We start from the raw sequence: 72,089 nt of genomic DNA on the forward strand, positions 1-72,089 counted from the left end.
CACCGAACTATACACCCAAACAAGTGAGTGCTGTGGCAGATTTTCCTACCTGTAAACAAAGACAGTGGAGGGGGGAAAGGAAAGAAAAGAAATGCAGAAGTCAGACCTAGGTAAATAGGATAAAAAGGCCTCTCAGTTGAAAAGGAGCGATCATTATAGCACATGATGGTTAAACACATTTTGCTGATGTTTTCACATTTACATTTTAATCATCAGTTCAGCACCTTTCAGCTCCTGGGGCTCTTAGACAGGTAATTTAATTTTTGACTGTAACAACTGATCAACAAGTTGGAGGGAGCCCATTCTAGGAAACTGGTTACGGTTTTATGCAGTGTACTTGGATTTACTTCCTAGGCAAAAGTTTGCTGTTATGTAATGATGTTTTTTTTTACATGAGTGGATAAGCCAAAATAACATGCTGGAGTAGCAGTGCCTGTCTGGGGTAGGCTCTACAGTCATTCCTGCATGTTCCTCATTCTCCTATAGGGCAACAGTGAGTATGGCCCTTCTGCATCTCACTTCATGTCTTGAACTTCTAGTAAAGGGCCTTAGCAAGAGGGTTAACAGGAACCCTGAAGATCCCTGCATGACACTTTCCTCCTGACTTAATGGTTTAGGCACTCAAACACATGGGTTTGAACCCTTCTCAGACCAAGGAGGTAATTTGTACTTGGGTCTTTCACACCCTGAGAGTGTGTCTGAACCATTAGACTATTATGTAAATGGGGATCACTAACATTGCCTTCATCCCCAGAAAAGGAGGAAGTGCAACTGCATTTTGTGAGAAATCTGTATGTATCAGTGTGTGCTGGGCCTGCTAGGAGAATATCTACTAGACTGAGGCCCTGGGAAGCTTGAGCCTATGAGCACCTAGTTTCTGGTCCCAGTTGTGCATATGGGTGTGGTGTATGCTTCCTCAGTGGGCTCACTGGAGCATGGTGCTCACTAGCTCAATTGTTAGGGACTGCTGGAATTTGCACTCGAAGTGTGCTGTGAGGCAGCTCCTTTAATCTTGGAGTTGCCCCCATGGTGCCCCCCCATGCCCCATCGTTGATTGGTAGAGGGGCCCTATCAGCCCTGCTGCTTCCTACTACTTTCTGATGGCTGGGAGGTGCAAACCACAGCCTGAACTATTCTGCTGTTCTTTGCCTCCTGGCTGGAATGTGCCCTGACTCAGATGAATGTCTGTGACGATGTGTTACAGCTGGGCTCCATCCCACTGGGACAGCACAAAGGGAACTGAGTTGGGGTGGGGAGGGATGGAGGTGACATTGGGCTCCTATGTGGCAGAGAGCTGTCTGTGCCATAGGGTGGACCACTGTGAACCCAAAGGCTGGCTATATTTGAGCACTGGCACAAGCAAATTGGCATAACAGCCATGCATCTGGTCCAGCTACAAGTGAAAAGGAGGAGAAATTCCACCAGTAGATTTACTCTCCCAAGACTTGCAGACCAGTTTTCAGCTTGAACAAAGGCTTTTCGCTACTGCCAGAGGGGCCTAATGCAGACCAGAGAATATCCCACTGCAATTCCTGCCTTGCCAGGAAATACTGTTCTCCATGATACCAGGGAAAGTTGAGGATCAGCAACTAGGCTTCATGCACTGACCTGATTTGAAGCAATCCCTTAAGAGGCATCCGGGAGTGGGACAGGCAGGCAGGGCCGGGGCTGGGCTCACACGACAGTAACAGTGCAGGGCCAGGGCCCAGGCCAGAGCCATAATCTGCTGCCCATATGCTCCTGCAATGGGTGTCGGTTCTGCAGGTAGGGGTGTGTAGGGAACAGATTGCAGCTCTGCCCTGGCCCCTGGCCTCAGGCTGTCACTGCTCAGTGATCCTGGGGTCTCCATAAAGACTGGCTGGGACATGGGTGGGCAGGGTGCATGGCCAGGCAGACAGGATGGGGCTGCAGGCAGGCACGGAGCTGTGCCTGGGGCCAGGTCTAGGATGTTGGGGCAGTGACAACACAGGGCCAGGGTCCAGAGCAGAGGCACAATCCATTCCCTGCAATGCCTTGCCTGCAGAACCAGCACCCATATCTGGGCCATGCGGGCAGGGGATTGCAGCTCTGGCCTAGGCCCCGGCCCATGCTGTCACCGCCCCATGATCCCATCTTTGATCCCAAACTTGCTGCCCAGTCCTTCTCCAAACACCAAACCCTGCCTGCCTGCAGTCTCATCCCAGCTGCCTGGCCATGTGCCCTGCGCATATGGGTCTTACACCTGGTAGTGGATGCAGGGCAAACACACTGGGGTGCCCGTGGAGTGGGGCCCAGGGCCACTGGGCCTGCCAGGAAATGAGTCCAGCCACTGCACTGTCCCAGCCCTGCTGCACACCCAGGGGTGGCAGGACTGGCCTCATCTGGCATGGCCCAGGCTGCCCCCTGCACCTGGGACTGAGGGACCTGCTGTGGGCCAGACAAAATCCCTTGGTGGGCCAGATCCAGCCCGCATGTCATATCTTGCCCACCCCGATCTACCCAGCTTACTCAGAAATGTCTGTGTTTGTATGCAACACTATTACATGTCTTTTTATTTTACTGACAAATAAAGGCATTTTACATCAGAGTGCTTTACATTGTTACAGCTTTTGGGAGGACCTGCATCTTTTGAATGTTACTGCTCTAAGCTGATTTTTGGGACTTGTTATTAAACATAATAAGAGACTTCGATTTGATAACTCACATAATAACACATTCTAAATCATACACTGTATCAGATGTTAGCCTAAAACCTAGAGTGATGTCTGAAACATCTTCCTGGCTGTTGATTGGTCCCTGCAAATTTGGACTAGTGTTTAAATGTAGCCTTGCCAATAGGTTTTGAACAGAGAGGAAATGATCTGGATTTTAAGATCTGGGGTATTCATTCCCCCACCTCCCAGCTAAGGTCACACGAGATCTGTCTACGATTCAAAGGTAATTCATTTCTTTTTTTAACAATTCCTTCAAACTTTTAAAATTTGGAAGCCTGTATATTCAAGAACAACAACCAAAAAAAAAATTACAAAATGACTAAAATGAATGCATTAACATTTGGATTTTTTTCTTGCTGGGATCCTTTGACCCTTGCTGACTTCCTGCCTCTCGGGCAAGGGGCTGGACCCAATGATCTTATGAGGTCCCTTCCAGCCGTAATGTCTATGAAATTATATAGTCTACCTTGAATTACTAAGGTTTACAACAGAATGTCATTTAAGAGATGATACTCATTTTAATTCACTCTCAGTAGGGCTGAGAGTTTTAATACCAAATAACAATTCTGGAATCAGCTGACATTTGTCAATTTTGGCTGTAGAGAAGCAGATATGTTTTGAAAAGCAAATATCTTTGTTATAGTTAGATATTTCATTGTTCATTAAACAATGAAACATTATTCCTTGTTAGATATTTCTATGGTTATTAAAAACATGTAGTGAAAGTGGACTTAAGATGTGAATAATATATCCCAAGCTCACAGCTGTAATATTGGATCCACAAATGAACCGTGTCCTGTGCTCCCTCTTTTGAAATTTCAGATTACTCGTGCTAAAAATGCTGGGTTAAATTATTCTTTAAAGACTTCTTAAAGACTTCAAAATATTTTATGCACTTGCTTGCCTTATACTTTTTTTGCTTTTTAGAGAAACTGTCAGTCCATTCAGTTGTTTCTACATCCTTCCAAAACAGAAGCACTTTGCTGATACCACACCACAAAGTCCATTTCTTTCACTTCCGAATTCTGGTGGAATGTAAATTTTCCCCATGTAAAACTGACACCCCCCATTGACCGGTTACCTAAATTGCCTAAGCATAACCAGGTGAGTTGATATGTGTGAATGGTCATTTAACCTGCCTCAATTTTAGTCCCTCTGTTAGCCCTAGTTTTCCACTTTTCTTCTACATTCCTTTGAGGAATGCACAAAGGTCTTATGCAGGCTAGCCGCTAGCAGGGGGCAGAGAGCATTGCAGCTTGCCTAAGGGCCATGAATTGTTTACTACTGTCATTTCCTTTTAGGTATATAGGTGAAGATGTTCCTCCAGTTCCTGTGCCTCTTTGGCATGTCTATAGCAGTGCCGGTGAGCATTACAATCATCATTTATTTTTGATTTTTAGAGCTGCTTGGAATTTTTTTTTTTTTGATGGACAAAAAATGTCTTTCAGAAAGCAGGAGAATGGTCAGGGTGAAAAGAAAGATTCTTGTCAAAGGAAATGCTGCCGTCTCCATTACTGGAGGTTTTTAAGAGCAAGTTGAACAAAAATCTTTTCAGGAGAGTTTGTGTATACCAGTGGGGAACAGGGTTAGGTTACATAATCTCTTGAGGTTCTTTCCAGCCACACTTTCCATGATTGCTATGGATTTCTTCCTGCAAATTTTGACAGTGAAAAATGCCATAAATCTTTAGAAAATACTGTTGGTTTCAAATGGAGGGGATAGGGAAGGAGAACTATTTTGTTCATATTGTTTAAATGTCTATTCTGTTCTCTCTCTTTTTCTTTCAAAGGAAAAAAGCAAAAGTAAAATAAATAAATAAATGCCTAGCAGGAGGAAGGGGTCTATACCCCACAAAACAAAACAGTACAAGTACACTGATTTTTTATTTTTTTAAATTATTTTGGCTAAAGATGAAAAAATGAGGAAAGGCTATCATATGGAATAAACAATTTGCATTTCTTTTGAATTTTTTTTACAAAATATATTGGCCTTTTTCCAAGCAGCTCCCCTGATTTCTTTAAGTTATCATAAGTGAACACTGATTAATTTTTTTATATCTTCATCTTCTTCATCACAGATGCGCTTGCCCCGTAAGGCCGGATTTGGAAGCAAGAGTGAAGAGGTAAATATGTTTCTCATTACAACTGCTGCAGGTACATTCTGGGGACATAGTTTGTATCTACTTACAGGGCACGTCTACACAAGATGCTTAATGCACAGAAGACTAATTCTACTGTGCATTAGCGTGGCTGGCAAAAACCATGCTAATGTGCAGTAGGTTTAATCTAATGCACACTAACATCACTTAAAGAGCATTCATCTGTGCTAATGCACAGTAACACTGACTATGGCACATTAAATTTGTACCTGTCATTACCGGTACTAAACCTAATACACCATAATTACTGCATATTAATGAACATGTAGATGCGCCCACAGAGAGTTAGGCAAATACTGTTAAAATCAGCTTACACTCAGCTTTAGATTGTAGAAAAGCAAGTACTGCGATCAGGAAGCACTGATTTTCTCTGATGTTTTGGTCAAGGTAAACTGCAGAGATGTCAGCTGTGGTAGTTGCTCTGGGCTCTACTAGGCTGCTTAGACATGGATCCCACTTAGTGAGTTCAGCTCATGAGGCTGTCTGGTGATTTTTCATGAAGGGTTCTGGAAAATGAAACAACATGGTAAGACCACATCCCTGGTGTAAGATAGGAAAGATGACTGCAGCCTTTCTTTTCCTAAGCAGGGGTGATTAAAAAATATTACTGGTTATTTTTTTTAGTGTGGAATTTGCACGATGGAAAGTCATTTGGTGCTTTTGAAAATCCCTTAATCAAAATATTTTAAATTATTTGTTTGTATATTTAAATTTCATTTGCTATCCAAATGTTCTAAAAGAAAGTCAAGGTGACTAGAAAAGCCTCTCCCTCCCAGAGTAATTCTCAATAAGCTATTTTAGATAATGCGGGGGTGGGGTGGGGGGGAGGGGGAATCAGATCTACTGCCTGAAATGTACCGGTACAAAGCTGGAATTGGTCCTAAGTGGAAAGGAGAGTTAGTAGAATTGTTTGATGGAAAGGGTGGTGCAGAGTTCATTTGAAATAGAAACACTGTTCTGAGCATCCTTCAAGTATAACCATGCCTGTTCAATGAGCTCAGACATGGTGAGGACTCCAGGAATGGAGACACAATATTGATGGATCCTTATGGATGAGGATCTTGGCAGGTATGGGACACAGAGTGTCCACCTCTCAGGCAGAGCAGTGGTGGAGGTGGGGTTAATAGGAAGATCATACAGATACTGGACATGCAAGAGGAACAAGAAGTTCGGTGGAAGCCCCCTTGGACAGGGCCCTCCCTCTCCTTCTAGACCACCTCTTTTTGGCTTCTGGCAGGCTGAGGGCATCCCAAAGTGGGAAGGATTTGGCCCTAACTTACCAAGCGAAATGTTACATTTTGGTGTTGGGTTCTCATTTTGTTGGTGGAAATCTCAGTTCTACACAGAATAATGTAGGATTTGTTTGCTTACAGATGATGCAGTATGGCCAATATGCCTACATGAACTCGCCCGCCGTAAGTTTCTTCTTTGCTGGGTTTTGAGGGTTCTATGCAGCATCTATCAGCCCCGATGCTTCTCCTGCTCACCCTTTCCTGTATTTGGGGTAGCTCACAAGGTCTAAATGTGCAGCTCTTATATCAGACTTCAAGACTTGGACCTTCCTTTGCTTCTGTCATTTGTAAACTCAGGTTCCTTTCCAAGTGCACATTAAGGTATAGTTCTCTACCTGGAGCCCCAGCTCCTGGTTTCTCATGTGATATAAGAAGAGAAACTTTCTTATGTGTGTGTAGATGTAGATATAGATATAGATATGTGTAAATATGTGCATGTGTGTGTGTATTTATATAAACATACATACACACACACACAAGTACATATATAAATAACTTTCTCTCCTTACGTCACATGTAACTCCAGGAACCTGGCAAGGAGACCACATTTTCCGAAGCAAACGGAAAATTGGAGTCAAGAAGTTTGACTAATAGCTGCAAGTTAGATGGAAATGTGCATGATTCAACCAGACTTTCATTGGGAAACATTTATTGTGTCCATAATAGAATGTGTGGCCAAAGCCAAGGGAGAAAGAAAATCATCACCCTCGCTCCCCCACCAAAAACAAAAGCAACGCAGTACTTAGGATACCTCTGTGGGATGGGCATAGGTTCAGATCTACTTTATGTAGAGCAGACTTGAAACTTCATCTATCCTACCCCAAGAGAACAAACTGACCACTGGGCAACTGGCTATTCTGGGGTGGGTCTTATTTTTGGGGAGGAGGGGGTCTGTTTGTTTTTTTAGTTTAAAAATCTTCCTCACCTTAGGACAGGGACATTTTTGAAATCTCAGATGTGTGTTGAATGGGGAAACAGGTTCCCAGCAAGTTATCTCACAAGCTGGGGAGTGGTCTAAACTGTTAGACAGAGGGACAGAAAGATGCCTGTAGTGTCCACATGGCTTGTGTGCGCCTCACAGCAGGACTGTCTCAGAGCACTGCCCACTGAATGCAGCCTTCAAAACTCTTTTATAGATGAATCCCTTTTATGGCTATGGCTCCAGCTACCCACAGGTCTTCCAGCAGCAGCCAGTATGGCCTCAGCAGCAGCTCTACTTGTGGCAGCAACAGAAACCAGTACAACCCCCTGCAATTCAGCCCCAGCAAAAACCTCGACAAGCTCAACGTTCCCCACAGCCCAGCAGGCCTCAGCCCCAGCCACAGCCTCGGCCACAACCCCAGCCACAGCCGTCCCAGCAGCCAGCAAAGCCAAAGCCGCAAAAGCCACAAAAGCCGCCCCCCCCAACTCAGCCAGCACATCCTTCTCGTCCTCAGCCCCCAGCACAGCCCCGCAATGAGGAAAAACAGCTATCGCCCCAGGTAAGTACTCAGAGCTGAAGAGCGGCCAGGAGCAGGCACATGCTTGTCAGTGCTATCAAGGCTATTAATGGACTTGCTTTGTAGTGAATGCACAGCCTCATGAGGAAAGGGGAGGATGGGAAGTGGGGCACCCACTCTTAGTCTCATTCTTTGGTGAAGGATTTCAGTAGCGCCTAGCGTGTTTTGTGTAGCTCGCTGCTCTTCTGGGAGTCAGAAAAGAGGAGCAGGAGAACACGTGACACCGATCAATCGGCTTTTCTCCAAAGTGTTTAGAATGATGCAGGGCACTGGAGCTGGGCTCATGTGCCGCTGGGGGAACATGACCTGGGGGTGAGCTCACAGGGCTTTCTGCAAGGCTGCTGCTTGCATTGCTGAAGCAAGAGTCAGGGGATGGACCAAGCTGGGAGCATTGAAGCCTTGTCCCAACCTATCCAACACACCAGCAAGCACAGCTAATATGGCAGAGGCAGGGTGTTAAGTTGTTGCCCCAGGCAAGGAAGGAGTTGTGACTCAAGGCATGCCTCTGAGATATAGCCTCCTCCTACTGCCCTGGGGTGGTGCAGCTCAGAGCTGTGCTTAAAACACAAAGCTGACCTGATGTAGTTGTCAGGTGAGACCGCCTCCTTCTCTTCTACCTCTATGTACTTAGCAGAAAGTGCTTTTCACCAAGATCTGACTCCATGATAGGCCTTAGCAGGCACAAATGAATTCCTCTCACCTTGCCATGGTGGGGAAAAAGATAAGACTATAAATAGTATTCAGACCCACAATCTTTGGCTTCAGTGATCAAAAAGGTGTTGTTTCCCTAAGGGGAGAAGCTGGTGTCTGTATCTCTGCAGGAGCTAAATGCCACATTTTTACTCCCACTGCTGCAAAAAATAATGGGTTGGATGAATTCAGTTATGTTGTGCATGCAGCAGAATTCCCACAAGTTATTCTGAATTTTGGGTTCTGGTTTACATGCCCCTAACACAAACAAAATGACTAACCCTGAAATTTTTGTGCTGACATTTTAATGGAAAACAAAGCTAAGTTTTCCAGCTGCTGTAGCACCAAGAAGCCTGTGTCATGGATAAGGGTCCCACTGTTTCATGCAGACACAAAGCTAAAAGATGGTCTCTGCCCATGACCACTCACAAACAATGTAACATAGATGCTTTTAGCCTGAATAGCACTTCCATGCAGCGCTGGCCTCTCCGGGACCAGGAACACAAGCCCCGCTAGCACAGGCACCAAGTATGTGGGGGCCCAAAAGCGCCGGTTCCCCTCAGGAAGAGGGTAGGGTGACCACCCGTCTCTAATTGGGTGGGGCAGTCCTGAAATGAGAACATCAAGTCCTGGTCCCAGGCTACATGACAGCATTTGTTCCGGATTCATCATGCAGGGATCTGGGTTTTCCATTCATGGCAGAAAAATGTTGGAAATGGTGGGTTTCCCCTTGCAGGCTGGCAGAGTTCCAGCCTGCAAGGGGCTGTGGGGAGCGGGAGGCAGGGGGCATCATGTGCATGTGTATGTACCTGGCCAGGAATACAGCCCCAGGCAGTGGTGGAGAGCTGCTCCCCCAGGTAAGTCTATGTAGGGGAACAGATTGAAGGAGGGAGGGAATGCGGCAGGGACTAGGGTTAGGGATGCTGCCCAGCCAGGGCAGTGCATGGGGCCTGGGGCTAGGGTGGGGAGTGGAGCAGAGCCACAGGTGGCTGGTCCAGAGGGCAGGGTGGAGGGGAAGCTCTCTGCTGCTGTGTGCACTTCTGGGGAGGGGACAATGGAGGGGCATGAGGCCCCCAGGTTTGTGTGTGGGGTGGAGATAGATGTGGCACACTGTGCCTGTCCAGTAGCAGCAGGAGTGGTGGCACGGAGTTGTGCCCCCACTGCTGCCAGGTGGTCAGAGGGTGCCTTACCATGGTGGCACAGCCGGCACAGGACTCCTGTGGGGAGGGCAGCAGGGTGGGAGCCTGCATCTTTCCCCACCCCCCATTGGGCTCCTTTCAGGTCTGCTTTAGCCGTGCTGCCAGGGGGCAGGGGCTTCATTTTAGCTCCCCTGCCAAAAATAAAAGTTGGCACCTATGCCCACTAGAAGTCTGCTTTTTTGTTTCATTTGAAATATACTTTAAGATGCTTCTTCACTTCCTTTCTCTCCCTGCCAGGTGTATTTTCCCTATAGTAATGCACATTTTCCCTATCAGCAGCAGCCTTGGCACATCCCACAGGTGAGTTCTAATTCTCTGTTCTTCATAGACTGGGGACATACCCACACAGTGCACTGTTCCCATCAATCCACTGTGACATCTAGTTAACAAAAGCTGCACAATGTAAATAGCTTGCTTATTCTTATAAAAATTGGTGGCCAGGGTGTTAATACCAAGATTTGGAAATGTTCTCTGGTATCTTTGTTTCTACCAACACAGCCCCCCCAAGCAATGGTCTTTCATTAGGCTGATGTGTCTATTTTCCTTCTGTCGGCAGATTTACAACCAGGGAGGCTTCTTACCACAGCTAAACCCACAACACAGAGTAAGATGTTTTATTTAAGGGCATTTCTAGTACTGCTAAACTGTCTTTTATTTTATTTTTTAAAGGAAGTCATCTAAGGGCCAGGGTATGCTTTGCTCTTTAGGCCCATTTAGTCTGACCTATCTACTTTGCTGAGAGGGAGGATCACTTGTGGTGGCATGACTAATTTTTCACTGGGAGATGGGCACACAGCTGCCTAGCAGCTGTCACAGAGTAATGAATTCTGATCACAGCAACCCGTTCTCAAGGCAGAAGGCTCTCTATCCAATTATGCCAAGTAGCTCCCCCACCCATCAAGCCATTAGTGCTGAAGTAAGTTATAGAGCTTCTTGCTTGATGCTGCTGAAATGTAAGTGATTAACCCTGCAGTGTCCCCCTGTTGTGCACTATGCCATGTGAATAGTTTTCTCCGGTCCTATTTTCCTTCTGAAAATGTTACGGCTGGGGAGGACTGCAAAAGCTCCATAGCGATCTGAGACCTCCAGTCCAGCACGCTGTCAATGTCAGGGTTGTGAGACAGTAGACAAACATTAGGAGCTGTTGTATTTTGTGTGGGAGATCTCCATTTATTAGATTTTTATGATCTTCTGATCTGGGAGTCATTCGCCCCCAGATATATTTGTTGGCTTTGCTAATTGGTCTATGCTGATAAAATGTAAGGGAAACTATTTTGCTTTTGTATTTTCCCAGCAAATGCCTCCAGGGTTTGGACAGCCACCTATCAGCAATGAAGAAGGAGGGGTAAATATAACAAACCACTAGCATGTCCCCATTTAGAAAGGCTGCGGGAAGCTGCAGAGTTAAAGCCTTCTTAACTTTAGGGGGGGATTACCCAAGGGACAGTTTCTGAGGGGGTTTATTTGCTTTGCATGATTTGTACACCAATATAAATCACACCAGCAAATGTAATAAACAGATGGGCAGCTTATCCTAGGACAACTCAAAATCCAGACCGCTATTACTGCACTTTACCACCAGACAGCAGGGAGCAGGTCATTGACTGTTTGAGCAATCAACCACTTAAGCCTGCAGATGAAGCGTATATGCATGAGAGCAAAAAAGACCTATTTTTAACCAGTGGACACTCATTGTTTTTAAAATCAATCAATTTTCCTTTTCTCCCCTCAGAATCCTTACTATGGATACTTCTTTCAAGGGCTTGGACAGAGACCCCCCTATTACTCAGAGGAAATGTTTGAACACGAGTACGACAAACCCAAACCTGAGAAAGAAGCCCCCAAAGAAGAGAGCCCTGCAGCAGCCCCTGTCCCAAATGCCACTGTCCCAGTTGTTAGCACGACCACACCCAGTCCCCCCAGCCAAGGAGGGGACCGAGGAGGGAATGCAACCCACCCTGGGGTCAGCGCTGGGGGGAGCGGGACCCCTTCCCAAAACCCCGAGAACAAGCCAGCTGTTGAGAATGGGACCACACCTTCTCCTACAGTTAATATCTCCAGCCCACAGGAGCCAGGCAATGAGGGAGTGCCGCAGAATGGGCCTGAGCAGCCAAATGCTGGGAGGAATACTCCAACTCTTGACATTATTCAACGTTTTCCTGCAAACCGGCAACAAATGTTTGGGCATGGTTCTTTTGGCCATAGAGAGTATTCCCAGGGATACAGGAGCTCTCCGGATCAAGGTGCTGCCAGGCACAGAGCATCTGCCTTCATGGTTAATCCCTCCACTCCTTCAGAAAACTCATTGTATCGTAAAGGCCCTCCAGACAAGTCCTTGATTCAAGCCAATCGAAGAGGAAACCTCCAGAGCAAACCCAGCAATTACCCAGCACTAAACCCAAGACATGGTCCATCAGGACCTGAATTCCAACAGCCTGGGAAGAGGCCAGCAGGCCAAAGACAGAGACCACATTTCCCTGACACACGTCCCTTGAACCAGTGGCAAAATGCACCCTCTTATAGCAATAACAGAGCTGGCTACAAGCAAGGTACCATCCTTCCTGACAGCAAGCCTCTGGCTCCTACCTTTAACACCATAGGAACAAATGAGCACACACATCATCCACAGGAAGATGCTAATAGAATCCCTGCTTCTGGGCTGCAGCTGACCAGCCAACCCACTCCGAAGGGAGTATTCCTGGATGCAAGGAGACATCCATCTACACCAGAAGCCAGCCAGCAGGACTGGGAGAAACAGGCAGTTAACCCTTCATATCCTGAAAGAGAACACTTTCCTTTATCAGGAAGCAAGACGTGGAGGCACCAGCAGAATTCCCCACCTTTTGAAGCAGGGCAGCGTGAATCCTCAACATATCCACCAGGTGCCTTGTTTGGCCAAAGGGGAAGTGTTTCCTACCCTGAGTACAATTCCTTTAATCAGAAGGGAATTCCCCATTTCTCTCAGGACAGTGCATGGGAAAACTCTCCTGTGAGCCCAGAAGGACAACGTGGAAATTCCCTGTATGCTCCTGATGCAAGTCAAAGGGAGGGAAATCCCCATTATGAAAATGATCCCTTTGATCAGCTAAGACCTGACTCTTACCCTAGACAAAGGACATGGGACCAGGAGCAGCCATTGCCTGAGGCAGAGGGCAGTCCAGCCGGGCAATATGGAAACCCACAATACCCTCCAAGCAATCCAGCAGAGCAGGAGGTTTATTTCCAGTACTCTAAAGACCAGGGGAGATATTTCCCTTACGATGAAATCAGCCCCTGGGCCCCAGAAGATAATTACCCTCTCTATAAAGTAGAGCCCCCAAGGCAAACAGAAAACATCCCGTATCATTTAAAAAGAGAGTTTGGTCCTAGAGGGAGCATCCCATGGGACCAGGAAACAAATCCCTTGCTACAGAACTTCAACCCTCCACCTCACCCAGGCAGATCACAGTTTTTAACAAGAAGTCCTCAGGATCCAGAAGTGGGGTCACCAGCACAGACAGAACGTACCCCCTACTCCAAGGGATACCCACCAAACTTTAGAGGGATTACAGCATTCCCTTCCTCCAGCCGCTTGTGCTGTGCTGGGAGTTCTCCAGCGCCAAAGGAAGACCCCTTGGCATCACTGGATTACTCTTTGCAGTTGAGACCTTCCACATGGGAACACAAGCCTCCTGAAGGCAGTCACTCAAAGCATGCCAGGCATGTTACATACCCAGCTGCTATTCAGTCTGGTCAAAAAAACTGTTCACTGCGGCTTGAGAAAAGCCCAGAAGAAAATGCAGAAAACTTTGAAGATGGAACACAAGATCAGGAAAGGGATATGCCATGCTCAAAAAATGTATTGGGCCAGAATAAGAAACAAGGAAGCCCGCAAAAGGGGCCAGACCCAACTAGAAATCCACTTTACTTTGAAAGTAATACAAGGGGAGATGGAAACAGTGTGTTTGCCCAAATCTTTGGAATAAATCAATACAACGGGAGAGATGCTGGACCAGATCCTGAGAATCACATGGCAGGTCCACACGATATTCCAGAAGAAGGGACTTTGCCAGAAGGAATCAGAAGTGCTACTTTAGGCAGCAAAGCTGATATGAAAGAAGTAGCACATGAGTTCAAAAGAATACCCTGCTTTGGAACCTGGTTAAGGCAACATTTGTCCAGCACTGGAGTGCCACCTGGTGTCAGAAAGCAAGAATCAATTTATGGAGACCAACTGCTTGTAATCTCCACTAGAAAACCAAACCTCCAGTTGGAAACAGAGGCAAAGATCCCAAGTGCTGAGCCGCCAAACGGAGTCAGCTCTCTAACAGGAGGCATGGCAAATGATTCAGAGGAAAGGAGACCAGACTGTCTACTACTGCAAAACTAATGAAAGCAAAACGTCATCTAACTTCAGGAAAATAAATGCTATCCCAGAGAAATAAAACTGATGTACACCTTTGCACTAATATTACAGTGAAAGAGATGCTACAACCCTTAACATTATGTTAGAAATGAAGAGGCTGTGTGTGTATGTGTGTGAGAGAGATAATGAGAGAGTGAGACACAGAGAGAGAGAGACACAGAGAGGTTTCCATGGGTGCTTTGTTAGTTTTCAACAGGAGTCAAATTCCATTAGTGTAAATCCCTATGCTAAGCAACTTTGCTTTCCTTAAAACTCATTTGTGCTTCATATCAATTGCTTTTTGAACAGTATCAATGTTAGCTTTGTATAAAAGGCATTGCTGTAAGTTGTTTTTCCTTTTTAGGAATCTGTATTGTTTTTGAAAAATGCATTCTCTGTCTCAGGAAAGCTGGCTGGTCTCAGATTGCAACAGAAAAGGCAATATCTCTTCTCAGCTCTCTGGGGTTTCCTGGCACCAAATGACAGAGGAGCCCAGATGCAATGTGTGGATCTGAGAGGGAAACAATACTGCCAAGGTGGCAAAGAAGTAGAAGCTGTAACAGATTCTCATGGAGAAAAATATCTCCAGTCTTCAGTTTCCATCTTGCTGGATAATCACTCCACTAAAGTAAGGCCCTGATTCAGCAAAGCACTCATGAGTATATAAAGGTTTCACGTGGAAGTCAGTGAGACTCAAGCACATACTTACCAGTAAGCACTTGGTTGAGTAGGGAGTGCTTGGGGAACCAGAACCACAGAACAAGGGTCTGTGTTTGTGTAGAGGTTCAGATTGGGTGATCACATCAGTCCATTCTGGCCTAGATTTAAGCAGGCAGAGGTGGACAAGGAGTTCATCCAAATTACTTTCTAAATGTCATGTTTGGACCACCTAGGCAAGGCCACTTCCATCAACTGTCCACCAACAAGGCCTGAGCTGGGTTAATTCAGCCCAATACTGTGAACATTTAATGACCCCTACCTGGAGACGAAAAACACTCCAATGACAATCTGAAACACTACACACTATAGCAGTGGTTCTGCAGGGCATGAAGACAGCACTGGGCAATCTCACATGGAAAAGTAACAAGTTTCAGGGCATGTGGGCTTTGTTTCTATAAGCTAGGCATTGTGGGGCATCTGATGTTATATTGACCTGCTGGTAATGTCCCAGGCAGCACAGTTTTCTGGACAGAAGCTGAAAAACATTTACTGCCAGACATCAAGAATCTTCTTTACTTGCACTGCTTAGCTCTGTGTGAAAGCTCTCTAGTTTTGCATGCCAGCTATAGTTGCTGCAGGCTCCATGGGTGCAGTCAGTGCTTTTCATAGCAATGGATTTACTAGAGCTCTGGTTCATTGGTTTTGTGACCACAAGCATTACCAATTGGAAATAAAATTAGTTTAAATTTCACTGGTATTTTTCCCCATTGGTATTTCCAACCTAAACCCTTTCTCCATCAAGAAAGCAGTCCTTAGTCACTGATGTACTTGTAAAGGATTTCTGCTAAAGAATGAATTCATCTCACAAACACACACACACGTACACACACACACACACACACACACACACACACACGGAGAGTAATTTGGACAGATGAAGATTGAAAGCCCTATTTCTACCTGGAGAGGGCTATTGCATTATAATAGAGTCACAGCATTAGCTGTATACATCCTGAACAAATCTCACCCTAATGCATGGCATCAGCACAGGTCTGTTTTACAGTGAAGTCCTACATAATGATTTACCACCACCACTGCACAGAAGCGAATTTCACCCCCTGGCCCTCCAGTTAAACTTATCCAGAGCAGCAGAAACATCATCAGCTAGTTGAGCAAGGCTGGGTAAATGCAGCAGAAAGAAGAGTATTCTGCTCTGGGAGTGGGAGGTAATGCTTTATGCACTCAGCCGGAGAGCTACAGTCTTGTTCCTCTCAGCAGAGAGGAAGGAGTTGGCTCATGAATGTCAGTGCTGTGCCACAGTTACTTGTACCCAAAGCAATATGTCTTGCAAGGATGAAGTTGTGCAAACCATTAAAACTGATGACTTCAATGGAAGGCCCTTCGAGGGAAGGTCCTTACTTTTTTCCAAACCAGGTTCAAAAGGAAGGCTACTGCAAAGCAAATTACAGTAATTTCAGCTTTGGAACTTGTGTAGGGTTTCAGTGCAGTGTGGGATAGCAAGTCCTAGGATGAGCCCAAGGAAACATGCCTGAGGGATCCATGATTCTCTCCTAGATCCCACCTTGTTCCAGAACTCAGTCATCTACCACTGATATATTCCCTTCCCAGGAGGAGATCAATACTTAGGCTGAGCATGTGGCGAACATTTTAGTACATAGCAATTCTATGAATATTGTATATTACCTAGTCACTGAGATAGTCGGTATGGCTATTTTGGGTTAGGAGTGTGCTTACGATATGGCGATATAGCTTTAATTCAGTGGTGGCTGTTGCCAGGAAGAAAACAGTTCCCCAGGTAAGAACTTCTCAACATGTATTCGCAAGACCACCAGCCACCCCATCTCCAACAAAGTTGCAAGTCCTGTTTTGCTGGCAGTGAATAGATCATAGGTTATTTGGACTGCAGAAAAAAGCAATGAAAAATCTGAGCAGGATTGAAAGTCATGCCCTCCAAAGCTGAGAGACTGAAGTGTGTGAGCAAGTTATACCAATCAGAGCCTTGCAGTCTCAAGGGTTTTTTTGGAAACTTCAGTATGTCTGGATCTTCATGTAGAAAGCGGATGGACATCTGGAAAGCTGGGCATGCATATAGTCTGCTTATTGTTTTTAAGGTCTTTTTTTCTGTGAAGTCCTAAATAAAATACTTTGCTTTTACATGGCTGTTTGGTCACTGGCTCCCAGAGGAAAATGAACTGCCACCACTGACCCCAGGTCAGTATTTCTGGGAATATTATGATTAGTACCAGGGAACTGTAATGTGGTAAAAGGCCACCTCTGTTTCTTCCCAAAACTCTGCTCTGTGACAATTTGGTTAGGATGGGCCCTGCATAGGATACACACCTTACCCTATCTCTTTAGGTAACCTGAGCTGGATACATTCCTGAGGGAGTGGGGAAACCTGCTCCCCTCTATCTACGTGACTGGCATCACATACTGGGGTGAGGGGCTTGGGCTCCCTGGTGGGCTAGAGACTGCCAGTCTGCCCAGCAACCAGTGATGCTTTTCAAATTGGTTAGCTGACAGCCAAGAGGTGCTGGCCTCCATTGGACCAGGTAAATGTGATCACAAGGGCTATATAAATTAAGGACTGCCCAGGAGGAGGGGGCAGCAGCCATGAGGAAAAAACTCAGAGAGAGAGAGAGAGAGAGAGGGAGTAAGTTTCAGATGGTTCGGCTCCAATCTCAAAACTCATGATTAAGGAACTGCCTGCCTCCAGAGGGAATCTCCACCTGCCTCTGGATGATACTTGTGAGTAAGATACCTGAGATCTAACTAGATACATAGCTTGCAGTAACTCAGATGCATGACCAAAGGCTACTCCAGCCACCCTGTTTGCTGTATGGGATTTCTCTGATACTACTCAACTTTATATTCTATCCCAACCCTACTACTTGTAACCAATGAAGTTCTCCTTTGTACCTAGCATGGGAGACTTTTTGGGAGTGGGTCTAGATTATGCCTTGAGGTCCCCTTGGTTCAGCTGACTAACAGAGTTCACTACATGTTCTTCTGACTGAGTGAAGCATCCCAAGTTCATGAAGTGAGTCAAGTACCCTTGAAAGCTACTAGGCCTGTGTTTCCCAGGGGGCACAGAGCCAGAATCAACCCCCCTCCCTGGGTGGTGGCAATGCTCTACACCCAGGCTAGCAGGTATGCTCCAGGAAGGGGGTTGGCCAGATGCAAGGTACCCCCAGGGAGGCACTTAGAGCCTGGAAGGTGGTCAGGCGCAGTAAGGTGGGTGGCTCAATGCAGGAGCATCCCCTACTGGCCCGCCACATGTGGTGTTAGTGGTGGGATCTGACAGCCTGCTGTATTGAAGGCATAATTCTGGAAAAGGAATAGAGTCACTAGAAATTGTTTGCTGAAGGGTTTTCAATTTGGCATCGGGTCAACTGGATGGTGTAGCTAGCTAGGATGGCCGACGAGTATGACCACATGACGGTGGCTGACTTAAGAGACCTGATGAAAGAGAGAGGCCTTCCAATGAGGGAGGAGCAAAAGAGAGAAGACCTGATTAGGATCCTGTGTGATAATGAGCAGGCCACAAGATCACCTCCACCCGTTCATACAGAACCCACTTGGGGCTGTGAGGGGCTGTCCTCTGAGTGGGACTTCCAGAAATTCCAGCTGCAGCTAGAAGCTGAGGAGCAAGAACACAGGCTCAAGCATGAGCTAGAGTTGAAAAGGATGGGCTTGGAGGCCCAGCACCAGTGTGAGGAGGTACAGCATAAGCATGAGGTTAGAGAAGCCCAGCACCAGCGTGAGGCAGAGGCCAAAGAGGCAAGGCTCAAGTCCAAACACGATCTTGCAGTACTCCAGATGCAGTCAGATGCCGGAACCCCTGGTGCCCACCTGGCACCAGCTGCATCCCCCAGACTGAAGACCCCAGTCTTCTCATGCTACAAAGATCGGAATGATCCAGAAGTGTTCCTAAGCAACTTCAAAAACCAAGTGCACCGATGGAAGTTGCCAAAGGAAGAGTTCATGAAACAAATGGCTGCTCTGGTTGAGGGTGACTTGTCTGTGGTCTCGAACAGTCTGTCCTTGGAATCAGCAGATAACTGTGATGCCTTTGAACACACAGCATTTTTAAGGTTCAGGTTAGGACCAGATTATTTCCGGAAAAAATTCCAGAATACCATCCTACAACCGGGGAAGACAACGGGCGAGTTCGCGGCCCAGGTGTGGGATTCACTCCTTAAATGGGCAGACGGAGCCAAGGCTGACAATAGAGAGAAGGAGCTAAACTTCATAGTACTGGACGAATTTTATCACCACTGTCCACAGGAGATTAAAGCCCTAATCAAAGACAGGGCCCCCCCAAACCATCCAAGAGGCCGCTGATAATGTGGACCAGCTGTTGCTAAATCATGAGGGGCTGGACAAGAAGCCTCCCTACTTTGGGAAGGAACAGAAAAGGTTCCAAAAATGGGGGAAGGGAGAGCTAGGCCCAAAAGGGGAAAGGGGGCCACCTCCTGCTGAGCACAATGAGGCCTGAGATTCAGACAAACCACCCAATTCAGAAAAGAGAGGGTGCTATAACTGCGCCAAGCTGGGCCACATCTGGCCCAACTGCACAAAGCTAAGCAACAAACCCAAGCCAGTCAGACAGATATGCAACAGCTGTATGTAGTGAGGAGGGAGACCCGAGCCACTCTGAGAAGTGTACCTGTTGCTCCAGGATTACAAACCCAGAGGAGGTGATAGCTATCCACTGGATTAATATAATGGTAAATAGGAGAACTGGACACAGGGGCCAGTGTGTCATTGCCAGACTTGTTTCACCTGCAGATATAGTCCTGGGGAGGACCCTTACCATACAAGGGGTAGACCCCAGCCATTTGAGGTACCTGTAACCTGTCTCCCCATTGAGTGGAGGGGCATAACTAGGAGTGCTGGAAGGGGCTCCTGTTCCCATCCTGGTAGGATGTGATGTTTTGGAACTAGAATACCTGCAAAGGGAGGAGGGCCACCTCCTAGAGCCCTACCATGTTAATGTGGTGACTTGTCAACAAAGCAGAAAGGCTAAGGCAGGAGGAGTAGAAATTTTCCAGGGACTGGTCACCCAATTGGCTACTGAGGCAGAGGGGGAGAAGGAGAGACGCAGACTCCCTCTGACTGCAACCAGCCCCCGGCCATTGAGAAAACGAATGACCTTGAGGTTGGGTTAAGCGACAGTCCCAGGGAGGAGTCTGGTCAGTCAGTGGCAGAGGAAACAGACTCTTGGGGAGAAGTTAAAGGACATCCCCGAGGGTGAAGGTGTACTCCTTACAGGAGCACCAGAACTCCATGGTGATTGCTTAGCTGGGCAAGAGGGGTTCAGGTAGGAGTTTCTAGAGGACCACAGCTTGGAGGAACTCTGGCAGATGGCTCAGGAGTAAGAGACAGAGTTCACCCCAGGTGATCTAGGATAAGGGACTCCTCTATCAGTTGTGGGTACCAAAGAACCATGTTGAGACCTGAGAACCCCATCACCAGCTCATAGTACATCATAAGTTCAGACAACAAATGCTTTCCATGCCTCATGATTTACCTTATGTTGGTCACATGGGCAGCGAACAGATGTACCCTGACTCTAGTGGCTGCAGGTGAACTTTTATTGGCCCAAAGTTGCCCTGAATGTGGCCTATGTGGACTTTAACCCCAATGACTGGGATGAGAAACTTCCGCATTTGCTTTTTGCCTACCAGGAGGTGCCCCAGGAGTCTACTGGGGTCCCGCCATTCAAATTAATGTTCAGATGGCAAGTTAGGGGTCCTCTCAATTTGGTAAGAGAAGAATTGGAAGGGAAAGTCTCTTTTACTAAGACCTCCATGGTAGAATACATGCTCAGCTTTCATCAGAAGCTAACTGACATGATGTAGGTGGCATGAGACTCCCTGGCCCAGGCCCAGAAGAAACAAAGTGTTTGGTATGATGAGAAGGCTCACTTACGTACCTTTGAAAAAGGTGATAAGGTCATGGTTTTCCTGCCACTAAAGACAGACAAGCTGCAAGCAGCTTGGGAAGGTCCCCATGTCATCCTGGACAGGCTGGATGATGTGGCTTATGTAATGACCAGGAGTGAGAAAAAGCCTAAGATAGTTCATGTTTACCGGAAGCTGAATGCTATTACCACCCTTGATGCTTACCCTATGCCCTGGACAGACTCTTTACTTGATCACCTGGGCCCGGCCAAGGTTATCTCTACTCTCAATGTGTCCAAAGGATTCTGGCAAATGGCACTGGATCCGGATGACATAGCCCAGTCTGTCTTTACCACCCCTGTGGGACTATATGAGTTTACAGTTTTACTGTTCAGTATGCGTAATTCTCCCGCATCTTTTCAAAGACTGATTAATAACCTGTTACAAGGATGTGAGCAGTTTGCCAGGGCTTACACTGATGAAATCACCATCTTCAGTCAGGACTTTGAATCGCACCTGATTCATCTGACCACTGCTAGGCAAGATCAAGCAAGCTGGTATTACTGGGAAAGCCAAAAAGTACCAGTGGGCACTATCTGAAGTGGTATATTTGGGACATCATGTGGGTGGAGGTCATATTGCTCCCTTATAGGACAAGATCGAGGTCATTAGAGACTGGCTGCCTTCACAAACCAAGAAGCAAGTTAGAGCCTTCCTTGGCCTGGCTGGATATTACAGGCAGTTTGTCCCTAGATTTGGAGTGACAGCAGCTATCCTACATGAGCTAACCAAGAAGGGCAGCGCTGATTCAGTGGTCTGGAAGCAGGGGTGCCAAGAAGCATTTGACACCCTAAAGGCTTCCCTGATTGAACAACTGATTCTGAAGGCACCAGTCCACGATAAACCCTTCTATGTAGCCAATGATGCCTCCGACTCAGGACTAGCAGCTGTACTCTTACAAGAGCACCAAGAGACACAGCAACCCGTGGTGTACCTAAGCCGGAAGTTAATCCTTCAGGAGCAGAACTTGTCTTCTATTGAGAAGGAGTGTTTGGCAATCATTTGGGCACTGAACAAGCTGAGGCTCTATTTGTGGGGATAGCAGTTCACCGTCCTATTGGACCATGCCCCACTGTAATGGTTGCAGACAATGCAAAACACCAATGCCAAGCTTCAACAATGGGCCTGGCAGCTTCAGGAGTTCAGCTTCACTGTTGTTCCCAACAAAGGAAGCCAGAATGTGATAGCAGAGGCTCTGTCACGAAAAGACTCTGGGTAGTGGGACAGATGGACTTAGGCCCACCTGAGAGAGCATGGGAGCTCCCCAGTGTGCTTTCATGTTCTAGGTGTATTATTGTTATGACCAGTCTTATGTGTTGTGTAATCTCTCTTTAGGTGTGAAAGGTGACAGTTCCAAACAAAACACACTTGTACTCATAGCTCTGTAAAGCCATGTGTCCAAGCTTTTAAAGGGGAGAATGGGGGAAGTGTGGCAGAAGGCCACCTCTGTTTCTTTCAAAAACTCTGCTCTGTGACAATTTGGTTAAGATGGGTCCTGCAGAGGGTACACGCCTTACCTATCTCTTTAGGTAACCTGAGCTGGATACATTCCTGAGGGAGGGGGGAAACCTGCTCCCTCTGCCTATGTGACTGGCATCACATACCTGGGTGAGGGGCTTGGGCTCCCTGGGGAGCTAGGAACTGCCAGTCTGCCCAGCAGCTAGTAATGCATTTCAAATTGGTTGGCTGACAGCCAACAGGTGCTGGCTTCCATTGGTCCAGGTAAATGAGATCATAAGGGCTATATTAGTTAAAGACTGCCCAGGAGAAGGGGGCAGCAGCCATGAGGAAGACTCAGAGAGAGAAAAGCTGGACCATCTGAAATTTGCTTTCTCTCTCAAAACTCATAATCAAGGAACTGCCTGTCTCCAGAGGGAATCTCCACCTGCCTCTGGATGATACTCATGAGTAAGCTACCTGAGATCTAGCTTTATATATAGCTTGCAGTAACTCAGATGCATGATCAAAGGCTACCCAGCCATGCCAGTTTGCTCTATGAGATTTCTCTGATATTGCTCTACCCTGTACCCTATTCCAACTCTACCCCTTGTAACCAATAAAGTTCTCCTTTGTACCTAGTGTGGGAGACTTATTTGGAGAGGGTCTAGATTATGCCTTGGGGTCCCCTTGGTTTGACCGACTAAGGGAGACCACTACTTGTGCTTCCACCTGAGGGAAGCATCCCAAGTTCTTGAAGTGAATCAAATACCCTCAAGGGCTACTAGGCCTGTGTTTCCCAGGGTGCATAAGAAGCAAGCCCATCCCTGTGTAGTGGCAGTGTTACCCCCAGGCTAGCGGGTGTGCTCCAGGAAGGGAGTCGACCAGATGCGAGACACCCCCAGGGAGGCACTCGGAGTCTGGAAGGTGGTCGGGTACAGTGAGATGGGTGGTTCAGTGCAATAGCACCCCCTACTGGCCCGCCACAGCTTTTGTCAGTTCAAGATCATGTCTTCAGATGCTGTGAAAGGACAAGCACAGAGCAATTTATAAAATGGAAAGAGTGATTTGAATACAAAAGGTAGGAGCGGAGAAGCAAGAAGGGGAGGAGAAGTAGTGCTGGGAGAGGCAAACAAGCAAGTAATAAGCCTACAGGAACAGAAGGGTCAGAAAAAGTAATCTAGGTAATGGGATAAGAATCCATAGTCCCTGTTTAACCCATTCTTAATACAATCTAGTCTGCTGCTGATTTCTTGTTCTGCAGTTCCCCATTCAAGTTGGTTCAAATTCCCATCCTCCCTCCCTTTCGCCCTTTTGTACTCAAATCACTCTCTCCATTTTATACAGTGCTCTGTGCATGTCCCTTCACAGCATCCTTTGTTTTAAGGTCAGTGTGGCAGGGCACTGTGTGCGCCTGCCACTTTAAGGCCCTGGAGTGGGCAGCCTCCAGGTGCCTAATGAGGGCAGCCATTTTAGGTTCAGGGCTGCCTATATAAACAAGGCAGCTCAGCTGCCTGGGGGTTAGGCAAAAACATTGTCTTGCAGAGATTTACTGAGTTTCATCCAGAGGTAAGGGTAGAGCTGTAGGGGATGGTAGGAGGCTCCTGGTCCTGGGTATGACCTAAAACACCCTTCTGGGAGTGGGTGGCCTGATGGGGCTTCCAGTGGTGCAGGAGTCCCCAGGAAATGCCAGGCCAGTTACTACCCCGGTGAAAGGTGGGTTAGGGTGCCTTAACTCCTACCCCTCACCTTTGGGTGGTTTGTGTTCCACTGGATGTAGTTGTGGGGGTTGCATTCCACTGGAGGTAATTGTAGGGGTGCGAGCCCTGAGGAGGAGAGTGGAGAATTGGAGGCCAGGTGTGGCTGAGGCTGCCTGAGCCCCTTGGGGGTTTGAGACCCTGAGCTGGAGAGTTGGGGCCAGGCATGGCTATGGCCACCTGAGCCCCCCTGAGGAGGGAAGCCCTGAGACCCCCAACTAAAGGGGGCATAATAAGCAGTGAGAAGCCCCCAGTGTAAGAGAGCTGAGTCCTGACCCCAGTAAGTCCTCTGATTGTTATATTTGACCTAAACTGTGCCTCCCAACATCTGAGCCCCAGTTGTGAGGGGAGGCAGTGTGGAGGAGCCCCAGAGAGAGGGTGATGTGGAGCCCAGTGAAAGCAGGATAGGGGCTCAGCCAGAGAGCGAGAGCTGAGTCCTGACCCCAGTAAGTCCTCCACTGTTGGGAGGCAGAGTGTGGGTCAAAGAGTACACTGGTAGTAGCACCATGACCTGCTGCCTGGGGTGGGGTGAGTCCTTTGTGAGACCCTGAGGCACAGTTGTGGTGTGAGGTACCTCAGCTCCCCACATCAGTGTAGGAGGACCCAGAGAGGGGGACTGTGGGAAAGGAGTACGGGTCATACATCAAGGCCTGCCAGAGCTTCCCCTGACTGGCCCAGGCAGGGGCCAGGACTAGGAGGGTCCAAGAGCCTGGGGTCTGGGTGGGCCAGGGCTAGTGTGAGCTGAAGGTCCCAGTGAGGGGACCACACCCAAAGGGGAGCCAATGGCAGGGAGATATGTGGGCCTGTAGGACAGCAGCAGAGTCTGCCTGAAGGGAGGAACCCAGGTGGGGTCCTACAGTAGGATTCTGGGCCCCATTGTGGGGGACTGGCTCATATGAGAACATCATGATGTCATCTGCAAGGCTTGGGCTGAGGTGTAGGGGAGGAATGGAGCTGCAGATAGCACCCCCTAGCAGTGGGGCAGAAAATGGGCAGCCTCCTGCTTTATTAATATCCTTATTAATCAATTAAGATCAAGCTGTGGCAGGTGAGAAAGCAGGTGGTTAGCCCAAGAACAGGTGGGCAAGCTGCAAGGAGATTGGCCCCAGTAGGCTCCCTGTTACAGTCAGCATCGGATGAAGTGAACAACGCAGGAGAGTTGACTATATACAACTTTGTGGTAATGGGGGACTACTTTCCTGCTTCAGGCTTGCTCCCTGGTGTTTTGGTGGCGAGAAAGTGAGACTAGTGGGTATCTGAACCCCAGGGTTCCTGGACTTGCATGTAGGATGTTGATGATCACAGATTTCTGGGAGTATCTGAAGCCCCAGACTGATAAGTCTGGGAAGGAGGATACTTGCCCAGCGGTAGAATTGCATAAACTTGAACGACTGAGTTCTGCTGTCAAAAGTTGAAACTTGACTACTGGGTTTTGCCTGATAGAATTTGGAGCTGATTTGGCTTTTGAAATAAAAAAGAGGAAAATTGGGCTCATAAGCTTATGCTATATATCTCTCTCCAATTTAGTTAGTCTATAAGCTGCAAACTTACCTGATGACTCCCTCTTGGGCTAGGGACAGACATTCTAAAAGCCTGAGCCTGAATTGATTCAATCTTTGCAGTTAGTCTAACCTGAACCAGTCCATAACTGCACAGACATCCCCTCTGGACTAAAGAAATGCAGATACACGTCTGCAGTGGCTCAGGCTAGAAGCTGAGAGGTGCTAGAGCAGCCTTCCCTTCTACAGCGCTGAGCTGAGGGGGTAGGGCATGGCCAGGGCCTCTGATTAGAGAAGGGTCTCTCTCTTCCCCCACCTGCCCTCCCTCCCTGAAACTTGCTGCTCCTGACCAGGGAGGGAGCCAGCAGGGAGTTGCACAGAGAGTAATGCAGCATTTAGCACCCCATCAAACCAAAACAAAAGCCTCTCTCATTAGTTCAAGCTCTTCTTAAACAACTTTTTCCAAGGAAGGAATGGAGGGACATTACCAGCTACCTGTTGATTTAGCTCCAAAAAGCCCAAAGTGGCTACTGTCCTCTCTGCTTTTGTCCTGTCTGCCTTTATGCAGACCCCTCTCAGCATTAGCTAGCATACCACATATTGGCTACATCCATGCTGTGGGAGGGAGTGGGGAGAATCCTTGGTTGAGTGGGGTGGGGGAGCAGGAGGAAGCGAGGCAGATGTCACTGCCTGCAGTCTCTGCTGGAGTTCCAGCCAGGGAGCAGAGGGGTGGGGCCAGCCCTACTCTGAAGCAGAACCCCACCCAGGGCTGCAAAGCATCTGGGATGTTGGGGGGGCTCTGGTTAATTTAAACCAGGAAGGGGTCTGGGGAAGACATTGCATAAACCAGTTTGACCCAAATCAGTTAAGTTTGATGCTACATTTAACCAGGTTTATCTTGAACCAGTTTCAGCCATTTTCAAACTGGTTCATGTGCACCAAACATCTGTTCTGTTACAGGTTTAAACTAGTTTCTGATCACTTAAACTGGCTTATGTATAATGTCTGTTCCTAGTCTCAGACTCCATGACAAGGGAGATTTACTTAGCCTGGTAAATTTTAACTCAGCCTGTGTCTCCACCCACTGACTGCACATACCTGTCTACCCAGCATTTGTCTTATCTCAAACCACATGAGTCAAGATCCATTGAGGCTATGCAGGAGAATAAAGAAGAATGGGATAGAAGGGATGTTATTTCTCTTCTCAAACTTCTAGATGAGTTTGCAGTTTAGCAAAAAATATGACTCTTCAATAAACCTTGAAGTAATAGTAATAGTGTCTGAAAGAAAATGAAGCAGAGTTTTTAGTGAGGGACAATGTACACTGTTGCCTACAGGGTCCCAAATCTGAAGTAGGTTTACTGTTGCTTCAGGTGCATTTTTCCTGCTTAGGGTTCACATTTCAAACTATAAAGAACCAAACTGCACTGTGAAAATCAAATGGGGCATATATTGCCATTGGTAAAACTGACTCTTTCAGTATATGAATAGAAAAGAATGCATGACACTACTCTGATTTTATTTAAATGGAAAACTGACATTTAATGGCTAGGTACAGACAGTCAAAAAGCCTGAGATTGAATTGATTCAGTCTTTGCAAGTTAGTCTAAACAGCACAGATTAAATTGACGCAAAAGTGAACATTTACAGGAAATGCTGCTGTGTGCCTGCCGTGACTTAGAGCCAAGAGCTGGGGGGCACTAGAGCATGGCCTTCTGGCCCTGCTTTCAATTCCCCTTCCTGTTGTCCATGAAGTCTCTGGGATTTATAATTCAGAATTACAGTATCAGGACTCTGCTCATCACTTGCTTTTCCTGCTTCCAGGTGCCTCTGGGATTTGTAGTCCACAGTTGCAGCCAGCAGTAAGTTTGAGCAGGGAATAGGGTGTTTAACCACTCTCCCTGGCCCCAGACCCCAGCCAGAGTTTGCCTGGGGGGTAGTCCCTAGGGCTGTGCGAAGCTTCAGTCCCTGATTTGATTTGGTGGCTGAATCTCCAAATCCAAATCAAATTGGAGGCAGTCTTGGAAGTAATTACTGGCCCGACAAAGTTCTCAGATGAGGGAAGCCATATACCAAAATTGAATGGCTTTACACTATTTACTCGCAGAGGATGGCGGAGTCTGTGGAAAGTTCAACCTTTCTAATTGTTGCCTCCAAATAGATGATAGCGGGAAGGTGGTCTTAGAGATTGCCAAAGAGATTAGGAAAATAGCCCATGTACCAATACAAACGTGGGAAACCACATGGAATAAAGACTGGTGGTTTCAATTATTTGGAGGACCCTGGTGGAAAAAAGTAGGATTTGTGCTTTTGTGTGCTCTAACTGGTTTGATTTTTTTTTTTTTTTTTTATCCCTTGCCTTATTCCTTGTCTCACTAGATTGATAACCACCACAGTAGAAGGGATGCAGGTCGCAGCAGTACCTTTAAAAGCACAGACTGCCGCAAAGGTCATGGTCCTCAGAAAAATTCCTCATAATTATCTTGATATGCCCAAATGAAGTAAAGATCAGAAAGCATCTTGAGGGGGGATATTGTTAGAAATATTATTAAAAATGCATTATCAGTAGCTGTTGGCTCCCATCAATAGTGTTGTCCTCTGAATAAGCACGGCTGCCAGCTCTTCTTGTCTCCCTGGTGTAAGAAGGAGGGGGTTGGAGGGAAGGGTACTAAGGGCTCTTTGTACTAAGGTATCACTCTCTTTGTTTTGCAAATTTACTATCTCTTTGTTACAGTAAAGCTTATACTCCTTAGTGTTCTCATGCAGATAAGAGTAAATTGCCATTTTTTTGGTTCTGCCCTTGAAGGCAGGAGAGGTTTGAACTTTTGTAAACCAAGGTTCTTTCTAAGCACGTGCAATAAGCTAATACATATTAAGCCTATCTGCCCCGCATACTTAAGTAGTTAATTATAATACACATGTGATGTATGATGTGACGTATTCACATGCATGTTTGTATGAACCGGAAATGAGTTGTAAGAGTTCCTGCTTCTCTACACATGTTCAGGAGAGAGGGGATAAAAGCCTGCTGATGAGTGTCCCCCGGGGGCAGCAGAGTGATTGATCTTTTGTCTTCTCTCTCTGACCCTATTTGCAAATATATACCTTTTGTTTCACTGACAATGTGTGCCTAAAGGATCATTATTCATTGAGCCTCCAAAGAAACGAACCGTGATTTTTACATCACACTTCTGGGTTCACTGCTGAGCACATGGATACTCCCACTCCTGTGGGATACTCCATATGTCCCAGCATCACAGTGTTAGCAAGCCATGCTGGTACCTTGAGGTATGCAGGAAAAACACTTAACTGTGTCTGTGTCCAAATCACCGATTCTCCAAATCGGCATCGAATTGGGGACAGTGACCCAATCAACAAATCAAATTGCTGTCCCTGATTCAAGCCAAATACAAATTTGAATAGGGCCTGCTTCACACACCTGTAGTAGTGCCTGGCCCCCCCCCCCTCCCCCCCCAACTGGGCTGCATCCCCAGCCAGCCTGGCTCCACCCCGCCTTGTCAGCCAGCCCTCACTGCTCCAGCTAGGGAGTAGGGGGGTGGGGCCAGCCCTGCTTCCTGGAGCAGATGGCCTGGCCTGGCCTGGCCTGGCCCAGGGCTGCAGAGCATGCTGGGATGCTAGGGGACTGTGATTTAACTTGAACCAGGAAGGGTTCTGGGACAGAAGCTTCATAAACCGGTTGACCCAAATCAGTTAAACCTGGTTGAATGTAGTATCAGACTTATCTTAAACTGGTTTCAGCCATTTTGAAGCTGGTTTATGTCCACTGAGCTTCTGTTTTATGTGTAACTTCTGTCCTAGCCATATAAAGACTGTGCTCAATTTCAAACCCCTCTAAGAGATTTGGATGGCAGGTTCCCACTACAACTCATGGACACTCAAATCCCATATGCAATTTTGAAAAGCTCAGCCAGCAAATTCAAATATAGCTCCCTTTAAAAAATGTTTGCTTGTCCAAGGAAAAAGGACCATGAGTTTGCACAGCTGTTTGAAATTAGCTGATCTGGTTCCTTTCCAGTTTGCACACTATTCACAGGATGCCTTCAGAAATTCAAGCCAAATATTTCAGTGCAAATGTCTGCATTATCACTCTGTCTCAGTGCCATCTGCAGGACAGGTAAAGGAGCCTCCTGACACATCTTTCACCAGGTCTGCAACAATGCCAGGACCTGCATGTTAAATAAGATGCAAGGTTTATGTTTCTACCCTTGGTCAGATGGCCATGGTAATGTAAGAGTAGATCCCAGATAGATCTAACAAAGATGTTGCCTCCCACTAACTGTATTCCAATGACTTCAAATCTACCCCACTGGTTACCTCTGACTCTAGATTCAGATTCATGTAATCTAAGGCCAAGATGATTCATCTAGTTCAATGTCCTGTATACCCCAGGCCATAGGAGTTCCCCAGATTAATTCCTGTCTGGACTAGAGCATGGGTTTTGGGAAAATATTCTGTCCTGTTTCAAAAATGTCTAGTGACAGGGAACCCACCACAAATCCTTGTAATTTCTTTCAAGGGTTAATTACCTTCCATGTTTAAAAATCTGTGTTTTATTTCCAGTCTGAGTTTGTCTGACCTTGCCTATCAGCTGCTGGTTCTTATCATGTCTCTGTCTGATCCCAGTCTCTGTTACTGACGCTCTATACAGCTAGGCTCAGTTGCTGCCCCAAGGAACTTACAATTTCAAATGTCTGGCCCCTGCCTTCTCTTACACTAGCAGATTTCCAAATCAGGAAAGAGGCTGATACAGCTTTGTTTCAGGTTCTTACCTGGCTCTTTACCTCTGAATGTTCATGCTCCAGGCAGGAACAGTCCTCCTCCAAAAACCCAAGGCTGTTTGCCAAGAGCCTCTAATCTCTTCTCTTTGAAGACATCTCTGTTGCAACCTGCAAAAGCTGCCTGTTACACAGGTGTGATCTGTCTTCGAAATGCACAGCTGTCTAGGGAAACAAAATGAAAGAGGCTTTTCTTTAGTTGGCATCCTCGGATGTCATAAGGATGGCCAGTACTTAAAGGCATTTGGAGACCCCTTCAAAGCTTGTGGCCTTTGGCCATTAATATCAACGAAGTTTGAGCAAGGTCCCTACTCCCTTACTCGCTGCTATAGGCTCAGCAATATGGGCTACTACGCTTTCTTCCTCACTCTCGCCCACCAGCAATGATGGGGTGAAATGAAGTTGCACCACTCATTCAGTTTTTATAGTCTTGTAATCACCAAGTATTTAGCAACAACCCCTTGGTTTATGTGCACAGCATCTGGGATTCCAAAGTGGTCTGTGTACTGTCCAGGTCAAGGACTGCTTAGTTTAGGAGAGCAGGTGAGATTAGGCATACTTAATCTAATACGGCTACGTATTATCAGCCTATGGCCTGCAAGCCAGATCCAGCCCATGGAGCAGCAATTAATACTGCTATTGCTTTCCTGCTGCTGAATTTCAGGCCTGTGGCTGAGTTCTGCATCACTTATCTGGCCTGCGTTGGGCATTGCTGTGCTATAAAATCCCACAGATGAACTTTTTGACTCTCTCTCTTTTTTTTTTTTTTTAATCATGGGTACAAAGCACCTTGAGTTCAATAGAGATTCTGAAATATAATACCCAGCGTTGATTTCTGCCCCTTCCCCTGCCCCCCGAAAGGTGTGTATTCCTTTCAGGGACAGCACACGGGTCACTCAACAAGGCTGCCAAAGAGCATTTGCACATGGAGGGAAAGAGCATTAGCACTAGGTCCATATCTCAAGGAGCAACAGCATTTGGAAGCTACCTGGTGCTTGACATCATATCACACTGAACAGGGAAAGATGATCCTTACCCCAAAGTTTGCAATCCAAATAGACCAAGGGAAACAGGGAAGATAAGCAACATGCCCAAAGTCACGCAGTGGGTCAGTAATAGAGCTGGGAGTACAGTGAAGGTCTCCTGGGTCTTAGACTAGTACACAAACCCCTAGTCCACACTGGGCAAGTCTACATGTGCTATGGAGGCAAAGCAATAAAATCCAGCACACTGTGCCAGAGTTTGTTTCAGGGCACTGCGTTTATGCATGTACCCAAACCCCAGCACTTTGAGATGGGTTGGAGCAGCCCTGGAAGACAGAGGGTCTGGGGTGCCAGCCTGCCAGCCTGGGGCTATTCTGACCTGGCTCAACGTGCTGTGGAGGGGCTGGCTGGGGCATGAGGCGGATCCAGGGCAGGGCTAGCTGGCAGGCACTATTGTGCCCCAGATAGTCATGTCAGCATCTACACTTGTGCTGCTGCAGAGTAAAACACTCCACAATAGGATAGTACTTTTATTTACAAGTATTGCAGAGTTGATTAGTTTCCTAATTAGGGCCACACATGTAGATGCAAGACATTTACTGCAGAGCTAATTGGCCTACTCTGCAGTAAACATCTCAAATAGCTCCATCCACTAACTCCTAAAAAGATACAAATGATGCCATCAGAAAGGAAGACACATTCTGCTAGAGGAGAAGAGACAGGCCCTTGAAGGAGGTGCATAGGCTCTATATCTAGACAATAATGGGGGATTAATTATTTGGCTATAGAGCAACTGCCACTTTTTATGATCAGGGTAAAATATAAGCTGAAAGCATCAGTGATTGGCCGTATACCACAGTTAAGATGAAAAAGATAGGGCTTGGCTCTCTATAGAGAAACGCTAGGGCTTGTGAAGGGGAGTGTGGACTCTGGCTTAAGACCAACAAAATATCTCATGTTCGGAAGGGGCTAAGTTGCTGAGAGAGCCAGAGGCATAGGTATGTACACATCTAGAAGCTCTGATAGTTGGCTTCTTGATAGATTCCCAATCTAGATGATTGGGAAAGCAGGGCTGAGGGTAATAAGCAAGGCCACCTGGTGCAGACAGGTGTTAGGAGACGTGGGGTTTGTCCTGCTCACTATGAAGGCCTGTAGCAGAGGCTGGGTCCTTAACCTCTCTGATGCTGTTGGAGAACTTCAGGTGAAATTTTGAAAGGGCGAATGGAGAAGCTCCTGGAGCAGAAGTTGAAATAAAGAAGCAGTGTGGACCAAGAAGCTGGTGCCTCTTTGTTCTTCATATGGATGTTTGTAGCTAAAGTGCAACTCCCCTGTTGAAAAGTGACATCACACAGGACTTGTATCAGGGTCTTCAAGTCAGCGTATCCCTCTGTGGGCATGCAACCTGAGACTCAAAGAGCCTGGCCCAATGAAAGTGTGGAATTTCCTGCCATCTGAAAATGTCATCACTGCAAGGTACCTCAAACCATAGGCGATGCGTAAGTGCTGACAGTGACAGCAACTCTGTGCTGCCACTGCCCCTGCCCCAATGGCTGCCAGGCATTAGATCTGGCCAGGCTGCAGTCCCATGCCCTGCATCCAGGTGTCAAACTGGGCACTGCAATCATTAGTCACTTGTAAGAATCTGGTCCTGATGCAGTTGTTTTCCACAAAGCACTAAATTTTATGTAAAATAAAATTTTGCATTAAAAAAGAGTGTATTTACCACCGTTTCTGCTTTCATGTGGGTGTGTTTTCAATCAGGGGTGAAATTTAAAAGCATACTTACAGAAGGAAAAGAAGGTTCTTGCTCCTTAAGATGAGTGATGTTAGAAGGTATGATTGGAAAGTGAAGCACTGACGTCAACATATGCTGGGGAAGGGTCTTCACCCAAGCAAAAAGTGATCTTCATCAATATAACCTAATCCGGCATGAACACAATCTATTCAGAACACAGACAATAAATGTTTTGTACTTACAAGCTGTATTCCTCCCACTTGTGGTATTTATGTCTTGAGGATAAAAACAGTGTAATCTTCAAGTCATTACTCACTAGTAGTGGCAGCTGAAATGACTTACTAAGTCAAATATACTATGTTATTGCACAGTGTCCGCATTTCATTTTTCCCTTTAGCTTGGGTAAGAATAGTCTTAAATGGCATAAGACTATTCTTAGATCCATTACTGAGTGCACCAATGGCCTGCTCAGAAGTCTAGTGGCACACTAAAACTAGGGCAGTTTTTCCTAGTTGCAAAGTTATAAAATCACACTCTTTGAAAACATGTCAGCAAGTTTTGATGCAGCTTTGCTCATTTTAGATTTAACTTATAGCAGAATTAAGGTTCTACCTACTTCCCATTAAATGCAGTTTTGGTCTTGGTATGGCATTTTCACTTTCAAGGACTGGCTTTCAATAATGTGCCATCCCCTACCAGTGCTGTTATCACAAAATCAGCTACAGCTGCTAAGTGAACAGACTTCTAGAAATAAAACTGATGGCTAAAGGATTCAAACTATATAAACCCTCTTCCCTACTCACAGGCATGTCCTCTGCCTCTACAATAATGGCCACATGTTAGACCATGCCCTGTTATTTGAATTCTTCCTCTTCAACCTGCTGTCCTGTGTTTGCCTTTACCTATCTTCTGTCTCAAACTGTGAGTTGTGAATGTTTGTAATGCTGGAGTGCAGGAGGAAGGCAGTGCAATAAATGGGGATGACAGAAACCTGTACTCTGCAAGGTGAAGAGGGCAGAATTAAGATCTTAATTTGGTATATGGTGGTTCTGGAAAGGTTTAGACCTGTGGGCACAAGAGTCAGTGAGATGCGATATTGGGTGAGTTACATCTGTTCCAGGCCTCTCTGATGCACAGGGACATGGGATCACTCTGAATCTGGTCTAAAAAACCAGTACCAGAGTCTATTTTTTATATCCTTAGCTCTCCATCTACTAGTCTGTGACTCTGGCTGGTTTATACCATGCGTAGTCTTCTACGTAGCCCAGAGGGAGGGTCGAGGAGAAAAAATATCTTGTTTCTCACTTCTGTACAGTAGCACATTGAGCATAAGAAGGATCAGGGCAATGCTGGGGGTGAGAAGGAGTGGAAAAGAAGCTGCCTTTCAGTATTGCAAGTTCCAAAAGCAAGGCCACCCTTTCAGGTAAAACCTTTGTGTAGAAATAGGCAGCAGAGGAAGCCAAATAGTGTGGTGACTGACACTACCTGAAGAAACTGAGATGGGAGCCACAGGTTCATTTCTGAATCACGGAGATGGCAGATATGGAGTCTGAGGCATTAGCAGAATGACCTGAGCTAACAAAACACCTCTGTAATGTAGCTGGAGCTGGAATTAGTGTCTGGCTTGGGGGAGCCCTAGACTCTGCTTCTGCTTCTCTCTCTCTCACCTGCTTCCATGTTTGATACCTGAAGAACTGTATTGTGGACTGTGGGCTACATAGAGCCCTATGTATATTTCTGCACTGAATCCCTCTGTCATCCTGCCCTGTAGAAACCCTTCCCCTAACCTGTTTACTTTCCCTTTATCTTATTTATCCCCTACCCATAGTGACTTAAATCCCACTTAATCCCACACTGACTACTGGAGGGCTTTTTTAGCCCATCAGTTCAATGTAGGTACTGCCCCTCAGGCTGCTAGAAAGGAATAATAAATGACGTCTGATACCACAAATTCTGCCTGCAAAAAAAGCTGATTTTCCCTGTTCCCATTACTTCGTCAGCCGGCCCAGGTGGTATCCTGCTCTTGCTGTAGGGCTCAGAATGGCAGTACAGTACATCCTTGGAGGGACACAGTTTCTCCTCTCTGAGCATGGCAGCACTTGTAGATCTTCATCAAGTCACTCAGGATATGCCCTATCCAAAGCACAGCACACTCACTGGAACAGCTGCCAAATTACCTCGATTGCTTTTATCCACTTCATTAAGAAAAAGAGTAGCAAGCTCATCAGTGGTCTGTGGGCCTTCCCTAGGGTACAGGTTATGTGTCAGACTCTGCAGCTGTTTCTTGCTGATGGTGCCAGAGGTTAAGATCTGATATAGTCCTAGGAAGAAGGGTAATAAAGCCATCTGTTACATTCTGATTGTCTCCAAAACTAGTCAGTTCTTGGTCCAGTGCCTTGTAATGTGAACTTTTCTCTCACTGTTCCTGGTCGTAGGACTGACATGGCATAGATTCAGGTTGATCTCTTTCCAAATGGCAGTGGTGATTGATTGGAAAGCTGAGAAGTGGTCAATGTTGCTCTTATTTCAGCAGAGTATGTTCTTTGATGTTTAAATGGAGCCACATTCTTTTGCCAAGGCAGCTAAACTGTCCTATGGCTTGGATCGGGGTGGGCAAAATGTGGCCCGGGGGCTGGATGCGGCCCACCAGGTCATTCTATCCAGCCTGCAGGGCCCCTAAAAAATTTACAAAATTAATATTAATCTGCCCTGGGCTGCCTGTCATGCAGCCCTCGATGGCTTGCCGAAACTCAGTAAGTGGCCCTCTGCCCAAAATAATTGCCCACCCCTGGCTTGGATGCTATCAATTATGCCAGGATCTCTTGTCTCATCTAAAGAGATGTCATACCCATGGTCTAGTGGTTTTGTGAAAAACCTCAGCTGCCTTTCAAAAAAGAAAATATTCACAGTGGAGTTCTTAACTGCATTTTGCTTATCTAGCCTCCCAACTATTTCTAGGTGCTGGTATGTTCCCCTGACTCATAGTGTTGATGGTAGTGTTATAAGGGGTGATTAAGACCCACCCTCCTCCAAGCTGGCTGCATTTCAGTGATGGCTGAAGTTAAGGCTGATTATAGAATTCTTGATAGAGAATGCTGTGAGTAAGCCTGGCTGAAAACCTACAGTCACGTTACTCAAATAGGAAAATAACTAAATGAGCTGTAGTGAATAATTACTTGGTATATTATTCATTATCAGATATTGATTGTTACAAATTTCTCTCTATATTACAGTAGCATTTAGTAGCTCCAACTGAGATCAGGACCCCTTTGTGTTAGATACTACATATGCAGGCACATACACATACACATTTAAGTTACAGGGCTCTTACCTGTCAGAGTACACCAGGTGTAGAACATACATTGGAATAATTCTAGCAAAACAGTCTCCACTTCATGTACATAAATACCGGATTTAAATGTGCAGTGTTTCAACAGATGGCAATGTTATCTAGGATAAGCATATCCCAAGTACAGAGTCAGTGGGGAGAAATGATGTCTTAACAAAATTTAAGATAGTTGTGATTTGACTTGGTCTCCAGGGATGAGTGAGATGCTTTGAGATCAGTTTACTAATGAAGCCAAATGCAGTACCCCTGGCAGACTACTTGCCAGCAGGTGCCATAAGCAAAAAGAAAACAAATGAGATAACACAAGATCCAGCAAACAGAGCCCTGGGTAGGTTGGAATTTGAGGGTACTGCTTCTATTTCTCATTCTGCAACTACCCTGCTAAGTGACCTTGGGCAAGTTATTTTACCTCCTTTCTAGTTCAGAAATCAGAACTTCCTTTCAGTTGGTACAACCTGATCATTTCCAAACAGAGTGCCCACTGGATGGCACTATTGTTACTGTCTAAATCACAATCCCATTCTGAAAATAGGGGCATCATGCCTACTAATTGTAACATCTGCACATATATGGGGCTTGCCTAAGATACTGATTTTAGTTCTGTTATTAAACTGATCTCACACACCGTTTGTTTAATTTCCCAGAGATCTTGAGTAATTTGAATGACACCTGTCTTAAATTTTATTATGCCATTTGCTTCCTTCACTGACTCAGCTTTTTTGTGCTTGAGATATACCTGTCTTAGTTAACCCTAATCTGTGCATGTAAGGCCTGTGCAAAAGAATATGGGGAACAGGTAGGATATTTTAATAGGCTCAAGTAGGTTCTGGGTTTCTCAAGGAGTCAGGAGGCTGGAATTTCAGCAACTTAATAGATGCATAATGTCGACCAGCTTAGCAGTGGATATGGAATTTCCTAAAAGGCAAAATTCAGAAGGCCCAGAGACTTGTTGTCTGTCCAAGATCCACATTGACTGAATTGAAACTAGGTCCAACCACTTCACTTCCTGGCCCTAAAGATAAGGCTACTACAGATGAAAACTGGATTTGCAGCTGGATTCACAGCTAGTGTAAATCAACACAGGCCATGTCTGAATAGCATGATACAGTTCTGTGTACTAAGAGTCCCACGTAGCTCATGCATCACAGTCTGCACAGTGCTGTGATACTCAATGCTAGCTCTGCATGTGCTAGCTCTAGGGTCAGGAGCAGTATTAGCTGTGTTTGTGGGGTGTTCTGCTGGGGCTAACCAGCCCTCCTGAGAAGCAGGGTATATTAGTGTGATACTCCACCCAAGCCATAGGTGCTGACTTTTATTTTTACTGGGGCGAAGAGGGGGCTAGGGTGGCCACATGGTTTGCTTATGCAGACGTAGGCTAGGTTTGCTTATGCACACATGCATGTGGTGGCCCCTGCCTCCCACTTTGTGCAGCCCCTTGCTGCCTAGAACTCTATTAGCTTGGAAAAGAACCCCTGCCATTTCCTACGTTTTCCACAGTGAACAGAAAACCCAGATTTCTGTATGATACCAGGAATATGGGACAAATGCTGTCTCAGAGTCATGTGGTCTGGGATCGGGACTTGATGGTTCCATGACTGTCCCATCCATTTAGGGATGGGTGGTCACCCTACCCTCTTCCTGAGGAGGGCAGGGCCCTTGAGGCCCCATGTACTTGGTCCCTATGACCCAAGCTAACATGGCCACACTGCTGTTGGTAGGTGAGCTGACTCATTCAGAACTAGCCTGGGTATCACTGGGTGGTCTACAAATGCACTTTAATGTGCATAGCCTCTTCTAATGCGCATTAAATTGGTGCATAAAAAACTGAGCTAATATGCTAAAGTGCAGTAGAATAGGCTACTGCATATTACGTGTCACCTAAAATGTGTGTACTTGCGCTACAGGACATTAGCGCAGCCTAATGTGCATTTATTTAGTACCTGATATTGGAGGTACTAAATTTAATGAACATTAGGAAAAGCTCACTAATATACATGTAGACTTGCCCACTATGTGGCACTGCATTTGAGTCGTTTAGATCTAAGTAAAGCTGTCTTGTGCAGTTTTTCTCTGGAAAATCCCCATTGGCTCTATACAGGGCTTTCAGGGCTCCCTGCTCTAACCATTTTGCTTGGGATGCAAAAGGGCTGCAGGGATAAGGATCTTAGCTGTACATCTTAATTCTTTCTAGTTTGCATCCTATAGCCACAGCAGTTTCACACTGTACTATCTTATGGACTGTATAACTACATGAGTTCCTCCCTTTTGTTTTATATCATACAAAATCATATCAATATACTTAATATGTCTTTTGAGAACGCTTTTACTAGTAATACAAACACATGGAATTTAGAGCTTTGACATACAATAATTTTGGGTGGGTCCTGGAGCTCTTAACACCTGGACTGTCTGCACATGTTACCACTTGAAACTAGTTTTAAGCACTCGTTAAGTGACTCTGTCCTGCTCCCAGGGACACATTCAATGCCCTGGCTGGGCAGTGCCTGCCCTTGCCCCACTCCCTCCCTTACCATGGGAGCCTCAATCTGCTCCCCCCATGACCCTTCCCTCCCCGCCGCAGATTTACCGGCCAGATATTGCTCTCCAAGCTGCAGGGCTGCATTCCTGGCCCCACGCTTGGAGGCACGCAGCATTTATCGGTGACATTATTGGCTACATGGGCCAAAAAAAGCCGATTCCTGATAATGTTAATTTTCCTTTTATTGGTGCTGATCCAATATGGACCAATATATTGGCACACCTCTAGCAGTCAACATTTGTGTGGCTCAGTGAATAACATGTAACAAGGCCCTTACAGATTTATGTTTCAAAACCTACTTAAAGAAGAATGTCATCCTGATTATGTATTCTCTTCTCTCTTAGAATCATGGCATGAACAGACAGACAAATACCCTGGTGTGGTTTAGATTTCATTTTGTATACTAACGTAAATTACATTTGAATCAGGAATACATAGATTTACAGCTATCAAAGGGAACTGCCTTCATCTGGTAAGCCTATTCGTTTTTAATCTATAGTTGCCCCCAAAAGAATACAGGCAAGCAAAACATAATGTGGTGTAAAGCACACCAGGAGAGATTTAGCAGAGCAATTCTCACCTGAATTGTGCAAAATTATGGTGGTTAAGGGGATTGTGACAGTGGTATGCTTACTGCACCAGTGTGAATGTTTTATCTGTCTATATCCTCGCCATAGCGTGAAAACAGAAATTACAAGGTGAAGTCACTCATAAGCAAGTTCTGATGGAGCTTATCCTTGAAACAATTCATCCTTCAGCATAAACAAGTGTGTTGGCAAGCTTTCAATGACAACATATTGCTCATTCTTGTATGTTGATTTCAGAGACCTTATTTTATTGATTGGCTCAATACCCACCCTCTGAAAAATGGGTTCCCTTAGAGTGTCAAATTTGGCACAGAAACACCAAGCACCCAAAACTTCTTGTCACTCTTCTGAAAAACTTGGAGATGGCTGTTAATGTGTTTTGCTGTCTCCTGTTAGGAGGGATGTTCAAGCACACTGTCTTTAGTTAGGTTATTTGGCCTTGGGCTGGAAAAATCCCTGTTGATTTTGCATGGAAATATACCTCTGCAGGGATTTCCTCTGAAGTTTTCTGTAAAATTGAGACTTCTGCCACTAGAACTCTTAGCAACTTGGCTCTCCAGGCCTCTTTCACATTCTTAACTGCCTTGAACAATTCACAATGAAAGAAACACTTTGCATTACTCTTTAAATAGTGTAGCACAGCTCTAAAAGGTTTGATTTCAGTCTTTTAAAGAATTTTTCTGTGAGATCTCAGATGACTCCTTTCAAACTGTTGGTGCTACAGACACAGTTTGAGCTGATTTTTTTGAAGGGGGAGATGAAAGTAGGCAGAGTATAGTTCAGTCAGATGAGTTCTAGGGGCCGAAAGGCAAATGACAGTCTCATTTGCCAACTGAGCCCTAGCAGGTTTTGTAGCAAAAGATCTACTTGTTGCTGCTGCAAAACACAATTCTGTTTGATATTTTTCAAGAGAGGTGACCTCTTTCTAATGCCCAGTCATATTTCTGCAGATACAAATGCAACAGTCTTTAGCCTCATGCAGTTTTATTAGCAAATCTTTCCTCAACTATTTTACAATGTGTTGTATAAAAACACTGCACAGAGATTTGGTTAATTGGAATTCTGCCCCCCAATAACATACCTTGTAAATCTATCCATTGGTAGCTAATAGTATATTGCTGGAACAAAGCAAGTACAGCACATTTTCCAAGAGAAATTTGCTATGAAAGGTGAGTAGAGAGAGTTTGAGTGTTTTATCAAGGCTCCTTGTACACAAGAGTAATGCATGTTTCAGCAACCTGCATCAGATGTACCAGTGAATTCACCATCTTTAACTAATTCTCATTCACCTGGGGCAAGATCTGCTAGTCCAAGTCACCAGGAGTGAAATCACTGCACAAGGTACCAGCATCTTGGGTTTGGTAAAAAGGCTATTTTCCTCCTTCGTCCTGTCATCAGAAATGAGTGTCTGGAGCCCAAGCAACCAGTAAATGATGACCAGGAAGACATGTGGAAGGAAACTGCATTTCCCTGTGTGTGCTTCTAAAGCAGTGGTGCCTAATCTCGGGGCAGGCTTAGGAAGACGGGGGCACAGGTGGTCTTCTCATCAATCCTACTGGTCAGTGGTCATGATCAGCATCACAGCACCTGCATTAGAGAAGTCAGCCTGTAGCCCCAGAATTGGTGTCATCAAGCAAGTTTTGGCTTCTTCAATCACGATCTGAACTTCCACGAAAGGGGCACCCTGGGGCATGATGGCCTTTATCTCTCTTTAACAGGTAAGAGTCTGTTCTCTTAGAGGTTGGCTGATCTCCTACACAGGGCTTTAAACTAGGTTCACCAGGGGCTGGGGATGCGGACAGCCTATGATCAACAAACCATGAGCCATGCACTGGAACAGCACACGTAAGTACTAAGGGCATCAGGACAGGGGGGCACCAAAGGCACCCATCAGAGGGCTCAAATGTCTACACTAATGCTAGAAGCTTGAGGAACAAGCAGGAAGAACTCACACTCTTGCTTGCAAACAAGGATGTCGATCTAGTTGGGCTAACTGAAAATTGGTGAGACCCTATCCACAATTGGGCAATAAGCATTGTGGGCTGTAGGCTGTACAAATGAGATAGAGAAGGAGAAAAGGGAGAGGTATTGCTCTTTACGCGAAGGAGCAATATACACCTTCCATAATCAAGATGGGATCAGAGAAGGGACAAATTGAGGTATTGTGGGCCTGAATGCAAGGGTGTCTGGGGGGAAAGGGACTTAGCAGTGAGGGTCTACAACAGGCTGCCGCATCAGGAGGAGGAGTTGGACCTAGAATTCTTCAGCAGTCAGCTAGATCCAACTGTTCACATGCATACAGGACCTTCACCTAACACGGTCCCACTAGGGGAAACACCTTACTGACTTGGTCCTGGCTACAGGGGATGATTTGGTGGGGGATCTACTGACACAAGGTAACCTAGGGAACAGTGAACATCACTTGATTGAATTCACTATCTGGCATAGGGTGGAAAAGATAACCAGTAGGGCAGAAGTGCTAGACTTCAGGAAGGCTAACTTCAGTGTGCTCAGGAGATTAGTTAGTAAGGCATTGAAGAACAGGAGAATTGGTGAAATAGGAGTCCAGGAAGGGTGGTTGTTCCTAAAGGGAGCAATCCTACAGGCGCAGAAGGAGATAATCCCTTTGCACAGGAAAGGGGGCAAAGGGGCCAAGAAACCCTCTTGGCTGAACAGGGAAGTTCAGAAAAGCCTAGGGGCAAAAAAAGAGGTGTATAGGCTGTAGAAGCAAGGGTAGCTACCAAGGCGGAGTATACCTACTTGGCCTGCACTTGCAGGGAGACAGTCAGAAAGGCCAAAGCAGCAATGGGACTTAGGCTGGCACCAAAAATTAAAGACAACAAAAAGTCCTTCTTCAGGTATCTAGGGAGCAAAAAGAAGGCACAGGGTAGCATAGGCCCCCTACAAGACAAACTAGGGCAATTAGTGACAGAGAGGGGGGACAAAGCTGAGCTCGTCAATGAGTTTTTTGCCTCTGTATTCCTAAACTTGGATGAGGACATGTCTCCCAACTGGACTGTAGACAGGCATAAAGGGGAAACCAGCCCACCAACTGTTAGCACTGACTTAGTGAAGAGACACTTGGAAGGGGAGCAAGGAGGATCCAGGTAACTATAGACTGGTTAGTCTCACCTCTATCCTCAGGAAAACCTTCAAAAAAATTATTAAGGATCACATTTGTGGGAGTCCAGTGGGGAAAGCAATGCTAAAGGGCAACCAGCATGGATTCATAGCAGGCAGATTCTGCTTAACTAACCTTGTTTCTTTTTATGACCAGGTCACAAAATACTTAGATGCAGGAATCAAGTGAGATATCATCAACTTGGATTTTAAAAAGGCCTTTGATACAGTATCTCATTATATTCTCATAGATAAACCGAGCAACTGTGACATAGATTAATACACGGTCAGGTGGGTGGCAAATTGGCTTAGGGGTCACACCCAAAGAGTGGTGGTTGATGGGTCAGTATCAACCTGGAAAGATGCGGGCAGTGAAGTCCCGCAAGGCTCGGTCTTTGCACTGGTGCTGTTCAATGTCTTCATCGGTGACTTGGATGAGGGTTTGGAAAGCACTCTGTCCAAATTCACAGAGGACACCAAATTATAGGGTTAAGTTACCACACCAGAGGGAAAGGAATGAATTCAGGTGGACCTGGACAGGTTGGAAAAATGGGTGGAACAGAATAGGATGTAGTTCAAGATGGACAAATGCAAGGTGCTGCACCTAGGAAGAAGGAATCACCAGCACACTTACAGGCTGAGGGAGGACTTCCTCAGCAGCACTGCAGCAGAAAGGGATCTTGGAGTCACTGTTGACTCCAAGATGAACATGAGTCTTCAGTGTGATGAAGTGATCAGTAAAGCTAACTGCAATTTATCATGCATTAGAAGGTGTGTGACAAACAGGTCCAAGGAGGTGATACTTCCCCTTTATGCAGCCTTGGTCAGGCTGCAGTTGAAGTACTGCATCCAGTTTTGGGAGCCACACTTCATGTGGACAACCTCAAGAGGGTTCAGAGGAGAGCCACTCGTATGGTTAGGGTCCTGCAGGCAAAGCCCTACAAGGAGTGATTGAGGGCTGTGGATCTCTTCAGCCTCCGGAAGAGAAGGCTGAGAGGGGATCTTGTAGCCCCCTACAAATTCATCAGGGGGGACAGCAAGGAATAGGAGATGCTCTGTTAACCAGGGGACCTCTTGGAGTAACTAGGAACAACAGCTACAAACTGACAGAGAGTAGATTTAGGTTAGTCATCAGGAAGAACTTCTTTACAGTAAGGGTTGCATAATCTGGAATGGGCTTCCAAGGGAGGTGGTGCTCCCCCCTACCTTGGGGGTCTTTAAGAGGAGGCTGGACAGGCACTTGGCTGGGATTGTCTGACCTCAGTGCTCTTTCCTGCCCAGGGCAGGAGGTTGGACTCAATGATCTGCTGGGTCCCTTCTGACCCAAACATGCATGAATCTATGAATCTTCTGACCCCGCTGGCCAGATAAATGGTGTGGGGATTGGTCTCTGGGTCTGTGCATGGGATTGGTCCATGGTTGTGATCTCATGTAGATGACCTCACTCACCTAGATCTGGATGTGCACAGACCTAATCCTGATGCATGCTGGCCCGATTCTGTCCTGAATGTGTCTGCACCCTGGCTTGACTCCATGTGCCTGGATGCAGTTGTATGCTGCCCCATCCCCATGTGCTGAATGTGGCCAGAAACTGGCTGGACCCCATGTGCCCAGATCTGGCCGTGGAGCAATCCCATTTACTGGGGCAAGGCCACAGGCCTCCCATGGGTCTGAAAATCTGGCAGCAGGAAATCAGTAATTAATGTTGCTACTACTCCCCTAGTACCAAATTTCCAGACTCATGAGGAGCCCTGTAAGCCAGATTCCACGCAGGCCAGCTCCATTGGCTGGATCAGGCCCATGGGTAAGATTTTGAGCACTGCTGTTCTAAGGCATGGTGCCTTCTAGGGATATACACTGTATCTTGCACAGGAATATGGCTAAAGTCTCAGCCTATTCAATAGGTTTGCAGAATAGTAGCTGACCAGCTTTGTGTTCAGCAACAGTCAGACATCATGGAGCTGAGCTGACGGAGTTTCATAGCATCACAGCTGTGTGTTCATGTTGCTGAAGAATACAAGAGAAGCTGGGCTTTTCAAGGCAGATAAAGTAAGGGAGGAACCCAGTTGTAATGGGAAGTGGATTCCTTGTTCCCTTTGAAAAATGCTGCTGGTTGGAACTGGGACACATGATGGTGGGAGAGTCAGGGTAGATCTAGAATTCACTGGGTGCATCTGCACATTCATTAATGCTCCATAGTGCAGTAAGTTTAGTACCTGGACAACCAAGTACTGAATCAATGTGCAGTAACCAGCACTGGTGTACGAGGTTGCTCGGATGTTAACTGTGCAGTAGCCTAATACTACTGTGCAGTAGCGTTTTAGCCTGGGTTTTTGCCTGGCATCCCACTGCACAGTGTTTTTAGGCTATTGCACAGTTAGTGTCTCCTGTAGATGGACCCCCTAAGACCTTATCAGAGATCTTATCTATGCTGCCCTTGTGCTGAGCAACTCACATGCCCACTGCCTCCTGTAAGCTAGGTAGTGGGCAGAATGAATGGGTAAAGCTTGTTTCTTGATGGGCTTGACAGGGAAGCAGAATAGATGCTGCTTGAAAGTAAAATACATTAGCCCAAGAGGTATGCTGTGCTAATGAGGCTTTTTTGCTGCTTAGGTATCAGAGCTGGTGTGAGAATCTCTACAACACGCTGCATTGTGTTGTGTAGACATACCCTTCAATTGCTGCTAAATGATGTGATTAACAAGGGCAACATCACTTTAGAGATGTCCTAACTAAAATAAACTGGTTTTCACAGGGACAGGAATTGCAGGTTGTTATGCAACTGTGTAATTACGGAAGAGGCTAAACATTTTAAGACATAATCCTCTGGTGGCTATTTAGACTCTCATTTCCACAAAGCAGCTACATGCTCTAGGAACTGAATCATCTCAAAGTCCTGAGCACTTCTTGCATTGGCAATTATTAGCTCTCTCTTTTTAAAATCAGACATTTGGGATATCAATAAATCTTTAGCTGTGCATCATTATCATTTTTATGAGGAGTTTGGTGAAATCACAGCTGCTATATCCTGTTCGCTTAGTATAATTGCATTGTTTGTATGCAGCCAGGAAATTAGAGTGAAATGAGACTAATTTATTGATTTTAAAATGAAAGGCCTGGGACTTGTGTGTTAAAAACCAACAAATATCGGCAGGTTTAATAGCCAGATGTGGCTAAAACCTTGTCAGTAACTGATTTTGTTTTTAGAGCAATTCAAACCCTTAAAGTGGCTATTCTGTCTAGAATTTCTTTATTCTATTTTTAGGTAGAATCGAACCATTCTCAAAAGGGCCTTTATCCTAAAAGCCTCTGAGGACTCTGAACCCATTGTAGCATAGCACCTAGGATGGATTTATCGAGGAGTTTAGGGAACCTATATGTGTGCTTAGGAGTGCAGTTGGGGGCATTTTAATTAGAGAGGTTCCTGGAGAGCCGTTGTAATTAAAACATCACAGTGTCATGTGTATTAAGCCCCCATACATTTAAAAATGGCTACTTTAGTTAAAGTACCCCAGCAGCCATTTTTAAACATGCAGGGGCTTATACACATGACAATGTAGCAAAGTTAGGGTGCTCTATTAAGAATGCATTGGAGGATGTGTATAGGCACACTTAGGCACCAAAGGACTCAGATGAGCACTTACTGGGTGCACCCCACATGCAGGGACATGTGCTTGCAGCAGCAAAAAAAAGGAGGAGCACAAATTTGTGCCACTACTCTTTGCCACTGTGCATGCCCCTGCATATGTGCTTTGCTGTGGGGCAAAATGCCCTGCTTTGGGCAAACTGCCCATTCCCCACTCCTGGCATGCTAAAGGAGCCAGGGCAGATCTAGAGGAGGGAAGATGCTTTGGCCAGCAGCTAGAGCATTTCGTTGGAGGACTGAGCCTGTGCATCTACTGGTGCATGTTCCTGTAGTGTGCATCACACCATTTTCACTGAATATTTTTTTGTTACTGGGATTTCCTGGTACAAAATGTTGCCCCTTTGCTACAAATTTGTAGCTCGGGGCACATTTTCATGTTCCAGCTGTGCAGTTTGTGGTGCCGCAAAGTCTTGCAATATCACAAACCGTACGTGTCAGCACATCTGGATGCAGCCACTGGGTTTTTTTACAAGGCATAAGTAGACTCGGTGTCTAACTTCCTTTTGGCTTTATAGTCAATTAGTTGCCTAACCTATTAAGTGCTTATCTATAGTTTTAGGGGCCTAAATACCGTAGCACATCTGGCCCATAACTACCTACTTTACTGTATGCAGAGAAGTAACCACAGACATGTTGAAGACAGAGTACTCTGTGAGGTTAATACTAGCTGCTTCAATTCCAGCCTGAGTCAGTAACTTCAGGGCATGACTGACACCATAGGAGCAGCATATTCTGGCCAGAATGGCCCCAAGCATATCCCCTTAGGTGCTCCAAACCTGAAAAGAAGACACTTGGGAATGTCTTTCTGTGGCTTCTTTCAAGTGTGTTGGAGACAGACATCTTGAGTCACCATGGAACAACACCCTTTTCTGTCTCTCCTTCCCCAGGTAACCCCACTGGTGCATTTCCAGGTTTAGAGAGGGAAAGGATGGGTAGGATGTGAGCAGGAACACCCTGGCTGGAGCATAATGTCACCCTAGTACAGACCTGTCCTTTGCATTTGCAGTTTGAATTGGCTGCACTACCGGGCCAAAGTGGTTGCTCCACCTGCAAGGGACACTGAATTAAAAGACATGACCACCTTTTCCTCTGCTTACACTGATTCTTTATGGGAAAATGGAGATGAGATTTTCAGAACAGCTTAGGGGCATGAGTTGCACAACTTTCACTGAATGTCAGCTGAGCCATGTGAATACCACATTTCTTGGATTGCTGCCAGTTCCAGGGGGAAAAAATCAAAATATCTTTTCCTATAGTCGACACATGGCCAGAGTTTTCAGAAGGTTTCAAAGAATCAACAATGATTTAGAGTCAAACAAAATGTTTTATGTTGATTCCAAGAATTTTTGTTCAAGCCTATTTAACCATATTTTTAAACAAAACCAAAGGAAATTTCAAAATGTTTTTATCCCATCACTTTTACATAAAAATAGAATCAGAATAACATGTTTTCACTTTTAGGGAGTATCTTTCCCCCCCTGCCATCTGACCAACACAAAATATGTTTATGAAATGTGCTGGTGTCATCAAATCTGCACTTTTTCTCTGGAAAAGTTTTAGTCAAATTTTTGCCACCTCTTGAATTTGGTACTAATTCTGTAAGACTCATTCAGAAATTACAGCTATGCAGCTTAACCAGTACAATCAGCATATTTTTCTTTTCATAATAAAACTAAGTTGATCTGAATTGTCGGGTGGTAGGTTTTTTTTAGAATATTTCCATGAAAAGATGCATTGTTTATTCTGTAAAGCATCTGCCAAAGCATTTTATGTGAAAATGGCTCAGTTTCCATTAATAAACTTAAATTGGAAGGGGAAAAATAACAATACTTTGAAAGAGATAAAGAAGTAGTGGTGTTTGTGTCCTCCTTATCCTTTCAAGGGTGCTGTATTGTGTATTTTCCACCTGTAAATTTCAATCATGTATGTACTAGAGAAAGTTACAATACTGAATGCATCTACCATCCTGCAGTCCTTCTGTGCAAGGGCTAAGTATATGTCACTTCACACCTTGCTCAAATAAAAAAGAAAAGTCCATTGTTTTGAAATTTGCTATCATAGATGCTAACTTCATTTTCTCTGCACACCACTGAGCAAAGCTAACCAGCTGTTGTCTTCAGCATATTTTAAAAAAACATTCTATTTAGAGAAACTCTGCTTGCTACCTAAGATGTGTGTAGATAAAATGATGGGCATGTGTGTACAACACTTTAAAGCAGGCTAAATGCTTTTGCACCACTTCAATGGTGTTTGCATGTGACAGAGGCATATTGCACATTAATTCCAGCCACTCTAGGAAATCCAGCAGTGTAATGCGCCTTAAATGACTTGGGGTGCAGCGAAGTAAAACTCCGAGGAGGAGTTTTAGTTTGCTGCCCCTACAGCCACGGAGTGGAACACCAGTCTCTGTGCAGCTCAGGGGCTCTGCAGGAAGCCCTGCAGCAGCAGGGAAGGCAGGCTCCACCCAAGCAAAGTGGCAAGCCTGATCTTTTTTTTTTCCTCCCCCTGGAGCCTGCCTGCCTGCTTGAGCTTTCTCTGGGGCCCAGTGCTTCTCTCCGTGGCTGCGGTGCCCCCCAGGACTGCACAAGCCAAATTCCTGCGGGTGCATACCACCGGGGTGGGGCACACGCCCCGACAACATCCCGGGGGCTGCTCTCCGCGCTGGCAGCTCGCCCTTCCCTCCCCACTGCGGAAGAGTCAGGTAAGTCAGTGTGTGTATGACACAGGGGTTTAAAGGTCTTAAATTGAAGCAAAGTTTTTCAAAACCCACTGCTTCAATTTAGGGCCCCGTTTCGTCTACACACGTCTAGTGACACTTCCAGTAGTCCTCTTCCCTGAATTTCCTCAGAATTACTGTGGGATTTTTTCCCTCCTGATTAAAACATCGTTTCAGGATCGTAAGAATCGTCAATTTCCAGTTGTTCAAAGAGGAAGCAATTATACATAGTTTAAAGTAAATTCATAGCCAGGTCAGTAGCAAAACGCTGTACCTGAAAATCTTTAGTGAAAAATGTAGATTTGGTAACACCTTAATTAATTAGAAGTTCATGCTTAATTCCACTGAACTTGTTCATCTTTGATAGACTGAATAAAATGTGTGTTATGAAAAGGAAATAAAATGCGTTTGGCTTTTAATTTTTTTCAAAATCAAAAATTAATTACATTCAAAATGACCCTTTTGAAATTTTCTTTGGTCTTTATTTAAAAAATAAGGTTAAACAGTCTGTGCAAAAAATGCTTTAAATAAATAATTTTATTTGGCTTAACACATTTTATTCACCCCAAAACTAACTTTATGACCCTTTAGAAGCAAAACTCTAAAATCTGTTATTTTTGCTGTTTTCTTTACAGGCTCTTGGGTCAGTGGGAGCTAAGTTAAAAATTGGTAAGAACTAGATTAAAGAGAAGGAAATGGTACATACCACAGTGCTGGCAGATCACCGTTGTCAAGTAGAAAGACTGGATATGACATTCTAATTCCAATTCTATAGTGTACTTCATAAATACATACATGTACACGCACACTGCTATCTAAATGGCTATAAGGATGGCTGACAACCATTAATGTCAGTGTTTCCTGTAAGTGGGATCTACATCACTTGGGAGACCGCAAATGGAATAGAGCTTTTCTTCTCTATCACTGATTCTACATCTGGCCCCTTTGGACACAGATATCGGCTATATTTTACACTCACCTGTTTAAAATTGAGACAGTGGTTACAGAGCTTTACAGCAGAGATCAGGCCCACTCCCTCTTCTCTACCTGGCCTCAATTTCCTCATATGTAGAGCAGTTACACTTGTTGCATGGTAAGCATGCAGAAAGCATTCTGCAGCCATAACCAAGCAGACGATCAGGGCATTGTAAAAATGACGGATCCCAATCTAAGATAACCCTGGATGTATGTGGTATCAGACTTGAGCGCTACAGGTTAGAACACTGTAACAAACATGTGTACCACATCCCATTGCAAGTCATGGTAGGTTGCACTCCACTGACATCCCAGGGAGTGCTGTCTGCAGCACCCTGCTCACCCCCTCCCAGGGCAGCACTCTAGCCTCAGCTAGAGCTTGTGTGGTCTACTTGAGTGCCTCACCCCTGGGCTGTCACTGACAAGACTCAGCAAACCCTCTGTCCCCAGGACTACCCATGTCCTTCCTCTGGTTAACACACATCCATCCACACAAAGAAAACTACTTACCACTGAATTTCTCTTATTGCATATTGTCATGGGTGCAGTTGAGCAAGTGCTGAATATGGGTCAGCTGCTATTTTGCCTCTGCTCACTGTCTTAAGAATTGATGTATCTGCACTGATTTCTGACAATTGGCAAGTTCCCTAACAGAAGTAAAAACATGTATTTGAACATTCCCAAAATGTACATCAGCACACCGAGGCATGCTAATTTGAGCCAACCTCCTTAATGGGTATTTAGTGTCAGTTTTTCACCAGCCCTAAGGGATGGCCCTGCTCAGTACAGCACTGGATGGCCAGGCTGAGGAAATGTGGACCATGTGAAGGAACACCTTGAGAGGCTGGACACCTTCAAGTCAGCTGCTCTGGACAGTTTACACCCCAGAGTACTCACGGAGCTGGCTAGCATCATAGCTCAGCCCCTGGCATGGATCTTCAAGAACTCCTGGTGCTCAGGTGAAGTGCCCAAAGATTGGAAGAAGGCCAATGTGGTGCCTATCTTCAAGAAAGGGAGGAAAGTAGATCTGGGGAATTACAGGCCTATCAGCCTGACCTCTATCCCGGGGAAGATCTTGGAAAAAATTATCAGAGAGACCATTCTTGACAAACTGGCTGATGGCAACATCCTAAGGGATAGCCAGCACGGGTTTGTTGTGGGTACATCTTGCCTGACCAATTTCATCTTCTTCTATGACCAGGTGACATATCACCTGGACAAGGGAGAAGAGAATGACATCATATATCTTGACTTTAGAAAAGCCTTTAATCTGGTGTCCCATGATCCCCTCATAGAAAAATTGACCAACTGTGGCCACGGCTACATCACAGTCCACTGGCTGGGGAACTAGCTCTGAGGTTGGACCCAGAGAGTGGTAGTTGATGGAAGTCAATCACTGTGGTGTGCTGTGACCAGTGGGGTCCCCCAAGGCTCCATCCTTGGGCCTATACTATTTAACATCTTTATTAATGATGTAGACATTGGTGTCAGAAGTGGACTGGCCAAGTTCACTGACAACACCAAACTTTGGGGTAAAGTAAAAAAATGCAAGGTACTCCAGCTTGGGGACCCCCCCACCCCCCCACAGCAAGGTTATTGGCTCAGCAGTGCTATGCTTGCTACGGCCAAAAGGGACTTGGGGGTCATGACTAACCACAAGATGAATATGAGCCACCAATGTGATGTCACAGCTGGTAAAGCAAGCAAAACTCTGGCTTGCATCCATAGAAGCTTCTCAAGCAAATCCCAGGATGTCATCCTCGTGCTGTACTTGGCCTTAGTGAGGTCACAGCTGGAGTACTGCATCCAATTCTGGGCTCCTCAATTTAAAAAGGATGTGGAGAAGCTTGAGAGAGTCCAGAGGAGAGCCACGCGCATGATCAGAGGGCAGGAGAACAACAGGCCTTATGAAGCGAAGCTGATCGCCGTGGGACTCTTCAGCCTGGAAAAACACAGGCTCAGGGGGGACTGGGTGGCTGCCTACAAGTATGTAAGGTGTGTACATCAGGATCTGGGGGAACGCCTGTTCACCAGAGCCCCCCAAGGGATGACAAGATGCAATGGTCACAAACTCCTCCAAGACAATTTCAAGCTGGGCATAAGGAAGAATTTCTTTACTGTCCAAACCCCCAAGGCCTAGAACAGACTGCCTCCAGAGGTGAGCAAGCATCTGGATGTTTATCTTGCTGGGATCCTTTGACCCCAGCTGACTTCCTGCTCCTGGGGCAGAGAGCTGGACTCAATGATCTTCCAAGGCCCCTTCCAGCCCCAATGTCTATGAAATCTATGAAGTCTGTAATATGTAGCAACCCTACTTTCCAACTTGTCTGGGAAAACTGAATGTGTGTGTAAACTGTAGATTATGAAAAGTACTTACACAGCCTATGCTCAATACAGGATGCAAGACCAGAAACCCATGAGCCCAGCTCACAGACCAAAGTCCCAGAAACCTTGGATGCATTCAATAGCCCATAAAGATGCAGAGAGTGCTTCTCTGTTCTCATTTCTTAAAGTCAGTTTCGAATAATTCTGGTCAGTCAAGTAATGGTTTGGACCCATATGCACTTGATAGAAAGCTGTTTCAGACAGTCTGTAAACAGGTATGCTGCTGGAAGTCCCATAGGCAGCCAGCTTTGGCAACTCTTTTTTTGTCAAGCTCCTAGATTGTTTGTTTTATTAGTTACTGTTTTTCAGTTGCCACTTTTCCTGGCTATATGAATAACCCAATGCACTCACAAGCCTCAATGTACTGTGCTTTCTTAGAGCCATTGAGTGATCAAGAAACAAAAAAAACCCCCCACTGGGACACAGTGTCTATAATGTTCCCCTTAGGAAACACCTCACATTCTTTCATGGGAGGAGAGGAAACTCTTTCCTCGCCTTCCTAATCTGCAAAAGAAGCCTGCCTGCAAAAGAAGCAGTGTTTTTATTTTCCCTTTGGAACCCAGTAGATTCCCCCAAATCTGGACAGAATTTAGGAAGCCAGGAGACAAACAGCGCCACCCTCCTGAAGTCCTAGTGAATGGAGGCAGTCAGGGTGTCCCATTTTCTGGCTCATGCCCTGGAAAGGATGACTTAGGATCACCAGGTATTTGGTGCTGTGTCAATATTTCATCAGTTTTTTTAATTGCCTGACTAGCTAGACCCTAACATAACCAGGCAATAGTAGGCATTGTAGGCACACCTACACGTTTTAAAATAGACATTAACTTATTTTAATGCTCATTAAAGTGTTGTAAAAAAGTGATCTTTAGCTAATGTGCAATAAAATAGATGAATGCGCATTTTTTCTAATATTTGACAGTGGAAGGCACCTTTACACACGCTCTGGGGGTGGGGAGGACAGTGCTTTAATTAAAGCGCTGCCGCATCTCATGTATCAGTGTCCCCGTGCTTCAAAATGGTTGCAGGACCACTTGAACTAAAGCTCATTTGACAAGCTTTTGTTCAAGTCCTCTCGCTGCTGTTTTTAAGTGTGGGGATGCTGATACATGAGATGTGGGAGGCTGCTGGAGTGAGGTAATTGCCACACTTAAGCAGACTTGAATTGAGTCTGCTTCAATGCGTTGTAATCACAGCATGTTGGAGCAGCCTCTACACTCCTGTATAGGCACTTGGAGGTACTAGATTTAATGCACATTACCTAAAAATATATATTTTTTGCAAATATCCAGTTGATCTAATAAAAGATATCACCTCTATCACGAGTTCTAATTCCTTTTGCCAGTGGACCAATATAGGTACAATCTGTATCCCTGAAACTTGGAAGATATCACATTTAGCCATCTTTGCAATGAAAACTTCATTATTTTACAAGAAGGAAGCAAAAATTCAACACCTGGAAACCTGAAACCCTTGCTCTTGCCTTTTGTTTTAAAGCTAATGGGCAAGGAGGGACAGGCAGGAGCGCCCTACACTGGGATGTGTGTGAGACCCCCGCTATCTGCTGGGCTCAGGTTGTACACACAAGGGCTAACGTGTTCTGCTTCCTCATGACCTAACTAGGGGCACTTAGAGTAATGCTTGAAAGGTAGAGCACTTCTTCTGCAGATTTCTTGAATGTTTATACTTAGCCTAAAGTACAGAGACAAAATAACTTGGTCCGGAGTTCATACAGCAAGCCAGTGACAGAGCTAAGGAGAGAAACATAGTCTCCTCAACACTTCCTACTAATGAGTGTCTGCATTACAGTTTGAATTTCGAAGCAGCAAGCCAGGAGGTGGGAGGCAGAGGAGAGCCAGGGTTGCGCTCTGCCTCCCACTACCAGGCTGTTTCATGAGGCTGTGAGGCGCTGGGAACTGAGCCTGGTGGTGGGAGGCGCTTCCCCACATCGGGCTGAATTCCCAGTGGCTCGCAGCACTGTGGAACTGAGCCCAATGAGGGGAAGTGAAGCACAGGGCCGGGCTGTGCTCCACCTCCCATCATCAGACTCAGCTCCGTGGAGCCGCCCTGGGTGTAGGCTGTGCCCAGCACCGGCCCCAGGAGGCAACAGCATCCTCCCGCCTGCACCCCCGAGAGGGCTGCAGGGTTCTGCCAGACTTCTCCCGGGGGTTGGGCCCTTGATCTGCCTGCCAGATGACAGGAGGCTGGCTCTGCTGCCTGGGACCAGTGCTGGGTACAGCCTGCACCCAGCGTCAGGAAGATTGGTGCTGCTGCTGGCCCCAGGGAGCCCCACAGCCCTCCCAGGGATGCGGGTGAGCCCCCCATCTGCCTGCCAGATGACAGGAGGCTGGTTCTGACACCTAGGGCCAGCGGCGGCAGCAATTTTCCTGGGGCTGGGTGCAGGCTGTGCCCAATGCTAGTCCCACGTGGCAGCAGCCTCCTGTCATCTGGCAGGCAGATTGGGGGCCTGCACCCCTGGGAGGAATCCAGCACAGCCCTCGCACCCCTCCCAGGGTTGCAGGCGAGCCCCCGATCTGCCTGCCGGTTGACAGGAAGCTGGTGCTGCCACCTGGGACCCGCGCTGGGTACAGCCCGTGCCAGGAAGATCGGTGCTGCCGCTAGCCCCAGCCAGCAGCACCAGCCTCCTGTCATCTGGCAGCCAGATTGGGGGCTCGCCCACACCCCCAGGAGGGCCATGGGGGCTCTGCCACACTCTGGGGGGTGCAGGCCCCTGATTTGCCTTCCAGATCGCAGGACACTCCTCCTGCTCCCCGGCTCCTGCTTGTCAACAGCTTGAGGTGCAGTTTCCTAGAAACCTCTGCACCTATCCCCTTGAAACTTGGCAGGCTTCATACACTGAAAAGGTGCTAGCATCCCTGTAAGTTTAATCCAAATCAGGCAAGACATGACAAAGTTATTGGCTGTTTCAGCTTCCCCATTATAGCCTATGGGCAAAACATCGAAACAGCGTTGAAACAGCAAAACTGTTTTCATGAAATGAAATGGAACAGTGCTTTTGAAATGAAACAAAACTTAAACAAACACTGTTCCATCAAAACGCTGAAATGGAAGTCGAAGTGGAACTCTGCTGTTTTGCACAGCCCTACTACCTAGCTCTTCCTGGAGGGCTCAGCAGAGATACTGAGAACAGGTTAGGGCCATGGGATGAACTATCCCCAAGGGGAATCCTTCAGGCCAGCACACATTGGCAAACCAACGAATAAAGAGCAGTCTTCATTTCCGAGCATAACCGTCCTCTTGCGCAAGCCCAGATATGATTACTATAGCCCCCTGCATCTCGAGACAGGGCCTTGCATTCTGTGCAGATAGGCAGGACTACACTGGTAGGCAAACCTTCAAATGATGCTAGTCATTCTTCAGGACTAGATTGGCAGTAGCACGGTCAGAAGGATAAAAAAAAACTGAGGAGGGTATGGTGAGCACTAGTTGACTGTCAGAAGTCTTTAAAGGAGAATACCAAGAAGATTTAAGGCCTGTTCCAAACAGAAGCGTAATAGGGCAGATTCATGTCCTGAGTAGCAGAAGTGCAGGGGACAGTGCTGGCTGCCATGGTGCTGGTGGCAACACTGCAGCCATCTGACAACTGTGGCAGCAGATATTTTTGTTTCCCTTCCAAAAGGCAGCACTTGGGGCTGTTGCCCCAGTCACCCCCTCAGTTAGCCACTCTACTGGTTCATAACCCATCAATAGTAGGCTTGTGCAAAGCAGCTAGCATTCGCTTCAGATTTGAATCACTGTCCTGATTTGATTCGGCTGAGTCTGATTTAGAGATTCAGCCGCTGCCCAATCTCCAAATCTCTGAATCAGCCAGGCCATCCCCCACCCCTCTCCCAGCCCAGCAATGGCTGCCCCACCCACTCCAGCTCCCAGCTCTTTTTAAAAAAAAGCCCCAACTCAGAGGATGCTGTGGGGTGGGGGGAGGTGATCCCTGCTGCCCCCCATTGCTCAATGCTACGTGGGGGACTCTGCACTGGAGTGGGCACGAGCAGCCATGGTGGGAGGGGTCCACCTATGGTCCCCTCCCCACTCTCCTACTACTTACCAGCTTGGAGTCAGCTGCAGCTCCCTGCTGCAGCCACTGGAGACTGCCCGAATCAGCAAAGCTCTCTGAATCTTTACTGAAGATTCAGAAAGCTTTGAATCCATTCAGACCTTTAAATTGGTCTCCTGATTCGATTTGGATTCGGAGATTCGGCCACTGAATTGGGCTGAAAACTCCTCCAAATCGAATCACCACCTGAAGTTTCTCACAGCCCTAATCAACAGACTTGATTCTGAGCTGTGGGGCCAGCTTCTCAACAGAGTTTGGTAGCCTAAATAAAGACCAGTATTTCTAATCTGTTTGGTACACACCATGGTGGGCTATTGGGAAAAATCTGGCCAAGATTTTTTTCTGATCACATTGGAAAAATCTGGCCCATAGGGGCCCAAACTCTAGGTAAGTAAGAAGGGTGAAAGCTGTTCTCACCCTAGGTACCTGCAGTTACAATGTAACTGAATCACCTAGATATACTCCAACAGCTCTACTTTATTGTTATAGTTTGGAAGGAAAACTGGCTGATGGAAGAAAGATTGGCATTTGCAACCTTAATTGGCCAGAAGGGAAAATGAGTGAAAATGCCCTTGATGGCTTTTAATAAATAGAAATGCTAGGCACCATAACAACACCATATTTTTAAAGCCTTTTTACCTTATTGCTTACTTCCATGCCGAGAAGAAAATAGGACTTTTGATATTTGTTTTTTAAGTGAAGAGATTTAACAGGTATCATTGTTCCAATAAAAGATGGCTTGAAGACCAGCTGGGGTTAATGGCCCAAGGTAGGGGAAAAAATCTGAGTATCAGCTTTCCCATCTGGTCATTAATCTGCAGGAAATGCACTGTGTTGTAATTGCTTAATTAATCAAATGAACTCTGCACTTCAAAATGGTATTGCCAGGCTTTTCATTTCAGATAGTTAATCCTACTAGGCATTTTAGCAAAGTCTTTTGCTGATTCTCCTTCAATCCTTGCTGATTAATCCATAATTTTGTTTTGACTTTGGTCATGTGAGGTTGATGACTGATTGATAGTTACAGTAATGTGATGCTTGAGTAGAAGGTTGTTCAGCATGTTACTTGTATTACTTAGCCATGCTAATCCAATAAAGTTTATAGCTTATCAATTACAGAGGCTGACCTACACTCAGAGATATGTGATTTGATTTAAAAGCCGACAAATTAGAAATAATGTGCCTATACATGTACGCACAGAGATCTTGTTAAAGGGAGGAGGAAGACACCAGGACAAGCCATTGGAATAGGATAAAGCTGCTCTCTTGTTCATCGCCCTTTTCAGGGATGTTTTCTCTCTCCTTCCTACCCAGGAGTTGAGGGAACATGTGGCAGGTGTAGAAGTCATGAGAAGTGAAGTCAGACATCAGGCTGCAAATTGGATGAGCACCCGTGGATTCCTTTTTCATGTACTAAAAATGCTGTGGTAGATTGTAGGGCATGCTTATTCAATAGTAAAACTTCCATTGGCTAAGAAAGAAGCTACATCTTTCCTCAACTTGAGCTGGATTTGCCCCAGAAGTATGATCTGCTGGGTTTACAATGCTCCTAGGCATGCTGATTTGCACACTACTAGCATGCTGCCAACTATTCTGCACTGTAGCCACATGCTGGCATTGTGATTCAGCTAAATGGGCCTGGCTGAAGCTGACACTCCTAATGTGCCAGTGATTCCTGCTGAGAGTCTTGTGCTTTCAGCAGGAGACATAAGCTGCCTGTATAACCAGTATTGCTCAACGATCCCTTGCCTTGAGAGTCCTGCCCAGTGTGCTCTCCTATTCTTTGAAAACAAACAGGAAAACGCTTTTAAACCAGTGTATCAGACCATAACAAAATATCCACAAACTTGGGGTGGAACCAGGAGGTAAAGGGGGAAGGCAGTGATACTCCTCCTAGCTCTGAAACAGTATGAGTCCTGCCTACTCAGGATATCAAATTGAGATGCTGTTCTGAGTAAACTGTCTTCATAAGTGGAGCCTCTTTTTCCCATGTTTTGTCTGGCAGTGAGACATTAACAACTGGCAGCATGCAGTGCAAGTTCATTGAAGCAAACAGAGCAGTTTGTGCTATCATTTTGGTCTCCAGCACAGGAGCTTTTCATTTTCCTAAATGAAAATCAAGATTCTTGCATCCATGACGAGACTACCACCTCCATGTGCTGCCTGGAATCAAACCTGAACACTAGGCTAGGGCTGTGCAAAATTTCGCTGGGTTTTGTTTTGAGGCTGTTTCAACTTGTTCTGAGCTCGAAACAGTGAAATCGAAATGAAACAAAAGGCTTTGAAACAGCCTTGAAACGAAATGAGGGAACTTGAAATGTTTCTAAAGTTTCTAAATGGTTTAAATTTTGAAGCTGGACTTGCCTGCAGGGAAACAGAAAGTAAGGAGAGGGAGGGGGAAGAGTGGGGAGGACTACTCTGATATTGACTGTGTAGCTGGCCAGTGACTGTGATCCTTCCCTGAGGTCCCTTCCAATCCCAGTCCTCTGGGGGAGGGGCAGAAAAACAGCTGTGCCTTAACACATGCATACAGTCACACGTCACGAGTTTTGCTTGTCGGCAGCTTGAGGTGCAGTTTTTCAGAAATCCCTGCACCTATCTCCTTGAAACCTGGCAGGCTTTGTGCCCTGAGCAGGGGCTACCATGCCTGCTGTTTTCACCCCACTGCACCTTAACACACACATGTGGCATGAATTTTGCTTGTCAGCAGCTTCCCGGAAACCTCTGCACTTATCTCCTTGAAACTTAGCAGGCTTCATGCCCTCAGAAGGGGCTACCATCCCTGCCAAATCTGCCAAGAAGTGACAAAGCTATAGGCAGTGTAACCTGGGTGGCGGCCCAATAGTTGCCATCTCTGCCCAAATATCAGGGATGGTGTGGTGAGAGTGGGGTAGGGCTTCCGGCCAGCACCAATTTACATTTCAGCTGGCCTCTCTCCCCACAGGGCAGCCCGGGGTCCCAAGAAGGTCTAACATTTAACTGATTTAACTAGTTACACTTTATTTACAAAACAAGAATAATAGGAAAGGTTATTTACAAGTGAACTTCAAAGGCAAAACAAACCAGAATGCATTAGTCAACCCTTGACTCAAGAACCACAGGTCGGGTAACTGGCAGCTTTCAGCCACTGCTGAGATGCTACAGCAAGGAAGCAGGGTGCTTGCTTCCAGCAGTCCCAACGGGCTTCCCAATAAGCAACAGACTGCCACAGTGTAAGATTTTCTGGTCTGTAGCAATCAAATTGGATCAAATCCCAACCCCCCAAAGAGGCTGAAGGGTGACCCTCTGTGGCAACCAGAAAGGCAAGTGACAGAATAGGCTCCTGCAGCAATCAGCATGACCCAAGCACAAAGCTCAGGGACTCCATCCGATGACAATCAGCTGCAGAATAAGGAACAGGACTGAGTCCCTTCTGGGACAGTCAGTGGCAGAGGGTCAGCAACACAGGCAGCTCCCAGGGGTTGCTGCTCTACACCCCTGCTCCAGATGACTGGCTGGGTGCCCCACACACCTTGCTGCTCGCCAATCCTGCTCACTGCCAGCCTGCGCCCTCAGTTCCTGCGGACCCTCGTCTTGGTGCTCTGACGCTCCTCAGGATCTCAATGCCTTGCCTGCTGCTGTCCCGCTTCCCTGGGAAAGGTGAGGGGTTTCCTCAAGTCACCAGCCCAGCTCCCTGCTCCGGGTAAGGATGCTGCCTGCACTCCTGGCTGCTGCTTCTTCTCCACAGTGGAGTGGGGGGCCAACTGCCACCCCAGCCTCCGGGACGCCCAAAACGTCCACCACACTGCGATGGGGCCTTGGGGCACCAACTCTCTGCCCCAAGCCCTGGCTGCAGCTCCCTTTTTGCTGCAGGCCTGGAGGCATGGCCAACTTCTCCCAGGGCCTTTGAGGCTCTTCAGAGGGGTCTCTCTGCTCTCTCAGTTCACCCCAGCTCTTCTTAGGCCCCCTGCATCGTTCCCCGGAGTCACTGTCAGCAGTCCCCACGCCACTTCGGCTGCTGCTTTTATCCCCTCCAGCAGTCCCACCCTGGCTTGCAAACTCGCCAACCAGGACTCAAGGGTGGCAGGCCCCCAATCTCAGCCATTGCCCTTCCATGCGAATGGGGGATTGAAAACCCCTTCTTTCTATTGGCTCCTTTTCCAGAGGGCATGGCTCCCCTTCTCCACCCTTGGGGTCCCTCAGAGTTCACCGGCACTGTTTCTAAACCAGGGTAAGTATTTCAGGCCAATCTGGTGAGCCTACATTGGCAGTCTGTTCCAGGCAGTTTCATGCTTCCCCATTATAGCCTACGGGTGAAATGTTGAAACAGCGTTGAAACAGCGAAACAGTTTTGATGAAATGAAACGGAACCGCAGTTTTGAAATAAAAAATCTCAAAATGAATCACCCTCCCATTGAAATGTCGAAATGGAAGTCGAAACGAAATGGTGCCGTTTTGCACTGCCCTACTGAACATGTAATGAAAGCAAAAAGGAAGTTGCTTTGCCTTCTTTTCACTAAAGTGTGTCTGCAAAAGGGACAGTTCTGTAACAAGGAGCCATCAGGTGTCACACAAGGCTATGCAGCATTATTCATAGGCTTGGTAGGACCAATAAAGGTGGTTGGGCATTGCAGGTAGCTTCCAGGGTGCAACTATTCATATTCCATTTTTAAGAGTTACCTTTGCAGGCAGTTTCATAAATTTTTGAAGACTCCTGGCCCGTTTCAGATGTTTTTTTGGAAAGCTGCTCTCGTCATTCCTAGCATTGCCTTACTGCTGTGGCATGCAAGCATAAAAAGCTGTTCCCTCTCCTGGCAGACACTACTTCTGCATTGGCACAGAGATGCTGTCCCCTGAGTTTTCAAAGCCACTGGCTGGCTGTAGGCCACTCACTGCTCCAGAAGACAATGAGCATCAAAATGCGGGGAGAGAGAAAGAATGGTCTGCATGACTGTGGGAGATGGATAAATGATGATGAAATCTGGCATTGTGGGAGCACCAAGAACCCCTGCTATGGGATGGGACCCTGTTGTGATAGGTGCTGTACAAACGGATGAGACAATCTGTGCCTAGAAGCTGACAAATAAGTGGGGAAATGGAAGGCACAGCAAAGTGAGTAGAGGGGTTAGAGCATCAGTATTTGCAGTTTCCCTCCTTGTGTTACCTGTTAGCTTCCCTACACAAACTTTTTGAACTGATTTTTACCATAAATGAAGAGAACAAAAGCATAGTGACTCCTCTAAAACTGTTTGCTTTCATCTGGAAACAAAATAGCTGTCTGCTGCCCCGAGCTGCAGAGTCCTTGGAGACTTGCAGGTAACAGAAGATGAAGACTTCATTTGCATTGTTAAATAAACAACCCTGAACTTACTTAATGGTGGGGATTTGGACAAGGCTGTCAAGAATGACAGCCTGATTCTCATTTACACTCTGGCAGTATACACAGTTCTTAAATTAGGTGTACATGCAGTTTCCAGCTACTGAAAGGCCCCTTTCAACTAGTGGAGTGATGAAAAGAGGCCTTGACATTAAAGAGAACTGGGTCTTTTAGTTTTCAGTTGGTTGCCAGGAAGATCTAAAAAGAAAATTGACTGGCAGGCAATAGTAGAGAAATGTAGCAATAGCCCAGAGACTAATACGAGCAAACTTTTTTCCTACAAAGCCAGGTTATTTTATACCTAGGGAAACAAAGCCCCACTCTCTCTGTGAGAGTCACACTTCGTAGTTAGGGGTCACAGTGTTACCAAAGTTCACCAGCCTTCTCATCCATCCAGTAGTTAAAATCAAACAAATAAGAGAGACTCATAACAAACCAACATATTTGTATAGGTCTGTTGTTGTTCCCTGTTACATTCTCAGTTGGGCTTATTATAAACCAGATGATTCAAACCGTTAAGTAGGCTGTTTGTTTCATGGTATGCTTATGATCCTTTTGTTTTGTGGTGTCTTCCCAAGGCCTCTGGTGATGGTGCACTTTCAGTGGGGATGCACATCTAGTCTTGGCTATCTGACACTTGTGTTTTTGGTGATGTGTCCATTTAAGATGACTATCTTGGTTTCTAGAGAGTGTCTTTTTTAGACTACAGTGGTGATCTGTGACTCTGCATATACCAGGGCCATATCTGGGATTGCTATGTAGCACTCAGCTAGAGAGGACAGCTTCACATTCACTAGAAGTTCCCAACAAATATTTTTGGAAAGACTGAACATACAGCTAAGGTGATACTTCCCTTTTTAGCCTGGAAGGGCCAAAATATCTCATCATGCTGCACATGGGGCAGAGAGGAAGAAAATGGGGCCAATATGAGACATGACAAGCTGCTGTAGACAGGAGAGGGGCAGATTTGCCTGAGCGGTATTTTACTTTCCCTTCCAAACTGAAGGATGGATGGAGCTGGGCAAATATTGTACAGCACACAAGCTACAGCAGTGGCCCTGGGGGAGGTTGTTCTTGACCACTTCAAGGTGGGCAGTGAGGGAGCACCTTTGAGGGGGGGGACACACTTGATGAGAGCATGGGTCCAGCCAAGGCACTGATTAAAGTGGGCCTGGGGAGGAGGGGGGTCCAGCTGCCTGGTGTAGGGCCCTATCAGCTATGACAGGAGTGGGTATACCGGGTCTCTGATGAGAAGGGTTGGGATGATGATGACACCTAGCTGCAGGTCCTCCACTCCCAGTGCAAAGCACCCGCTCTCCACAAGCACACCCAGTCCAGAGTTCCTAAATACATGTGCATCATGCATGCTGACTACCCAGTCAGCACTGACACAGGGAAAGGTCCCCTGGTGATCAACGACTGACAACAGAACTACCGAGTGGAGCCACTTGCAACTATAATAGGGGCGGTCTCCATGGGATGGGCAGGTCACCAGGATGTGCATCCTATTCAGGGCCCCGATACACTGGGGGAGCCCCAATGCATGGAACCCTGCTACCACTGCCCGGGGGTTGCAGATGCAGAGGATGGCATCCACCAGCACGTCCTGGAGGGCACCACACACCTCCAGGATGGCTTCCCCAGCAGTGACCCTGCCAACCCCAAACAAGTGCCTCATATATGAACAGCTTGACTAGCACCAAAGCCAGAAGGTGCCAGTGGCGAGGGCTGAGCACATGCCAATGTCTTAGCACTCTAGGTGGGGCCAGAGCCAGTGGAGCAGGTCAACAAATGTGGCCTGGGTCATCCTAAATGTGTCAATCCACTGTTTGGCATCCCAGCTGTGTTGCACCAGGCATTGCCACCAGTCCTAGCTGGCATGGTGGGCCCAGAAATAGTGGGGCTGAAGGACCAGGAGGGCAATGGTGGTACTGGTGGTAGCCTCCTGGAGCTCCTCATCAGTGTGGCTGCCGGCAGCAGCTGCATGGCAGTGAGGGCCCTGAAAGGGCATGTGGCCGCTGGCTAAGCAGTCACGTCATGTGGGGAATCCAGGCAGAGCAAGATGACCATGGGCTAGGTGATGGTGACTATGGTGGGTTAGCAGGGTGACCAAGGTAGCCAGCAGGATCAGGGGACCCTGCACCTTACTGCCAGACCTAGGAGCTGAGGCAGCCATAGCTCAGGAACACAGAAGGGGCATGAACAGAGCTGCCATGTGCTGCCTCTGTGTGTGGCACACTGCTCCTCTGCGCGGCACACTGGAACTGGCTGCCCAGAGATCACAGTGTGGGGCACTGTTTTAAGGATGGCTTCCAAGTGTTGGCAGCTGGGTCTGGCTTCAAACATGGCTGCCAAGTGCTGGCAGCTGGGGCTGGAGGCTGGAGCTTCCCCTGGCACGTGGCAGGGCTGGAGGGACCTAAATTTAGTGTCACGTCTCTGCATGTGCAGACACCTACCCAAATTCGCTTACGGTGCATTAGCTTACTGTGCAACAAATCTAGTCATGACTAAATGCACATGTAGATACACCCACTGTCTAGTGCTCTGTTCCCTTTCATGATAGCAGGCCACAGATCAAGATGGCTGAGCCTATTGTAGCTATAGCTAACAGAGCTAGGCATTTTAGCTTGAGTACAAGGGCTCATGCATGAATATCCAGCAGTTCCAACTTGAATTCCTGCACCTGCCAACCCACCCAGGGCTGCAGCATTACAGTATCCGTTAGAGAGGGCTGTATTTGACAAGAAGTTGCTGGACTTTGGCGTTCTCTGTCCGCAGCTCTTGATTCCTTTTGGCCTCTCTCTCCCTTCCATACTTATACAAAGACCATGCTTTATTTTCAGGACACCCCATTTGGAAAGGCACTGGGTTCAGTGCTTAATGGGTATGAAACTGATTTGTGATAGAAAAGGAGCAGGCTGTGCCTTCAGTCTCTGTTAAGCGTGAGTCCATGAGATTGTCTAGGTCACCATTTTCTTTCCTGTTTAAGGATGTTGGGTTGTCTGACGCTAAACCAGGGAGCTGGCAAATCAGGACCCACAAGTGGAGTTGTAGCTGAGAATGAGGACCCTCACCTTTTGCCATGAGTGCTTCTGACCTTGCAGACTTCATCAGCAGAGATAGGACACAGAGCATCATAAAACTATGCTCTCACCAGGACACTTGTAGCCATAAAAATGAGACACGAGCAAAATTTGTTGCACAAATAAACAGGGAGTAGTTGTGCCTGTCATAGGTTGGACTTGAAAAAGAACAGGAGTGGATGACATATAGTTTTTCTTGATGCTACAGCACAGATTATTTTATCCTGAGCATAGCATAAGAGTTGTTCTTAAAACAACTAACGTGTGCCAGTAAATCCAAAGTACGACCCATTTAACCGCAGCAAGCGCACCCTACAGGGTCTTTTATTGCATCTCCTTGGCAGTGATGGGTGGGTGATGCATCCTTTATGAGAACTGCAGAGTCATTAGCTGCAACCTTTGACCAAGTCCCCATGCAGTCCTGAACTACAGAACTTAACTCTCGCTGCCTTCTGCTCCTTGTGCATAGCATCGGATGATAAGCAGAATCCTTGCCAGCTCTCATCGTGCTAGATGCCTTGCAGTGGGTTGGGGTAGGCACTTAGATCCCAGTTAAGGAATCAATTTCCCCTGTGGTGAAATAGAATTGTCCTGTGTGCATATCTGCTAGAAGTAAAATGACAGTGGGCCCATCCACCTCTTAACCCAATAGCCTGGTGGTTGAGGCACTTGCAAGGGAGAAGACTGTGTTCTAGGCCTCCCACATACAGTGGATGTTTGAACCTGTGTCTTCTGCTTCCCAGGCATTGTACAGTACTCTCATGTCCAAGCCCTGGACTAGACATTGCCCAGAAGAGCAAGCAAACTTGTGGTTAGTGTCTGACTGCACAGCCCCTTCTTTTATATTTAGCTATAACATATTTATTCTTTTTTAAATAAAAAAATCTTAATACCTAGGAACTATGGAACTAATAGATGTCACACTACTGGGACTGAGATTTGAAGTTTGAAATAAGACAGTGAGAACCAAGCAATTCTTATCAACAAAGTGAGAGAGACAGATGCATAACTGGGTGTAAATTGGGAAATGCCTACGAATGTCAATGGAACTACATTGATTTGCAATGGCAGAGGTTCTGGGCGGCAAATTACATTCAAAGTAAGTATGAGGAAGATGAGCCTAGGAACCAAGGGCTGATTCAGTTCTGCTCCAGAGCTTCAAAGACTTGGTCAAGCTTGGAGCAGCTTCAGGGCAACCCACTAAATATAGTGAAATATGATAATGTGCCATGACTGTTGTACTCTCTTTCCCTGCATGTAGACTGCCTGAACCTTACGTGTGATCTGTCACTGAACCACACATTAGAAAAAAATATGTTTTTATCAAACACATCTCAGATACTAGGATGGATGGTCAAATAATACCAAGTGCAAATGCACGCTAATAAAACAAAGGGACAATGGACCTTTGTACCTTACCTCTAAATTTGGCTTCCAGAGGGCTCTTAGACAACCAGGACACAGCATTACAGTAAGACTGGAATGTTATCTGGTCTTCATTTGTACAAGGGATTTGTTCCAGCAGCTGAAACAAATAAATAAGCAGCACTCAGCAAGGCAAGTTGTTTCCTTCAAATTTATCTTGCTTTTTCACATCTACTCCCACCTCCTCTTCTTTTTTTGATCTTAACCATAGACTTCAGGGATCCTTTGCATTTACCATCTGCTTTTATAGGCTTAGCACCTCCCTGTGTTTTCTGATAAACTTTTATCAAACTATCAGACCTAACCACCTGGATCCTCCAAAAAGGATACTTAGGGAAAGTATCCATGGTACAGAGTGCAGGCGTTAGAAAGTATGTACTTACCTCTACCATGTGCTGTACCTGTAGCTAGCCATTCCCTCATCCACACTTGTCAGGTTTTATAGGGTAGCAGGACTGTGTCTGAGTGGTTCTTAGAGAGAAAATCTCTGAAAACCCTGGATGAGGTAGCTCACCACTGCTAATTAAAAAGTGGCACTTTTCCCTGTAAAGCAGTTTCCCAGCATAGTGAAATTGGAGGACACCCTTCTGTAAAGAACAGAAGGTGCCAGGTTTGGGGCAAGTCATAAAAGGGAAGTTGTGATTACTCCAGGGATGCTGTTCAAAAGGGAGAGGTGTATGCACTGGGAGCTAATGAAGAGATATGCCAGTAAGTGACACTCAATGGAGCACGGAATTTGTTGCTTCTAGGTTCTGGAGGACCAATAAGAAGTTGTTGCACATTGTGAGCTGCTCACTGTGTGCAGCACTTTCCATGGGGTACTTCACATGGATATGTCACTAAAGACACAGTGGTAACTTCGGGAATAGCCCAGCTACACTACAGAATTACTGCAATACTTCAGAATGAACCCCAGTGAGTTTCTGAACTGATAAGGCTGTACACGTTAGCTGACACAGAAGAAGACAAGCAGGCAGGAAAGGATCAAGAGGGGGTGTGATGGCATAGCTGCACCCCCTTTTCAGACCACACCACACCAGCAGCCACTGGTGACTTTTTAAAGTCCCCAACACAGATAAGAATTCCCCTGTCTTCCTTCCCCTCCATGCTCAGTAGCATACCCCTTCTCCTTCCATTCCCCGCCTCTATTTCCCACCCACTACTGCCACTGTTCCCATTGGCCCCTGGTGGTCGGGGACAGCACTAGCAACAGGCAGGTTCCCTCTCCTTTCCCAGACCCCCTGAGTTTTCCCCACCATTCCAGGAGCAAGCTTTGAGACCCCGATGTGGATGGGAGGGAAGCTGGGATGAAGGGGTGCAGCCATCCCTGCAGTGCCAGTTGTGGTGCCACACCCCATTTTACAAAATCCTGGGTCTGCTTGTGCAAGGGGCCCTGGTTTTACAGGGGGCACTGACAGCTCCAGCTGAAATCAACTAAAGCTGTGAGTATACAGCACTCTTGAAAACCATGCCTTGTTATACCTGATTATATTTTTACTGTTCTAATTACTAAGGCTGTGCAAAATTTTACCGGTTGTTTCATTTTGATGCTGTTTCAACTCGTTTTGAGATCAAAACAGTGAAATCGAAACAAAATGAAGGGCTTCAAAACAGCTTCAAAATGAAATGAGGGCAGTCGAAACATTTCAAAATCTTTGAAACGTTTTGAGTTTTGAAGCTCAAGCGGGGCTTGCCTGCAGGGAAACAGAAAGTGGGGGGGAAGAGGGGGGAAGGACTGCTCTCATGTTGACTGTGTAGCTGTCCAGTGACTGTCATCCTTCCCTGAGGTCCCTTCCAATCCCAGTGCTCTGGGGGAAGGATGGAAAACACACACACTGTCACACATCATGAGTTTTGCTTGTCAGCAGCCTGAGGTGCAGTTTCCTAGAAACCCCTGCACCTATCTCCTTGAAACTTGGCAGGATTTGTGGCCTCAGCAGGGGCTAGCATCGCTGCAGTTTTCACACATACATGTGACACGAGTTTTTCTTTCAAGACTTAGGTGCAGGGGTTTCTGGGAAATTGCATCTCAATCTCCTTGAAACCTTGCAGACATTATGGCCTCAGAAGGGGCTGCCATCCCTGCAAGTTTCATCCAATTCAGGCAAAAAATAGCAAAGTTATAGGCAGTTTTGTGCTTCCCCATTATAGCCTATGTGTGAAACATCGAAACAGCATTGCAACAGTTTCACTGAAATGAAATGGAAGAGTCCTTCAAAACAAAACAAAACTCAAAACGAAACACTGTCCCATCAAAACGGTGAAATGTAAGTTGAAACAAAATGGTGCTGCTTCACACAGCCCTACTAATTACCCTGTTTGGGCCACAAGGAGGACATTATATTCATAGTTGCAATTTAGAGGGTGGATTCCATTTCCTTTGCTACATATATCAGAATTATTACTTATCTTGGTTGGAACTCCAAGGAGCAACTGAAATTCAAATAATTAGGGACAGTATTGGCTTATACAGCTTTACTTGACTATTACATTTTCCTTAATATACTTTGTAAATTGCTATTTCTCCAAAGTGTAGCACTTAAAAAAGGACTTGCTCTGTGCTGCTTTCACAGAGCCCCCCACTTCAGAACAAAATCATTTTTTGTTTCATTGTGATGAAGTCAGGAGGAGGAAGAAAGGAATGACCCTTTGCTTCTTTGGCCTACTGGAAGAGTATGGAAGTTTATGACCTGTCAGGTGGGACTGAGGTTTCATCAGGTATAAAGAAAAGAGGACCAGGAACTTTCAGAAAATATTTAGGGCCTGATTCTTACAGAACTGTGAAAAGCTCTAGTAACTTAATGCATCAATCTATGTCTACAGAGAATCTGTTTGTTTTCATTGACGTCAATATGGACAGTACTTCTGTAATGGTGGATAATTCCCATTAATAACCCTGAGTAGTTAACATGTGGGAAATACTGACTATGCTTTGCAACATTCACTTAGAAACACTTTTTTGATGTACAAGGTTGCATTAATATGTAAGAAAGGTTCCATAATATAATGTCTAGGAAGTCTAATGAGAGTTTGCTATTTTTGGCTCTATCCTGAGGGAAGGGAAGCAGGCTGCATCCATACTACATGAAGTTCCTGGATAGGTTGTCAGTGGCTGAGACGGAGCTTGAAACTCTGGATCTAAAAGCATGAGTCCCTGCTGTTTGAGCAAATAACCACATGTCTATAGTAAGTTTGTAAACCTGAGATTCAGATATTCGAAGGTGACAGAACAAAACTAAGGAGGCATAGGTTGTATTACATAGACATCATTGTCTTAAATGCAGATTTCAGCATCACTAGGGAAGGAGGGAGTTGTCTGTATTACTAGTATCTTCTTAAGAAGTATACATGTAACTAGAACATAGGTTGTCACTTTAAGTTCTATATTCACATCCTAAAAATACAAGCAGGAGAGAATTTTAAGTTTGCTTTTTGGCAATTTTAGGTAATGACTTCCACAAGTGACCATGGTCAAGTGATTCTCTTAGCCTCTAATTGCTTTATATGTGGTGTGATAGAGAATGTATGCTTTGGAAAGAATCTCATTAAAGGGTTTAGAAGAAATTGTTGATACAGTGCAGGAGCCTTGCTCTTTATGCAGAGTGTACATACTAAGCACTAAGTATATTTCCAGTCTTGATTCCTTCCTTGCAGTGACATACCTTTCCTATCACTGATCCTCATTACTCATCATTCCTAAGAAACAGTCTTTCTTACCTATCCACAGAGTTAAAAGTTTCATCCAGGCTTTTGTCATCTTTGGTCTCAGTTACTGAAACTTCCTATTCTCTGGCCTTGATAAATCACATCTTGCTCTCCTCATTTTTTTATCTGGATTGATGCTGCAAAGACTATCTATTTTTTATGGTGCCCCTCTCCTCATACCCTTCCACTGGCTTCTCTTTCTGTATCCTATCTAACATGTACTAGTTTCCTTCATTTTCATGCCCATTTGTGACTCCCTCTCTATCCTCTTTCATTCAGTACCAAATGATGCCCATGATGCCACCAGTTACATTTTCAAACCAGCTCCTTAGTGTTCTTTCCCATACTGCCTATCAGCTTTGGGAGGAATGCCTCATAAACATCCCTCCTTTGTGGAAATGCTTGTATAAAACTGAACAGTTCTTAGGCTGCTGAGACTACTGTTGATTATTCGGGCCAATGCTATTTCACTGCTGTGTGTATTCCTCTAACTGCCTGTAGTTACCCTGTCTGTTTTCTTACAGTCTGTCTGCATGGAGAAGTTAGTATGCATTTACACCACACTAGTCACTCCTCACTTACTTCCTATGCAAGCTCACTTACTGCAGCTTGAAAGTCACGAATTGGGTACCCAGGATTTTTTCCACCCTACCCATCCTTGAAAAACTGTTACTCCAAAAGGTGTGCGGGTCCTTCTGCTAGGTTTTTTTGTTCTTTTGTGATTCAATCTTAAGGGTCAGGTGGCAGCATGTTACAAAAGGAGAGGTGGGGGATTCTAGCAGGTGAAATAGAATTGCATTTAGGCACCTAAGTCCACTGGCCTAAAGTGTCCACATGGAGAGTTAATGTGAAGCTGTGTGTATGCTGTAAATTCATGCCTGAACTTAAGGACTGTCTTTCCCTTCTGTGTTTGTGCAACATCAGGTACAATGATATTCTGGTCTGTGACAAGGGTTCCTGGGTGCTGCAAAAATGCAAAACAGTAAGTACAATAAAAGTTCAAGTGCCTTGCTGAAGGAAGGTGGGGCAGAGACTTACTATGGATGCTGACAGACATGCAGCTCCCGGTTCTAACTCATGGTGCTTCACAGAAAGCACCATGAGTTAGCTCAATTCTCCCAACCCAACAGACATTCACTGCTGGATCAGAAGGGTGGGTGATGGAACTCCACTTTGGAGCTAACCTTGGGGAGAGAGGCTGCATGTCTGCAGCATCTGTCCCCTGGCCCCACCCTCTCTCCAAGCTCCTGTGCTCTCTCAGGATAGGAGGGGGGTAGGGCAAGGAAGGGAAGTCCATTCTGGGGTTTTCCCAGCCCCCTTGGGGGGGCTCCAATCTACCTGCCCTACCCTCCAGCACTGAACTCACTGCCCTCCCTTCTCCCCTTCCCATTCTGAAGACAGTGCTCGGAGCAGAGCTGAGCTGAGTTAGCTCAGCCCTGCCCCTAGTGCATGCTGACAGATGTTAATTGAAAGCACTCCACTTTGGAGTCTGCAGTCATGCACTTCTGTCAGCGCACAGCTGTGGAACACTTGCAGTGGCCAGTCATCTGACAAACCATCACATCTGTCAGCACCCTATGATACTGTGAGATGTCATCCTGTTTTCTCATTTGAATACTTTGAACTCTGGATAGAATACCCCCTTGACACTGAGAAATTGTTTCTTGTTTTGCTCCTTCCATTATGGCTGCCTATAAATGTGCTCAGGGATGTGAGGGGAGGCGTTTTAATTAAAGCAGTTCCCAGACATCCGCTCTAATTAAAATGGCTCCCAATACATCACATGTATTAAGCCCCTGCACACTTAAAAATGGCCATGGGGTGCTTTATGGAAACATCATTCAACGAGGTTTAGATAAAGCACCCTGAATCCGTTTTAAAACATGAGGGGCTTAATACATGTGCTGTTGCAGAGATGCTGGAGCATTCTAACTAAAACGCTAATGCATTCTAATCAGAACACCAACACACATGTGTATAGGCAACCCATGATTTCAACTCCAACTTCCCTCCTCCCCTGTAGCACTTGATCTCCTAGTGCTCACAAGTCAAAAACAGAGCCTCCATGATAGCCAGCAGGCTAGATGTGTGATATATGTCTCATGATCTAGGCGGTTAAATCAGCAACATATTGTGAAATATTGTGTGTAGAAAAAAATAAATAGCAAAAGGGTCTGATTTTCTTTTCTATCTGCTAACAGGATGCAAGCACAATCCTGACTTTAAGAATTTTATGCATCTGAAAACTCCATTACTTTTTAGTGAATTTTTGAAAGCTACTGACATTTGGAGACTCAGTTTGATTTATTGTTAACTTTCAAGTAAGCTCAAAGAATGTTCATCTTCTAAAAAACCCACAACCCTC

At 46.1% G+C, this 72,089-nt stretch overlaps 1 protein-coding gene across 1 annotated transcript; it reads left to right on the forward strand.

Moving 5' to 3' along the window:
• The first annotated feature begins 4,008 nt into the window (after nt 1-4,008).
• On the forward strand, nt 4,009-13,997 carry ENAM (enamelin). The gene is made up of 8 exons (XM_090037254.1): nt 4,009-4,056; nt 4,771-4,815; nt 6,225-6,266; nt 7,280-7,624; nt 9,769-9,831; nt 10,088-10,135; nt 10,826-10,876; nt 11,264-13,997. Exons 1-8 carry the CDS (start codon nt 4,009-4,011, stop codon nt 13,898-13,900), a joined length of 3,279 nt encoding a protein of 1,092 aa, XP_089893380.1. The 3' UTR covers nt 13,901-13,997.
• Nucleotides 13,998-72,089: the final 58,092 nt, after the last annotated feature.

Source organism: Crocodylus siamensis, chromosome 3, assembly GCF_052110815.1.
Source record: "Crocodylus siamensis isolate JL-2025a chromosome 3, ASM5211081v1, whole genome shotgun sequence".
In the NCBI taxonomy this organism is placed as follows: domain Eukaryota; kingdom Metazoa; phylum Chordata; order Crocodylia; family Crocodylidae; genus Crocodylus; species Crocodylus siamensis.

Excerpts from the sequence above, each read along its gene's own strand:
- ENAM (XM_090037254.1), top strand. The coding sequence starts at position 4,009 with ATGTTCCTCCAGTTCCTGTGCCTCTTTGGCATGTCTATAGCAGTGCCG. Across the intron at positions 4,057-4,770 it reads GCATGTCTATAGCAGTGCCG|ATGCGCTTGCCCCGTAAGGC; the intron begins GTGAGCATTACA and ends TCTTCATCACAG. Across the intron at positions 9,832-10,087 it reads AGCCTTGGCACATCCCACAG|ATTTACAACCAGGGAGGCTT; the intron begins GTGAGTTCTAAT and ends TTCTGTCGGCAG.